This window comes from Coregonus lavaretus (assembly GCF_964263955.1).
Source record: "Coregonus lavaretus genome assembly, chromosome: 32".
NCBI lineage: Eukaryota > Metazoa > Chordata > Actinopteri > Salmoniformes > Salmonidae > Coregonus > Coregonus lavaretus.
In genome coordinates, this window is record NC_140019.1 from 13,337,887 (window position 1) to 13,409,975 (window position 72,089).

At 44.3% G+C, this 72,089-nt stretch overlaps 2 protein-coding genes across 3 annotated transcripts; one reads left to right on the top strand and one right to left on the bottom strand.

Annotated features, from left to right (window-relative positions):
- Window positions 1-4,336: 4,336 nt before the first annotated feature.
- Window positions 4,337-28,665, top strand: LOC311107589 (transmembrane 9 superfamily member 2-like). Of its 2 annotated transcripts, XM_084150099.1 has the most exons (18): window positions 4,337-4,655; window positions 11,574-11,641; window positions 11,737-11,830; window positions 14,232-14,359; window positions 14,635-14,764; window positions 15,035-15,162; window positions 17,292-17,403; window positions 19,148-19,227; window positions 19,694-19,799; window positions 20,060-20,107; window positions 20,523-20,655; window positions 20,850-20,969; window positions 21,224-21,281; window positions 21,408-21,567; window positions 22,451-22,602; window positions 22,768-22,879; window positions 23,183-23,354; window positions 27,618-28,665. In XM_084150099.1, the coding sequence occupies exons 1-18, from the start codon at window positions 4,521-4,523 to the stop codon at window positions 27,683-27,685; spliced, it is 2,004 nt and encodes a 667-aa protein (XP_084006225.1). In that variant the 5' UTR covers window positions 4,337-4,520; the 3' UTR covers window positions 27,686-28,665. The 2 variants fall into 2 exon arrangements, with proteins under 2 accessions (XP_084006225.1, XP_084006226.1); XM_084150100.1 differs by lacking the exon at window positions 20,060-20,107.
- Window positions 28,666-31,609: 2,944 nt separating this feature from the next.
- LOC311107713 (putative G-protein coupled receptor 101) lies at window positions 31,610-32,959 on the bottom strand (the record flags this gene model as incomplete). The annotated part of the gene is made up of 1 exon (XM_084150231.1): window positions 31,610-32,959. The coding sequence occupies one exon, from the start codon at window positions 32,957-32,959 to the stop codon at window positions 31,610-31,612; it is 1,350 nt and encodes a 449-aa protein (XP_084006357.1).
- Between the last annotated feature and the right edge of the window lie 39,130 nt (window positions 32,960-72,089).

Consider the following 72,089-nt stretch of genomic DNA (forward strand, 5'->3'; position numbering starts at 1 on the left):
TGGGTTTTCCTTCTTGCAGTAGCACTGCCCCTAGTCCATACTTTGACGCGTCCACCTGGAGTCTGAGCTCTTTGTTGGGGTCGTAGTAGGCAAGGATTGGTCCTGGTTCTCTCGTGATCAAGTCTTTCACTTTCTGGAAAGCGATGTCGTGTTGGTTGTCCCAGAGGAACTCACTGGACTGCTTTAGCAGCTGACGCAGGGGTGCATTAGCATTGGAGAGGCTGGGTGCGAACTTGGCTAAGTAGTTGACCATGCCAAGCACTGTTTCCAGCTCTGCGCGGTTCTTTGGTGGCTCCATTTCCTTTATGGCTGAGATCTTCTGCGGATCTGGCTTGATTCCATTCGCTGTGAGAAGATGCCCGAAGTAGCTGACCTCTGTAGCGCCGACTGTGCTCTTCTCGGGGTTGAGCCGGACTCCTCTCTCGCGGGACCTTTGCAGCATCGCGCTGAGGTTTCTGTCGTGTTCCTCTTTGGTTCGACCATAGACAAGGATGTCGTCCACAATTGCCACGACTCCGTCGAGGCCTTCGTACACCTCGTCGATCTTTCGCTGAAACTCGTCTTGGGCTGAGATAATCCCAAAAGGCAGGCGACGGAACCTGTAGCGTCCAAACGGTGTGTTGAACGTTGTGAGCTTAGATGACTCTTCTGTGAGCTTGATAGCCCAGTAGCCTGATCTGGCGTCCATGACACTGAAGTAGCGTGCGCCCGCTAGCTTGTGTGTGATGCCATCTAGCGTCGGTAAGGGGTAATGGGGGCGTTTGATAGCCTTGTTCAAGTCTCTTGGGTCGAGACATACTCTGAGCTTGCCTGTCCGTGGTTTCTCCACCACCACTAACGCGTTGACCCAATCCGTCGGTTCTGTAACCTTGGTGACGATGTCAGATTGCTCCATGCTCTCCAACTCTTTCTTCAGACGGGCGCGGAGAGCAAGTGGAATCTTTCTCGGTGGGTAGATCACAGGGGTTGCGTCTGGGTTAAGGTGAATGGTACATTCTCCTGGGAATAGTCCTATTCCTGTAAAAACATCAGCAAACTCCTCCATGACATTCTCTATCTCTACTGGTGCTGTCACTGATAAAACTAGCTTGATAAGGTCCATGTCTAAACATGCTTTAAGACCTAGCACTGCAGGTGCTCGAGTGTCAACAACGTAAAAGTCCAACATCATGTCCCTTTCCTTGTATTTGCATTTGAGAGTGCATGTGCCTTTTACTGGGAGCTGTTCACCACCATAACCAGTCAGTCTGCACGTGGTGGGCTGTAGCTTACACTCAGATGTCAAGCTTCTGTACTTACTCAGAGGAATAATGTTTACTTGTGCACCAGTGTCTAGTTTGAATTTTAGCTCTGTGCCTTGTCTTCCTATCTCAATGTCAGCAAAGGCTTGCTCTGTCTCTGATATCTGACTTTTCTGTGTCACTGAATCAATAAACAGTTCATCAGCATTTGACTCTTTGATTGACATTTCATCTTCACTCACTGTATGTACTGTTTTTCCACGGTAAACTCTGCACACTTTTGCAAAGTGATTCCATTTTCCACATTTAGTACACTGTTTGCCTTTAGCTGGGCAATTCCCCTGTTCGCCATGCACTTTGTATCCACAATATCCACATGTTTTGGGGCGTTTGGAGTCTGTGTCGCTCTGTTTTGGAGTTCTGTCTGTCTCCGCTCTGAAACATGCTCTCTGGGCACTGGAGGTGTGCTTTGATGTCTGCCTGACTGCGTGCACTGCTTGTTCACGTGATGCGCTCATGCTGCCGCCTGAAATGGTTTTCATCTGAACCTGTGCTAGCTCGTGAGATCTGTCTATGTCGATAGCTTTGTCCAGCGTTAACTCTGATCCAACATTCAAAAGTTTCTCTCTCACTCGCGGTGATTGTATTCCAAATACAATACGGTCCCTGACCATCTCATCCTTGTTTGCATAATCACAGTCTTTCACAAGCAGACGCAGCTCAGTGACAAACTGTTCAAACGATTCACTAGCGCCTTGTACTTTCTCATGGAATTTGTACCTAGCGAAAATTGTATTGGTCTTTGGCAAAACATATGCTTCAAAACGATCGTAGTATGTTTTCAGTACCTTTGATTCAGCCTCGGTAAGTGTCCATGTGTTGTAAATGTCTCTCCCTTTTTCACCGATCCAGAGGAGCAGGTAGCTGCACTTTCCCTCTTCTCCTCTTTCCTTCAGAGGACCCGTGAACATCAGCTCCACATGCTGTTTGAACTTACGCCATGCATCGGGTAGATTTGTAGACCCCCAATCCATTCGAGGTGAAGGAACTCCAGCAAAATCCATCTTTTAGTCCTTTTACTCTGACACCATGTCTTGTTTTGTACGCTTTGTACAAAATTATAAAATGCAGGACGACAGGATATTTATAAACGTAGCTCTTTATTAACTAGCTATAACTTGCATGTCCATGTGTCTCTGGCCATGATCATCTTAGAATGACCTCACCACCTGGGTGGTCTTAACCAATCATTGCACAGTATGATGCATCCAATTACAATTCAGTATGGTGACACATATGAATATTACATTAACCATAACCTTAACCATCTATAATCTATAAATCTCTGCTAGGCAAATCCCCGCCTTATCTTATCTCATTGGTCACCATAGCAACACCCACCCGTAGTATGCGTTCCAGCAGGTATATCTCACTGGTCATCCCCAAAGCCAACACCTCCTTTGGCCGCCATACCTTCCAGTTCTCTGCTGCTAATGACTGGAACTAACTGCAAAAATCTCTGAAGCTGGAGACTTATCTCCCTCACTAACTTTAAGCATCAGTTGTCAGAGCAGCTTACCAATCACTGCACCTGTACACAGCCCATCTGTAATTAGCCCACCCAACTACCTCATCCCCATATTGTTATTTATTTTGCTCATTTGCACCCCAGAATCTCTATTTGCACATCATCTTCTGCACATCTATCACTCCAGTGTTAATACTAAATTGTAATTATTTTGCACTATGGCCTATTTATTGCCTTACCTCCATAACTTACTACATTTGCAAACACTGTATATAGATTTTCTATTGTGTTATTGACTGTTTTGTTTATCCCATGTGTAACTCTGTGTTGTTGTTGTTTTTATCGCACTGCTTTGCTTTATCTTGGCCAGGTCGCAGTTGTAAATGAGAACTTGTTCTCAACTGGCTTACCTGGTTAAATAAAGGTGGAGAAAAAAACTAAACAAAAAACATAACTCTTACTTTAACCATTTTAAATGTCAACTTCAATGGGATAGGGATGTCCCAAGGACCCCAGATAGCAAGGATCCAGAAACAACCTTGGCCTCCTGCTGTTTTTTATGTGCATGTCATGTCATGTTTTCTTAAATCTGATGGGCTATTCAGCATACTTTCTAAATAAGACATACAAATATAGAACATTGACAGCATAGAAGAAGAATTTAGGTAGCTTGCTAAATTTCAAATAAAATGAGTTACAAGTTACCGAGAAGACCACAGAGGTATAAAGGAACTGAGAAGAATATGCACCTAGGCCTGAGTGTCAACAGCAGGATCCAGACATGCTACATGTGAAGAAAGTGGACTTTGTTGCTGTTATAGCAATTACATTTTAGTCATTTAGCAGACACTCTTATCCAGAGTGACTTACAGTTAGTGAATACATTACTTTATTCATACTGGCCCCCCGTGGGAATCGAACCCACAACCCTGGCGTTGCAAACGCCATGCTCTACCAACTGAGCTACATCCCCGCCGGCCATTCCCTCCCCTACCCTGGGCCAATTGTGCGCCGCCCCATGGGTCTCCCAGTCGCGGCCGGATACGACAGAGCCTGGATTTGAACCAGGATCTCTAGTGGCACAGCTAGCACTGTGATGCAGTGCCTTAGACCACTGCGCCACTCGGGAGACTCTGGTGGTAAACGGCACTGGTAAATGGCACTGCGCACAATTTAAAAGATGTCAAGAAAGATTGACATAATTGTTTCTGCATCTGAGCTATTTCTGGAATTAGAAGAATTAACATCTGAGGTGCTACATGGGTTAATGACTTGTGCGGTCCCACCCTCTCAGGCCCCTGGGCCCCAGAGCCTGAGCAGGTGATTTGAGGTTTCCAATGAGTGAAGGAGCGGGAATATATATTATAATTGTTTTGTAAATTCTTTTGTAGTTTGTGAGGATTAATGTACATTTTCTCTTCCCTGTAGTGGAATTAACTTTTTATGTGATTTTTTCTTTGCCGCCATCCAGTTGGTGGCGATAATACACCATTTGCGTGTAGTTCGCCAATAAAACCAAAGAAGACGAAGCGTCTGGAAGACCGACCAATCAAACGAATCGCCCTCTCTCTTCTTTACGACAACCACACAAACGACGTGTTGCTGTTGGATGCTAACTAGCTAGCTATCTAAGCTAAACTGGCCGCCGTCGCAGTGGCTGACAAGTTAGCTAGCTAGCGTTCTTTTTCCTTGCAGAAATAAAAACGGAACTACACATCGGGTGAATTGAAGTTTGCAACCAAACCCGGACAATGAAGACGCGGATAGACATGGAATTTGTACTTGTGTTCACGGTAGTTGCCTTCAGTACTTGTTTAGGATTCTATCTTCCGGGTTTAGCACCAGTGAGTTTTTGTGAAGACGGTAAAGGAGGTGATGATTGTCAGGTAAATTAACACGGATGGTGGTGTTCTTTGAAAGATACATGTTTTTCAGATTGAAGTTTATAAATGTTATATTTGTATTTTGTTCTATTTCCTTCCTACTGGCTAGCTATCTAGGTGGTTAGGTGCTAATGTTAGCTAGCTAACTAGTTAGCTACATGCTAACTAGTCAAGTGACACCAGGAAAAAGTTATTATTGTAACTAGCTAGTTAGTTGAGAATTCTCAACTCCACGATACAATGGAGTTGAGTGGCGATAAATTGGAAATAAAAGAAAGCATTTGCACAGGACAAACATAGATATGTACAACAAGGTATGCATTAAAGAATGGACATTTTTACCGACCATGATACCGACTCGATATAGACGAAGGTACACCGCCAAAAGTCATCGCCACACAGATGTGATGTACATATCGTGGAGTTCAGAATTCTTAACTATTATTATTGCTGCACTAACGATACTAAAGCTGTTCACTAGCTAAACTATCAAAACGTCATCGTAACAAGTGGGGGTGCGTGCTCAGACCCCTTCTGTACAGCATGTTCATCAATGACTGCGTGGCCACGCACTTCTCCAACTCGATCATCTAGTTTGCTGATGACACAACACTGGTAGGCCTGATTACCAAAAACGAAACTAAGAGACAGCCTAAAGAAAGGAGGTGAGAGCCCTGGCAGAGTGGTGCCAGGACAATAACCTCGCCCTCAACATAAACAAAACGGAGCAGATAGTGGACTACAGTAGACAGCAAAGACAGCACGCCCCTCCATATCGACGGGGCCGCAGTGGAGAGGTTCAAAAGCTTCAAGGCGTGCACATCACTTACAACCTGAAATGTTCCCTTCACGCAGACGGTGTGGTGAAGAATGGCGCAACAGCGCCTCTTCAACCTCAGAAGTCTGAAGAAATTTGCCTTGGCCCCTAAAACCCTCATGAACTTCTACAGATGCACCATTGAGAGCATCCTGTCGGGCTGTATTACTGCCTGGCATGGCAATTGCACAGCCCGCAACCGCAGGGCTCTCCAGAGGGTGGTGCGGTCAGCCCACTTCCTGCCCTTCAGGACAACTACAGCACCCGGTGTCACAGGAACGCCAAGAAGATCATCAAGGACCTCAGCCACTCGAGCCACGGCCTGTTTACCCCGCTAACATCTAGAAGGCGGAGACGGTACATATGCATCAAAGCTGGGACAGAGAGACTGAGAAACTGCTTCTATCTCCAGGCCATCAGACGGTTAAACAGTCACCACTAGCCGGCCTCAGCCCAGTACCCTGCCCTGAACCTCAGTCACTGTTCTAGCCGGCTACCACTCGGTACTCCACCCTGCTGCCCTATGTACATAGTCATTGAACACTGGTCACTTTAATAATTTCTACATACTGGTTTAACCACTTTATATGTATATACTGTATTCTAGTCATGTCTCATCCTATATAACTACTGCTGTACACACATTTTCTATTCATATACTGTCCATACTGTTTTTACACACCATTTATTTTTTATTTATTTTATTTTACCTTTATTTAACTAGGCAAGTCAGTTAAGAACAAATTATTATTACAATGACGGCCTACTTTATATATATTTATATATATATATGTGTGTGTGTGTAATATACACTACCGTTCAAAAGTTTGCGGTCACTTAGAAATGTCCTTGTTTTCGAAAGAAAAGCAATTTTTTTTGTCCATTAAAATAACATCAAATTGATCAGAAATACAGTGTAGACATTGTTAATGTTGTAAATGGCTATTGTAGCTGGAAACGGCTGATTTGTAATGGAATATCTACATGGGCGTACAGAGGCCCATTATCAGCAACCATCAGTCCTGTGTTACAATGGCACGTTGTGTTTGCTAATCCAAGTTTATCATTTTAAAAGGATAATTGATCATTAGAAAACCCTTTTGCAATTATGTTAGCACAGCTGAAAACTGTTGTGCTGATTTAAAGAAGCAATAAAACTGGCCTTCTTGAGACTAGTTGAGTATCTGGAGCATCAGCAATTGTGGGTTCGATTACAGGCTCAAAATGGCCAGAAACAAATAACTTTCTTCTGAAACTCGTCAGTCTATTCTTGTTCTGAGAAATGAAGGCTATTCCATGCGAGAAATTGCCAAGAAACTGAAGATCTCGTACAACGCTGTGTACTACTCCCTTCACAGAAAAGTGCAAACTGGCTCTAACCAGAATGAGGACTGGGAGGCCCCGGTGCACAACTGAGCAAGAGGACAAATACATTAGTGTCTAGTTTGAGAAACAGGCGCCTCACAGGTCCTCAACTGGCAGCTTCATTAAATAATACCCGCAAAACACCAGTCTCAACGTCAACAGTGAAGAGGCGACTCCGGGATGCTGTCCTTCTAGGCAGAGTTGCAAAGCAAAAGCCATATCTCAGACTGCCCATCTTAATATTTTATTTTTATTGGACAGTCTGCGTCCCGGAGTCGCCTCTTCACTGTTGACGTTGAGACTGGTGTTTTGCGGGTACTATTTAATGAAGCTGCCAGTTAATCAGCCGTTTCCAGCCACAGTAGCTATTTGCTACATTAACAATGTCTACACTGTATTTCTGATCAATTATTGTTATGTTATTATGTTATTTTAATGGACAACATTTTTTGTTTTTATTTCGAAAACAAGGACATTTCTAAGTGACCCCAAACTTTCGAACAGTAGTGTGTGTATATATATATATATATATATATATATATATATATATATATATATACACATACACACACACACACACAGTGGGGAAAAAAGTATTTAGTCAGCCACCAATTGTGCAAGTTCTCCCACTTAAAAAGATGAGAGAGGCCTGTAATTTTCATCATAGGTACACGTCAACTATGACAGACAAAATGAGAAAAATAAATCCAGAAAATCACATTGTAGGATTTTTAATGAATTTATTTGCAAATTATGGTGGAAAATAAGTATTTGGTCAATAACAAAAGTTGCTCAATACTTTGTTATATACCCTTTGTTGGCAATGACACAGGTCAAACGTTTTCTGTAAGTCTTCACAAGATTTTCACACACTGTTGCTGGTATTTTGGCCCATTCCTCCATGCAGATGTCCTCTAGAGCAGTGATGTTTTGGGGCTGTCGCTGGGCAACACAGACTTTCAACTCCCTGCAAAGATTTTCTATGGGGTTGAGACTGGCTAGGCCACTCCAGGACCTTGAAATGCTTCTTACGAAGCCACTCCTTCATTGCCCGGGCGGTGTGTTTGGGATCATTGTCATGCTGAAAGACCCAGCCACATTTCATCTTCAATGCCCTTGCTGATGGAAGGAGGTTTTCACTCAAAATCTCACGATACATGGCCCCATTCATTCTTTCCTTTACACGGATCAGTCGTCCTGGTCCCTTTGCAGAAAAACAGCCCCAAAGCATGATATTTCTACCCCCATGCTTCACAGTAGGTATGGTGTTCTTTGGATGCAACTCAGCATTCTTTGTCCTCCAAACACGACGAGTTGAGTTTTTACCAAAAAGTTCTATTTTGGTTTCAACTGACCATATGACAAATGCACTCTAGCAAACTTCAGACGGGCCTGGACATGTACTGGCTTAAGCAGGGGGACACGTCTGGCACTGCAGGATTTGAGTCCCTGGCGGCGTAGTGTGTTACTGATGGTAGGCTTTGTTACTTTGGTCCCAGCTCTCTGCAGGTCATTCACTAGGTCCCCCCGTGTGGTTCTGGGATTTTTGCTTACCGTTCTTGTGATCATTTTGACCCCACGGGGTGAGATCTTTAGTGGAGCCCCAGATCGAGGGAGATTATCAGTGGTCTTGTATGTCTTCCATTTCCTAATAATTGCTCCCACAGATGATTTCTTCAAACCAAGCTGCTTACCTATTGCAGATTCAGTCTTCCCAGCCTGGTGCAGGTCTACAATTTTGTTTCTGGTGTCCTTTGACAGCTCTTTGGTCTTGGCCATAGTGGAGTTTGGAGTGTGACTGTTTGAGGTTGTGGACAGGTGTCTTTTATACTGATAACAAGTTCAAACAGGTGCCATTAATACAGGTAACGAGTGGAGGACAGAGGAGCCTCTTAAAGAAGTTGTTACAGGTCTGTGAGAGCCAGAAATCTTGCTTGTTTGTAGGTGACCAAATACTTATTTTCCACCATAATTTGCAAATAAATTCATTTAAAATCCTACAATGTGATTTTCTGGATTTTTTTCTCTCTATTTGTCTGTCATAGTTGACGTGTACCTATGATGAAAATTACAGGCCTCATCTTTTTAAGTGGGAGAACTTGCACAATTGGTGGCTGACTAAATACTTTTTCCCCCCACTGTATATATATATATATATATATATATATATATATATATATATATATATATATATATATATATATATATATTCTGGTCTCAGACATTGCTCATTCTGATATTTCTTATTTTTGTTATTTTTATGGATTATGTGTGTCTTGTTTATTTTTTATTTTTTTTATTGCTAGGTATTACTGCACTGTTGGAGCTAGAAATACAAGCATTTCACTGCACCTACAATAACATCTGTGTATGCGACCAATATACTGATTTCAGTATTTGAAGTGGGCTTTATACAATATTTGTCTATTTCCCAATTATTGCTAGCTAGCTAACTAGTCAGATTTTTTGTTTGCCAAGATTATTAACTTGCTAGCTAGCAGCTTATACTTCATGGCTGCCTGCTCAGTGGCTGGCTGGCTGGCTGGCTAGCTAGCTACACAAACCATGAGACGATGCATTAATATACACTGCTTAAAAAAAATAAAGGGAACACTTAAACAACACAATGTAACTCCAAGTCAATCACACTTCTGTGAAATCAAACTGTCCACTTAGGAAGCAACACTGATTGACAATAAATGTCACATGCTGTTGTGCAAATGGAATAGACAACAGATGGAAATTATAGGCAATTAGCAAGACACCCCCAATAAAGGAGTGGTTCTGCAGGTGGTGACCACAGGCCACTTCTCAGTTCCTATGCTTCCTGGCTGATGTTTTGGTCACTTTTGAATGCTGGCGGTGCTTTCACTCTAGTGGTAGCATGAGACGGAGTCTACAACCCACACAAGTGGCTCAGGTAGTGCAGCTCATCCAGGATGGCACATCAATGCGAGGTGTGGCAAGAAGGTTTGCTGTGTCTGTCAGCGTAGTGTCCAGAGCATGGAGGCTCTACCAGGAGACAGGCCAGTACATCAGGAGATGTGGAGGAGGCCGTAGGAGGGTAATAACCCAGCAGCAGGACCGCTACCTCCGCCTTTGTGCAAAGAGGAGCAGGAGGAGCACTGCCAGAGCCCTGCAAAAGGATGTGTTATTTTAGTGTTCCCTTTATTTTTTTGAGCAGTGTATTTTCATAAAGTTGACGAACAAGTCTGTTCAGATTGGTGATCCATGGGCGGCAGGTAGCTTAGTGGGTAAGAGCGTTGTGCCAGTAACCGAAAGGTCGCTGGTTCTAATCCCCGAGCCGACTAGGTGAAAAATCTGTCGATGTGCCCTTGAGCAAGGCACTTAAACCTAATTGCTCCTGTAAGTCGCTCTGGATAAGAGCGTCTGCTAAATGGAAAAATAAATAAAAAAAAAAAAAAAGACCTCCAGCAGGCCACAAATGTGCATGTGTCTGCTCAAACGGTCAGAAACAGACTCCATGAGGGTGGTATGAGGGCCCGACGTCCACAGGTGGGGGTTGTGCTTACAGCCCAACACCGTGCAGGACGTTTGGCATTTGCCAGAGAACACAAAGATTGGCAAATTCGCCACTGGCGCCCTGTGCTCTTCACAGATGAAAGCAGGTTCACACTGAGCACGTGACAGACATGACAGAGTCTGGAGACGCCGTGGAGAACGTTCTGCTGCCTGCAACATCCTCCAGCATGACCGGTTTGGCGGTGGGTCAGTCATGGTGTGGGGTGGCATTTCTTTGGGGGGCCGCACAGCCCTCCATGTGCTTGCCAGAGGTAGCCTGACTGCCATTAGGTACCGAGATGAGATCCTCAGACCCCTTGTGAGACCATATGCTGGTGCGGTTGGCCCTGGGTTCCTCCTAATGCAAGACAATGCTAGACCTCATGTGGCTGGAGTGTGTCAGCAGTTCCTGTAAGAGGAAGGCATTGATGCTATGGACCGCCCGTTCCCCAGACCTGAAACCAATTGAGCACATCTGGGACATCATGTCTCGCTCCATCCACCAACGCCACATTGCACCACAGACTGTCCAGGAGTTGGCGGATGCTTTAGTCCAGGTCTGGGAGGAGATCCCTCAGGAGACTATCCGCCACCTCATCAGGAGCATGCCCAGGCGTTGTAGGGAGGTCATACAGGCACATGGAGGCCACACACACTACTGAGCCTCATTTTGACTTGTTTTAAGGACGTTACATCAAAGTTGGATCAGCCTGTAGTGTGGTTTTCCACTTTTAATTTTTAGGGTGACTCCAAATCCAGACCTCCATGGGTTGATTAAATTTGATTTCCATTGATAATTTTTGTGATTTTGTTGTCAGCACATTCAACTATGTAAAGAAAAAAGTATTTAATAAGATTATTTCATTTATTCAGATCTAGGATGTGTTATTTTAGTGTTCCCTTTATTTTTTTGAGCAGTGTATTTTCATAAAGTTGACGAACAAGTCTGTTCAGATTGGTGATCCATGCCTGCTTTTAAGTAAGTTAGGTAATAGCTAACTAGCAGAGTTTGTAGCTAGAATATTGAATGGGTAATGCTTGGAATACATATTGTAATTTCTTTAAGTAGAAATGTTAGGCCCCTGTGTGTGTGTGTGTGTGTGTAATAATACAGATTGAAATGGCTAGAAACAATACCAATACTGATAACCCAATAATGATCCATGTCTTGTCATGTCGCATGCCTATATACAGACCATCTCTCTCCTTCCTTACAGACTCTCATCCAGCTATTTGTGAATCGCTTGGACTCAGTGGAATCAGTTCTGCCCTTTGAATATGATGTGTAAGTAGTAGCTCTGACTGGCACATACCTCTCTACCTTATCTATCTTTTGTTGGATCATTGCGCATTCATTGATTGTCAACAATTTTTTCACAGCTTTGATTTCTGCAAAGACGATAACGAGAGGAGACCGTCTGAGAACCTGGGCCAGGTGCTATTTGGCGAGAGAATTGAGACGTCACCATACAAGGTAGGGGACCTCAGTCATCATATCTTCCTGGCAGTTTTTTTTTTTGGGGGGGGGGGGGGTCTAGATCAGCTTTAAATATTGCAGATAGATTTTGGGTTCTATTAGTTATTTGGATCTTTTCACCCTCACTCCCGCCACCCCAACCCTACTACCCCTCAATTTATTGGAGTCAACTAACAGCAATACTGCTACTTGTAGCTATTTTCGATCACATGTACGGTACATGTAGTTAACTAATTAGGCTACACATACAGTGTATTCGGAAAGTATTCAGACCCCTTGACCTTTACCACATTTTGTTACGTTACGGCCTTATTCTAAACATGATTAAAATTGTTTTCCCCCTCATCAATCTACACACAATACCCCATAATGACAAAGCAAAAACAGGTTTGTAGAATTTTTTTCAAATATATTCAAAAATAGGAAACTGAAATATCACATTTACATAAGTATTCAGATCCTTTACTCTGTACTTTGTTGAAGCACCTTTGGCAGCGATTACAGCCGCGAGACTTCTTGGGTATGACGCTACAAGCTTGGCACACCTGTATTTGGGGAGTTTCTCCCATTCTTCTCTGCAGATCCTCTCAAGCTCTGTCAGGTTGGATGGGGAGCGTCACTGCACAGCTATTTTCAGGTCTCTCCAGAGATGTTCAAGTGTGGGCTCTGGCTGGGCCACTCAAGGACATTCAGAGACTTGTCCCGAAGCCACTCCTGCATTGTCTTGGCTGTGTGCTTAGGGTTGTTGTCCTGTTGGAAGGTGAACCTTTGCACCAGTCTGAGGTCCTGAGCACTCTGGAGCAGGTTTTCATCAAGGATCTCTCTGTACTTTGCTCAATTCATCTTTCCCTCCATCCTGACTAGTCTCCCAGTCCCTGCCGCTGAAACACATCCCCACAGCATGATGCTGCCACCACCATTCTCACCGTAGGGATGGTGCCAGGTTTCCTCCAGACGTGACGCTTAGCATTCAGGCCAAAGAGTTCAATCTTGGTTTCATCAGACCAGAGAATCTTGGTTCTCATGGTCTGAGAGTCCTTTAGGTGCCTTTTTGGCAAACTCCAAGAGGGCTGTCGTGTGCCTTTTACTGGGGAGTGGCTTCCATCTGGCCACTCTACCATAAAGGCCTGATTGGTGGAGTGCTGCAGAGATGGGAGAACCTTCCAGAAGTACAACCTTCTCCACAGAGGAGCTCTGTCAGAGTGACCATCGGATTCTTGGTTACCTCCCTGACCAAGGCCCTTCTCCCCTGATTGCTCAGTTTGGCTGGGCGGCCAGCTCTAAGAAGAGTCTTGGTGGTTCCAAACTTCTTCCATTTAAGAATGATGGAGGCCATTGTGTTCTTGGGGACCTCCAATGCTGCAGACATTTTTTGGTACCCTTCCCGAGATCTGTGCCTCGACACAATCCTGTCTCTGAGCTCTAGGGACAATTGCTTCGACCTCATGGCTTGTTTTTCGCTCTGACATGCACTGCCAGCTGTGGGACCTTATATAGACAGGTGTGTGCCTTTCCAAATCATGTCCAGTCAATTTAATTTACCACAGGTGGACTCTAATGAAGTTGTAGAAACATCCCAAGGATGATCATTGGAAACAGGATGCATCTGAGCTCAATTTCGAATCTCATAGCAAAGGGTCTGAATACTTATGTAAGTAAGGTATTTCTGTATTTTTATTTTTAATACATTTGCACAAATTTCTAAACCTGTTTTCGCTTTTTCATTATGGGGTATTGTGTGTAGATTGAGGCATTTTTTAAAATTCAATCAATTTTAGAATAAGGCTGTAACGTAACAATGTGGAAAAAGTCAAGAGGTCTGAATACTTTCCGAATGCACAGTACATTCCTAATTTCCTCTTTCTGCAAGTGCTGGATTTTCACCCACAGGCGGCCAATCCATCATTCATTCTGATCTTCTCTCCATCCCGCCGATGTCCACAGATTAACCCATCTTTCCCAGCATTATACCATTTTGCTGTTTCCTTTTGCAATACATCCCTACATTTTACTGTGATTTCATACGAGGGCCTTGAACCTCCCTATGTGTAACATTTCTACCGATATTGCCCTAAAAATAAATACTTTACCCAAGAGTATATTTATATTTCCAATCATTGATTGTGGTTTTTCAGATCCCCTAACAATGCAGTTTGCAGGTCCATCTGCAAACAGCCATTCTTCCTGGCAGGTTTCATTCATAGTCTGATTTACCACTGGGCTTTAATTACCCTAAAGGTTTTCTGGGCCCAGCTTTCAGGTATTGTTGCTAAATCACTCCTGGCAAGACCAGCTATTCAAGCTGTCTTGGCTGCCCTGTTCTTCCTGTTATACCCAGTAGGTCTTACTCTTCATGACCGTATCAATATATATTGTTTTCTTCTCCATTTCCCCTCAGTTCTCATTCAAAAAAGATGAGAAATGCAAGGAATTGTGCACCAAAACCTATGTGAAGGGCAAACCCGAGGATACGAAAATGCTGGACTTCATCAAGAATGGAATGCAGTTGAACTACCAGCACCATTGGTGAGCTAATCATTCTCCTTCTCATTAATAGGTTGAGATAATTGTACGTAATTGTACAGAAACCGTTCCGCTTACCCCCAAGCGTAGTAGGGCCTCTTAGCATGACACTAATCCTATACAACGGGTTAACACTATGTATTTTTGCACAGCTTTTGGTTAGACCGAGATGGATGAACAGGAGACAGATTTGTGTCAACTAAATCACTTCCAGGGTTTTTTTCCAGTGGATTTAGAGTATTTTAATTGGGTTTAACAAAATGTGAGTGTGTTTTCAGGATTGTTGACAACATGCCAGTCACCTGGTGCTATGATGTGGAAGACGGTCAGAAATACTGCAATCCTGGATTCCCCATTGGCTGCCTCGTCACTGAAGATGGCCGGGCTAAAGATGCCTGTGTCATCAATGTGAGCTATACTGTTATCTCACATACATGATGGTTGCCCGATATCAATCTGATAACGCCAGAGTTTGAAGCTATGATAATTCTAGTTCAGGCTGTGCCTTGCTATAGTAATATAATAACGCCATCATATGTTTGGACCGTGACTGAGGCATGCTGTTTTAAGCTGTATTTTGAATAGTTCTAATGATAACCTCTTTTGTACGTGTTGTGTTTAGTATAAGTACGCACTATGGAATCTGGGGTAATTGACTGGCATCGTTATCTCTTTCAGTTGGAGTTCAAAAAGAGGAATACGTTTTACATCTTCAACCACGTGGCCATCAAAATCACCTACCACAATGGGGAGGGGGAGGGGTGGAGGGGAGCTCGTCTGGTGGCTGCCACACTGGAGCCCAAGAGGTAAGAACTTCAGAAAGACCCAGACAATGTAAATCAGGTGGGGAATAAGCAGATTCATTCCATTTTCAATAGCAGCTCTTGAACTTATTGTCTTCGACGCTTCCGTAGGTTTCCATGAATATGCGCTGTTCTATACTCATTGAACAACTGTTTGCCACACATGTTTGTTTCGTTTGATTGTTGATCAGTGTCATTTCCGCATTTCACCAGAGGAGGCCGAAACGCTATTAAAAAAAAAATGTCACTGCTGTATCTGGCATGCATAAATTCACCACACATCATTAGGTAAATGAGTTGGCAGTTTGATTGTTATGGCAGGATTTCCAAATGTCCAAACCTAATTATCCAATCCATTAAACCAGATTTATGAATATGTTTGATTTAATTAACAGTTTTAGCAATCATCTGTACACAAGCAGAGTTTCATATGAAGTACTAAAAGCACTCTCCTTTTATAATACTTTTTTAAAGGGTTTTGTGTTGTAGCTGGGTATAAATACAACAGTGCCGGACCCAAATCAGTGGAATGCCCCCACCCCATCGCCCAATTAGCGATTTATACCAGTCCGAATGGTGGTCCCGACAGCACGCAAAAAAAGGGTCAGGGCAGTGGGGCAGGACTCTTAAATATATGGTATCCAAGATTTGGCAATGCATACTGTAGGCCTGTAGTATGGACTGGAATTACGCGCCTCTTTCAAACCATGAAGCTGGGAGAGAACACACGATGATGATGGTTCATTGATTTGTGTAGGACATGGATTTGAATAGGCTAAGTATATTAAGCTTTCTAAAATGGATGAATGGGGCTGTCAACTGAGCCACATTATTAATATTCAAATATAACTTTAATGAGTTTTAATTACATAACGATGGGCTAAATACCAGTCAAGTTTGACAAATATAATGTAGGATATTTAACATGAATGTGTTATGTCTTGATTCTGTTGACATTCTCGTTCAGGTCAAATGGTCACAAGAGCGGAGAGAAAAGCCAGTGCCTGTTGCGTACCGCACATCACCACTTCCTCATATATGCCATTGAAACCAGCATTTCTCTTCTGTTCACTTGGTTTTCAAATAAACTTTCTTTCAGCAGCCAAGGCATACTCCTAGTCGTATTAGCAACCCATGCTAGTAGTTGCATCTTGATCTTCCCTCTTTCAATTTTTGTATGGATATTTATTTCCATCTCTGTCATATGAAACCGTTATCATGTGCAGTGCGCATTAGAATGGGGTTTTCCGCTAGGCCTACTTGCATTTTGGAACATTTGTGCCTATTCAAATCAAATCAAATTGTATTTGCCACATGCGCTGAATACAACAGGTGTAGACATTACAGTGAAATGCTTACTTACAGCCCTTAACCAACAATGCATTAATTTTTTTATAAAAAAGTAAAATAAAACAAAAACAAAAAAGTGTTGAGGGAAAAAAAAGAGCAGAAGTAAAATAAAATAACAGTAGGGAGGCTATATACAGGGGGGTACCGGTGCAGAGTCAATGTGTGGACTGGATGTACAAGGAGATGCCTATTGCTGTGTGTGCATTGCTGCGCTTAGCCTATAATGGGAAGAAATAATAATTTATCAACATTTGAACAAGCTCAACATTTTGATCTGTTCCATCAATCTTGTTGTTTTAAACTTTTGGGATTTACAGTGGTTGTATGAACTTTGGATCTATCGTCCCAGGGTCTGTTTTGAAACTGTCTGACATTTAACAAAACATTTAATTAAATAATTGGAGCCTGGCTAGGCATACTTGTCATAAATGCAACTGCCAAGCATATAAAGGCTATGCAGGCAATGCTGCAGCAAATGTACCTGTCCCTGAGCTGATAAGATCATTCATGCATTATGAACTGCGCTCCATCCATGCTGAGATGCGCTATTTTTCCCCACGTGGGATTAACGCTATTCTTTGGGAACAATGGCGCGCTCTGGTGATTTGCTAGTGTCAAAGTAGGGCAAATTAACGAATATCAGATTCTCCGGGAGAATTCCAACCAACGGCCTCCAACACACACCCGACATGCTCTGAATTTAATTCACATATAAGCGATGGTACTTAACTCTTCCGACTCGCCCAGATATAAATTGACTTTTATGTTTGTTTGATTGACAGTATCAAAAATGCTGATGCTGACAAACCGACATGTGAAGGCTTTCCTATGGAGGTTCCTGTAAAGTTTGACAGTGACGTGAAGATCACATACACCTACTCTGTCACCTTCGAGGTACGTTAGAACAATTAAGCACAAAAATGATTTTGTTTTGCACATATACAGTGAGGGGAAAAAAGTATTTGATCCCCTGCTGATTTTGTACGTTTGCCCACTGACAAAGACGTGATCAGTCTATAATTTTAATGGTAGGTTTATTTGAACAGTGAGAGACAGAATAACAACAAAAAAATCCAGAAAAACGCATGTCAAAAATGTTATGAATTGATTTGCATTTTAATGAGGGAAATACATATTTGACCCCTCTGCAAAACATGACTTAGTACTTGGTGGCAAAACCCTTGTTGGCAATCACAGAGGTCAGAAGTTTCTTGTAGTTGGCCACCAGGTTTGCACACATCTCAGGAGGGATTTTGTCCCACTCCTCTTTGCAGATCTTCTCCAAGTCATTATGGTTTCGAGGCTGACATTTGGCAACTCGAACCTTCAGCTTCCTCCACAGATTTTCTATGGGATTAAGGTCTGGAGACTGGCTAGGCCACTCCAGGACCTTAATGTGCTTCTTCTTGAGCCACTCCTTTGTTGCCTTGGCCGTGTGTTTTGGGTCATTGTCATGCTGGAATACCCATCCACGACCCATTTTCAATGCCCTGGCTGAGGGAAGGAGGTTCTCACCCAAGATTTGATGGTACATGGACCCATCCATCGTCCCTTTGATGCGGTGAAGTTGTCCTGTCCCCTTAGCAGAAGAACACCCCCAAAGCATAATGTTTCCACCTCCCATGTTTGACGGTGGGGATGGTGTTCTTGGGGTCATAGGCAGCATTCCTCCTCCTCCAAACACGGCGAGTTGAGTTGATGCCAAAGAGCTCGATTTTGGTCTCATCTGACCACAACACTTTCACCCAGTTCTCCTCTGAATCATTCAGATGTTCATTGGCAAACTTCAGACGGGCCTGTATATGTGCTTTATTGAGCAGAGGGACCTTGCGGGCGCTGCAGGTTTTCAGTCCTTCACGGCGTAGTGTGTTACCAATTGTTTTCTTGATGACTATGGTCCCAGCTGCCTTGAGATCATTGACAAGATCCTCCCGTGTAGTTCTGGGCTGATTCCTCACCGTTCTCATGATCATTGCAACTCCACGAGGTGAGATCTTGCATGGAGCCCCAGGCCGAGGGAGATTGACAGTTCTTTTGTGTTTCTTCCATTTTGCGAATAATCGCACCAACTGTTGTCACCTTCTCACCAAGCTGCTTGGCGATGGTCTTGTAGCCCATTCCAGCCTTGTGTAGGTCTACAATCTTGTCCCCGACATCCTTGGAGAGCTCTTTGGGCTTGGCCATGGTGGAGAGTTTGGAATCTGATTGATTGATTGCTTCTGTGGACAGATGTCTTTTATACAGGTAACAAACTGAGATTAGGAGCACTCCCTTTAAGAGTGTGCTCCTAATCTCAGCTCGTTACCTGTATAAAAGACACCTGAGAGCCAGAAATCTTTCTGATTGAGAGGGGGTCAAATACTTATTTCCCTCATTAAAATGCAAAATCAATTCATAACATTTTTGACATGCATTTTTCTGGATTTGTTTGTTGTTATTCTGTCTCTCACTGTTCAAATAAACCTACCATTAAAATTATAGACTGATAATTTCTTTGTCAGTGGGCAAACATACAAAATCAGCAGGGGATCAAATACCTTTTTCCCTCACTGTAACTACACCATTTGAATTTGTGTGGTCATCAGCATAGTTCATAGAAGTATTCTCTTTTTACAAATAATCATTTCTTAATTCACAGGAAAACAATGACATCAAGTGGGCCTCCAGATGGGACTACATTTTGGTCTCAATGCCTCACACCAACATCCAGTGGTTCAGGTACGTTTGGTCTCTCAACAGACAGCCCTCATAAGGGATTTACAGCACAGAAGTAGAGAATGTTTAACAGGCCTTCTCTGAGAAGGCCCTTATCCTAATAGGCAGACAAATGTTCTGTAAACACCAGCCTGAGTAGCTTGTAGGAAGTCAAAACAAAATGTAGTGACTTTGTTTGCTGCTACAAAATTAGAGTTTCACAGAATACAATTATCAGTAAGTCCTCTGTCTTTGTACCTCCAGTCTGGCGTCAATCACTATCAACAGATATGAGTTTAAGTCCATAACATACAGCATCAAGTTTAGTGACCATCAACCCACACCTTAAATGTCACAAACAGAACACTGGAACTCATGTGTCTAACAGAAGCTCTACATGTAATAGGAACTTTAGTCATGTAGATTAGAATATGGTGCTCCTCTGCTGCTGTTAGTCATGTTAATGGTGTACGACTTGTGTTCTTTCCAGCATCATGAACTCTCTAGTCATCGTACTCTTCCTGTCTGGCATGGTGGCTATGATAATGCTGAGGACCCTGCACAAGGACATTGCCAGGTATAACCAGGTGGACCAGGTAAAGAAACGCACACCACACTTCTCTTAGCATTTCACTTTAGAATAATTTGAAACCAAGTTAACATACAGAAACACAGAACCAGATTATTCAATTGTATTCTATTGTATTCTATTGTATTCTATTGTACGCAAATGAATCCATCAAGTGTGAATGGGTGAGATGGACATAGCAGAGGATTTGTCTGCCAAAAGTTAATGTGTGTTCTGTTTCCTACCGACCCACAAGCATGAAACCTTTGTAACATTTCACATTCACAGGGAGACTTGATAAAGGTTCCACCACCACAAGGAAAATCCATATCCTATGTAAGCTTATCGAAAGCCATTTGAACACAAACTGGGTATTGGTGTTGTGATTTCTGGGAGCCATCTCTTGAGGCGTCATAAAACGTAAACCTTTAAAATATGGTGTAGTGCAAGCCATCATTTACAGATGCCCAGTCATTTGAGAAAATAAAAAAAAGATTCCAAAAATGTTTGTCTGCTTTTGGGCTAAGCTGAGAGTTCATGTCTACACCATATTTTACAGCCATTGGCTAACGGTGTAACATCATGTGTCTTGATGTGTTTTTTTCAACACTAGCATGTGTTAGACAAGCTGGAAGATAGGCTAATGACTCACTCTTGGTGATTGGCTGATCCGTAACAAAGCAATTTGAATATGCATAACTTTTACCATTATCTTGGTTCTGATTGGTTGTGGTTCACTCTAACCCAATAGGAGGATGCCCAGGAGGAGTCTGGGTGGAAACAGGTGCACGGGGATGTGTTCCGGCCTCCCAGGAAGGGCATGCTGCTTTCTGTGTTCCTCGGCCAGGGAACCCAGATCTTCATCATGACCTTCATCACCCTCTGTAAGTAACTCTTCCTGAGATACTTTAGTAAGCAATGGAAACTCACAATGCAATACATCTTCTTCAGAATAGTTTTTTTTATAGAGTAATAGTTATTACCGTCTCTTATTGACCTTTACTAGAGCAATAGTGGTAGTATTACTGTAGTATTAGTATTCTGTGTAGTGATGGTGACGTCTGTTTGTCTCCTCTAGTCCTGGCCTGCCTGGGGTTCCTGTCTCCAGCTAACCGAGGGGCTCTGATGACCTGTTCTGTGGTGCTGTGGGTTCTGCTGGGGACCCCTGCAGGATACGTGTCATCACGCCTCTACAAGGGTAAGCCCTATGTACACACACATCAACGTACCACACGTGAATTTACTAAATGAGATTGAGTTTTAGAAAGGTACGATATAAATGTTAAAAGCCAGATCAATGACAATTCAGGCCTACAGTGAGCTGGACAGTATGAGATTCCCTCCAACCATTCAGTTAGATATGTATTTCTGTTCTTCCTGAAGAGTCTCTCTATTCTGTATGCCCTGCTTATAGCTTATGATTTTAACCCTTGTTTTCCTGTGTGTCCTCAGCTTTCGGTGGTGAGAAATGGAAGACCAATGTCCTGTTGACAGCACTGTTGTGTCCAGGGTAGGTCAGCTGTTCACGTACTGTAGCATCCAAAGCTGCATTTATTTGACACATTCTCCTTCTTAGCAGGGAGATGTGTACAGAGGCTTCACATCTCTCCTTTCTCTCTCTCGCTCTCCCCCCCAGGATTGTATTTGCAGACTTCTTCCTGATGAACTTGATCCTGTGGGTGGAGGGCTCGTCGGCTGCCATCCCCTTCGGCACGCTGGTGGCCATCTTAGCTCTGTGGTTTGGCATCTCTGTGCCCCTCACCTTCGTCGGCGCCTACTTCGGCTTCAAGAAACCTGTGAGTCTAAAATCAGATCCCCCTCTGTCCATGTAATCTTATTCATTATTTATTTATTTTTTTGTCATTTAGCAGACGCTCTTATCCAGAGCGACTTACAGGAGCAATTAGGGTTAAGTGCCTTGCTCAAGGGCACATCGACAGATTTTCACCTAGTCGGCTCGGGGATTAGAACCAGCGACCTTTCGGTTACTGGCACAACGCTCTTAACCACTAAGCTACTGTTGTGGAAAATAACCACTATACTTTCTTACAAATAAGGTCTTACAGAGTTTTTGTTGCATCAACATATATGACTTTACTAGAGTTTCAACAAAGCCGATGCCAGTCTGCAGAATGACACACCCTCTTACTCTCTCCCTCCATCTTATATAGTCCCCTCTACAGTTTCCCGCTCTTTTATTGCTCCGCCCACTCCCTTTGTCTATGGTGGCGGCTACATTCGACTTTCATTATGCACATAGTACTCCAACCAATCACTCACTCCCCTGTCTTGCACACACACTCATGTTTAGTTTAACCATTACAAGTCCCTAAATCCTTGAAACATACACAAACCCCACACACACAGTGAAATTACCCAATTCAATTCCTTGCCCAGTAACAAAGAAATCTAACTCTATGCTCTTGATTAACCCAGTTCTACCTCATAGTCCATTAAACTCTACAGTTCATTAATAATAATTCACCACACTACCTGCCGCCCCAGTATTATGATCTAAATGACAAAACGGATCCTAGATCAGCACTCCTACTTTAAGATGGATTATGACTACGGGCCCTGATATTTTGTCCACGTTAATACCAAGCCCTTTTTTAATATGGCCTACAACTTTCCATGTCTTGGTGAGTTACCACCCCTCTCTCTTGCTCCATTTTACAGACCATTGAGCAGCCTGTGAGAACCAACCAGATCCCCAGACAGATCCCAGAACAGTCCTTCTTCACCAAGCCTGTCCCCGGCATCGTCATGGGGGGCATCCTGCCCTTCGGCTGCATCTTCATCCAGCTCTTCTTCATCCTCAACAGCATCTGGTAGGGGGGAAAAAAACACTAATACAATTGTGTGTCTGTCATCTGTCTGACCGTCTGTCTGTGTCTTGTCTTTCTCGTTGAAGCAACTCACCTGCTTAGCTGGGAGTCTTGTTTGACTGGTTGATTGATGTAATAAAGTTAGATTTTTTTGGTCTTCTGTTCCAGGTCTCACCAGATGTACTACATGTTTGGTTTCCTCTTCCTGGTCTTCATCATCCTCCTCATCACCTGCTCTGAGGCCACCATCCTGCTGTGCTACTTCCACTTGTGTGCAGAGGTGAGAGGAAACTACTATTCATGGGGCTTTCTCTCAGAATAATGGTCTATTGAAACATATAGGTGTTAAATTACTGAAATGTGGATTGTGGTGTACTACGAAATAACATTACGAAAATTTTCATGGGTAGAGTTTCCTGGGACTTCCCAGTGGGCGAAACGGGTTGAAATAACATCACAATTACTTAATTTCAACCAATTTCGACTGCTGGGTTACTACTTACATAATGAGAATGTATTAAACTATTTACAGTCAGAATCTGTCAGAATGTCTGTAGCCTAACCTAAGCCCTGTTTCCTGTAGGACTATCACTGGTGGTGGCGCTCGTTCCTGACCAGCGGCTTCACGGCGGTCTACCTGTTTGTATACGCCGTCCACTACTTCTTCTCAAAGCTGCAGATCGTAGGGGCCGCCAGCACGATCCTCTACTTCGGCTACACCGCCATCATGGTGCTCATATTCTTCCTCTTCACAGGTGAGTGAACTGGGAACACTGCGTAAGCAAGGTTTTGATTGTGATACAAACACAGGTCTGTGTCACCTCAATGCAAAGACCCGTCCTATTGTTTGTTCATGGACTATGGTTAAGAGGCATTAACCCGCCCATCCTTCAACACTAAGTACTTCGGTGTCAGCGTGCTGCTGCTTGCAGTTTTATGAATGGCGGTGACCGATCCTCTGTAGTAGCTATCTGTGTCCCAGAGGTATTGTGTAGTACATACTACCAGAGGGAAGTAAAAACCAAAAGGCTACAGAATCAGTGTTCACAGAATTCAATAGTAATCGGCGTGTCCTCTGTCCTGGTACCTCCAGTCTGGCATCATTCACTATCAACAGATGAGAATAGTCCATTCAACAGTCAGCTCCAAGTCTAGTGACCATCAACCCGCACCATGAGGGTCACAAGCAGAACACTGAAAAACGTGTATAACAGAGAGGGTCAAATGTATAAATATGCAAAACATTGTGTTGATCACGCTAAACTGAATATGAACTTTATTGATCTGACATTTCTGCATGGGGAATGGGAATTGGTTAGTTTTTGAAGAATCAGAAGGAACAGCTCGGCCCATTCCTGTACACATTTACTAGGATGCAGGAACTCTATCCTGTTCCAGTGACAGCATAGACCTAGGAATGCACTAGTATTGTGCATCTTTTGTTGGCTCAACCCCCCGTACAGGCATCACACTTCTGGTTTTACTGGCTGTACAGCTCAGTGGAGGAAGGGGAGGAACATCCTCAGTGAATTATTAAATAGTGAAACATTAAAGTTATCCTTTTTAGAAAAACTATATAAAATATATTCACATTTCACCAAATAATTGATTAAAACACACTGTTTTGCAATGGTCTACAGTATCCTCAACAGCACTCTGTAGGGTAGCACCATGTTGTAGCCGGAGGACAGCTAGTTTCCGTCCTCCTCTGGATACATTGACTTCAATACAACACCTAGGAGGCTCATGGTTCTCATCCCCTTCCATAGACATACAGTAATTATGACAACTTCCGGAGGACGTCCTCCAACCTATCAGAGCTCTTGCAGCATGAACTGACATGTTGTCCACCCAATCCAAGGATCAGAGAATGAAACTAGTACTGAAAGCATAAGCTACAGCTAGCTAGCTCTGCAGTGCATAAAATGTGGTGATTAGTTGACAGTTTTTTACAAATTCATTTCTTAAATGGAGGCGGTAGCTATATTTGTTTTTTTTCCACTTACTTAGCTAATGAATGCAGCTAGATAGTTTAGCCTACTCAAAAAGGGATGAAATGTTAGCTAGCTGGCTATGGCTATCAAACACTGGAACTCTTCCAAGTCAAGGTAAGCTTTTGGTTTTATTAATTTATTGCCTCCGGGTCCTGTCGGGGTAACTGCTCTAGTAGCTATGTTGACTATGACATTAGCTAATATGGTGACAACGATGTAGGCTGTGTGTAGAGGTTAGCCGTTATGATATGAAGGTTTGGCTTGGAAAGTTTTTTTTAGCTTAGTCACAGACAGCTGATGTGTTGTGCACTGAAGTCCACAAACGAAGGGAAAAGGTGAGAGGAGGAGAGCGCTTAGATGCGAGAAGGAATTATACAACGATCAAAGGGATCATGCTGTTTGTATGTGGCTGCTATGAAAGTGAACTGTGTTTGCGTGTGATCGGGTGTATTCATTCCGCCGATTCTGTTGAAAAACATTTCTTAATCAGAAGCAAACGGAATGAAACGGGGATAAACATACCTGAATTTGTGCAATAGAAACTTGTTTGCAACTGTTGGACAAATGATTTCACCCTAGATCAGCTAGATACTGGCAAGAGTGTGAAAATTGTATTATGTCACTGTCTGTAACCTTGATTACTAAAAAAAATTATCTCTGCCTGTGCACCTACGATGTAAACTTGCATTCATAGGCTAGGTTGTAGCAACCTCATGATGGGTACAGGGAAAATTTGAGTATCATGTAGTAGCCTAAATCTAGCGACGTTACATTGAGCTGGGTGAATGGAATATGAATGACGGTCATCCAATATTCTGTAATAGAAATGAGGCCATGCTCATGAAAAACAATTATTGTCCTCCCTCATCTTAAACGGCACCGACCGCCACTGGTACAGCTACTCTGTGCTAAATGTAAACTTTTTAGACATACTTTTGCTGCAGACGTCTCTGATTTACGGCAACGTCTTAAAGATGTCTTTGTTGATGCTGGAGTGGGTCCTTGAAACAGACTAAAGGCAATTGTTTTGCTTGATCATAATGGTAAAGGAATAGTGTGCAGTTAGCTTGTAGTCTAAATGTGGTCATTTATACTGCAGAGAAACAAACCAGTGTTATGAATCGGTTATATTTAGTGACTTTGCCTCTTCCTGGTTCCTGTGCCAAGTCTGGCACTGAGCAGCTCATTCATATGTTGAGAGAAGGGAGGTGACGTGAGAAGGCTGCCCTCTGTCAGGTCTAGAAAGGCCAAACTGACTGTGTTCTACACAGTAAACTCCTCCCACTCAACTGTATGGGAAAAAAACTGGTCAGAGGAGCTGTGGCGTAACAGCACTCAGCCATGCTCTCTGTCCACCTATCCATGTTCCTGCTCATGCATTATATATGTACACTGATAGTGCTCATCAGACCTGACTCAATACAAGTTAGCCAAGCTCCAGATCAACAGGACCTCCCCTGGTCTCCTCAGTGAGACATTTGACTGGACTTTAGCTATTATCAGCACTGTTAAAACGGAGCACACATCTGTTTAGGTCATCAGCAAACGAATAACAGACGTATTAGGCATTGCTGCTTGTAGTAGTTGATCTATGGGTAACCATCCTAAAGGTATTCATTTTAGAGATGGTGTCTTTCGTCTCCTAGAAAATCAACGTGAAGTAGCGCCCAATTTACCGGTTGCCATGGATTCTATTAGATGCACCAGCATCCCTGACTACGGCTGTTATGGCAACTTCCCCGCGCTGGCACTCAAAATATATAGCTGTGTAACATGAGGAGAGCAATGTGGGCGTTTACTTCGTATCCACAAACACAACAATGCAGTTAGAAATGGACAAAGGGTTGACATGGTAACGGCACTATTTGGCCCCTTCTGGCCTTGGCTTACACACCCACACACATAACATGTGACATAGGACACAATGTAAGGAAAGTCGATACAAAACTACTACTGAAGCCATTAGTTTTTCCATAGTTTGCCTGTGGTTTTATGATGATGTCCTCATAGGAACTTGGTGTCATAAGGCAGAATAAGTAGCCTGTATTGCTGGAGCAGTGTCAGGCCCTATCTTAAGACTGGGATAATCAGTATTGGAAAGGGCTGGCAGAAGATCATCGCTACAGAAAATAAATCCAAGAAAAAGATCTTCATTCTCCCGGCCTCTCAGGGTCTTCATCTGAATAATCCTAATCTGCCCTATTTCTAATTGCCTTTTTGAGAAAATATGTTTCTCATTCCTTTCCTTTCACTTCCTCTCAACTTTGATCAAAACTGAATTTGGGAGTTTCTTGTACGGCTCCCATTGAGCCGTCAGATACAGGCTTTGAGTTTGACGAATTCCTCTTCTCCTGGGATTTTGCCCAATTAACATTTTATCTACTGGGTTCTCTTCAGAGAGGAGCTCAAACAAACTGCGCTATCTCTTGATTTCTTTCTGCCAAACGGAATGGTGGTTGGTGCTTACTGCCTTGGCAGACTTGTGGCTTCATCTGCTTGTTTCCAGCCACCTCTTTCAATAGGAATTTATCAGCCTTTTAAAGGAGGAGAATTTGGTGGTGCTGAGTGGGATAGCGAGCCGGGCGGCTATAAGATGTGACGCCATGGTTATTTTGGGAGTGTATGCTCCTGAAGTGCCACGCCCCTGCGCTCTTTCATTAGTTTTGTGTTTTTATTCATTATTTTCTGGTCCCCTCCTCCCTGTGCTGCACGGGGCCCGCGTCTCACTGCTAAAATCATCCCTGTGTAGATGAAACCGCATCACGTTCAAAAGCCACGCGCGCTAAGTTCTCTTTGCCTTACCCAGGTGTTTCAATAGGCTGATGTGGGTGCTTGCACGATTACAAATTCACACCGTTTTTACAAGTTCAGTGTCCTAAGGTAACCCTTTCTTGCGAGGGCAGTGTGCGAACATGTAGTACGTATGAGTGTCTGTACGAGACGTGTACAATGCGTCTGACTAATAATGTGCAATGTATGTATTATGTTGTGTGTATTTATCCCTGTCCTGTCCTTTCTTCGCAGGTACCATTGGCTTCTTTGCCTGCTTCTGGTTTGTAAATAAAATCTACAGTGTGGTCAAGGTGGACTAAAGGAAGGAGGGCCGGACTCCCTGCTCTCCCAGTGCAGTGCTTTTACAGTGACCGCTATGAGGAAAGGAATCCCTTTGAATGGACTCTGACTTGAAACCATCACATATCTCAGAAAAGACCTGGAGAGGACCTTCCTTTGTTTTCGCTCTGAAACTTGATATGTTGCTGTCATTTGTTTTTGCTTTTTACCGTCTGTCTAAGATTAATTGACGTTTGATTTGACTTGCACCGTGATCCTCAAGGTTAGTTCCAAATATCTAATTTAACGGGGGACTACTTAGGGGTGGGTGGTGAAGGATGAGCCGAAATGCTTTTATTTTCAGTTTCTAATGTAAATCAAATATGTACTTTATTTAGCTTTAATGTTCTCAGAAACCCATAAGTCTATTTGCGCGTTTGTTTTTCACCAACTCTGCTGTAATGAGAATATATAAATATTTGTCACCTATATGGAACTGTCCTTTAAAAAACGCAATCTTTTTTCTTTGTATGTTTTGGTTTGTTGGTTTTATATCTGTTTGGAGAGGTGATTACGGTGGCTATAGAATCCTAACCATTAATGGCATGTATTATAATTTACTGCATAAATAACCATGACCCTGCAATGATGGTATCTGTTTGTTCTCTTATTATTTGTATGGCTGTATTTTGGTTATATGAAAATAATAATAAATAGCAACCGTGGTTATGAAGCACATCTAGTAGATATGGTAGATTAATTTGCTATAACAGTGGAAATGTAAGCCCAAGCTTTTGACTCATCAACATTATTTTTTTTGTTTGGTTTGTAATATCGCACACGGCACAGGAGAAAGCAACTTGGTAGATGACACATGCATTACAGTATTTCTTATTAGGTAACTTACTGTAACTATATGTATAAAACTACTGCTGCTTTTTCTTTTTTAGCAGTGTGGAGTCATCACCTAAGGTGATAATGTTTTTACAAATAATAAATACATTTGATTAATTGGAAAGAGCTACTGCATTTTCAATTTCTGTATACTCTCAGATGGAACTTGGTGACATTGAATATTTTCCACCTTTTAAAGGGGCAATCCAGGATTGGTACATCCATTTTTGCACTTTTAAAAGAATGATATATATATATATATATATATATATATAATATATATATATATAGCCATTGATTCTTGAAGAATACAACCTATAAATGCCCAGCTGTTTACCAAAACAAGTGGCTGGGTGAGGCTTTGTTTTTCAAATCCCGGATTGCCCCTTTAAAGGAAAAGCGTCACTCTTTCTGACATTGCTTTGAAGGAGTTCTGTTCAGCGTTGTTGAAACTCACATTTTATTAATTTTTATAAATGAACTGTACACATATCCTCGCACCATGTTGAAAATGATAACTAAAAAAGCACAATAGAAATCCTCATCTCTAGTTTTTAAATAAGGACTGCATATAAAACATGTTATTTACTTTAGTTTCACTATATGACATTCAACAGGAAACATCACACAGTACTTTTTACAATAGTGTCGATTGTCAACTATCTCTCCAAGTCAACTACCTTTAAACAAAATGGCTGAAAATTGAGATTCTCAGCACTCAAGTCTATTTCACTCATACTTAACACTTCAGGCTCTCAACATGCATATAGATTACACTTGCTGAAGGTCTTCCACTCAGAGCAGAGAAGAACCACTGCTGAAAATATCTACTGTAACTACTATATCAGCACCATGTTCCAGTTTGGTAACCAACAGTTCTGTGATGAGCCTGCTTTAGATTGAACAATTACACTTGAGGTACTATGAAAACCAACTGACATGGTTCCTCAAGACCATGGTCAGAGACTGCTCTCTACATATACTGTACATTCATCATGGCTTTGAGCAATACATTTCCGAATAGATATCTACACATTTGTATGAGTTATGTACATTTTTCTGTATATAACATTTTTGACCAATATTTTTTGAGGTCTCAACATGATTAAAATCGATAGTAATGGCTTTACAGTACATTGCAACCTGTTTCATATCGACTGATACTTGATGCTCTATGCTCTGATAAAGTGCAAAGATAAAGTAACACCAATACTGATATGGTATACTAACACTCTACGCTTTACAGAAGCTGCAAAGTGAGCGAATATGGAGTCAGAGGAGCCCTAACATGACGCATGGCTGCATTCAGGCAAGAGGGGGATTTTGTTAGAGCTCTCAGCCAGCCTCCTTTGAACCTCTGAGATGAGAGGGGCAAACATAAACAGTGTCCCTCTCAGAAGGCTGCCTAGAGCAGTCCATTTGGTAGTGGAGGGAAACACTCAATGAGACACTGCACAGCTCAGTAACAAGAGGTGCTTTGAAAGGGAACCAGACGGTACAGGGGCAGAGAGAGCGGTGTTCACCCGCTCAAGAGGCTTCAAGGACATGCATGGGCACTCCACAGTCCCCATAACACCCTGAGTTTATTGGCAACACTGGCAGGCTGCTTAATCTTACTGTGTAATGGGGCACAGAGATCAATGGGGATAGTAGATGAGATTCTGTTTATGAAAAGCAGAAGGACAGCTGTGCATATGATAGGTAGCTACTGTAGTTGTGATCATTCTGGTACTAAACTAGTGAACCAGATTCATGAATTACATGAATCACTGGTCATTTTGGTCCCCCTCAGCCATCTCTTCCTTGACATCATGTGTTATATTATTCAGTACAGTATACAACATTATTGCACTACAGGCAGGGTGATTAGTAATGGTTTGCACATTCTAATAATGCTCCTCACAGGAGACAAACATAAGCTGTCACCATGAAGAGTTTGTGTTCTGTAGCAACGTTTAGGACAGTCAAATACATTTGTGGCAGGTTCTTTGAAGTTGATATGATAATACTGATCTATTTCGTGGATGTTTGACAGAAATGTATCTGTCAAAATAACGCATCAACCATAACCGAACAATAGGAGAACTAACAATGGCTTTTCAAGGAAAACACTGCAGACCAGGTCGCAATTACTTTCCTGGAACCATTTCTATGACAAATAAGCTATCCTTGGAAAATCTACACATACAAAAATATAACCACCCCGCATCACAACAAACAGGCAGGTTTCCATTGACCCAGGTTTATTCGACAAAAGCGATGTCGTGAAAAAACCCCATTGTGACGTGTAATGTAAACGGCAGATATAGGAGACATTTTCTAAAGATCTACAAAATGTTTATCAATTTCAACAGGGGTGGAGTTTTCTTTTGTCAAAGTTTTTCGGGAAAATTATGATTGCCGAATAATTTTTAAGGTAAGCGTGGCACGTGATGTCAACACGTACTATGAAGCTCCACTCCACATTTCATTCTAAATGCCTACTGCCTGCTAAATCTATTTTTTAACTATAAAAATAGTTTATAGTTTTGCAGGATCCTTGTCCTGACTTTCAATAATGGCTGAATTGCTTCGCGTTTATTTTCTGGTTGACTGGATGCAAGTTTCACCACCCAATTATTTCAAGCTGTAGACAATTTATTAATGCGCAATTTGCCTAAACGGGTGATGGAAACACTTTTAAAATTAAAATAAATAAATATATATATATATATAAACACTTAAACCACTTAATTTTTATTCGACACTAGGTTTTTACGAAAATGTGTTTTATTAGGTGTGACGTCATTACGTCCAGCTGTTTTTATCCACACAAGATTGTTAAATGGAAACACTCCATAGCAGGCAACTGTCAAATCTATTATCTATGCAAACCTTCTAAACGTTAAACGTTGACAAAAAAAAGTTAATGGAAACATAACTATTGTCAGAATGGAAAACCCTGTAGACCAGAAGGCAAATCTGCTCAAGTTTAACCTTGCTGAATAACCATGTCTTCACTGGAGGGGAAAACTGCCAAATGAAAAACAGGTCAACCCATCTCCCAGGCTGTTCCTCTGTAGACTGTTCTACTAGGTGGTGGTGTGGATGGTGAGCTCTCTCTCAGAGCTCAGGCTGGTGGAGGTGGTCTCTTTGCGGCTGTCCCTGGACCTCCTATCCATGGTGGGGGAGGAGGAGGTAGCCTCCGTGGTGGTGCCCTCCTCCCAGGTGCGGAGGGGACAGACGCGGGCAGCCAGGCTGGGCAAATGGGGCTGCGTGGATCGTCCGTCGGTCACGGTGAAGCAGCTGTCCTGTGTGGAGGTGTGGCAGGGAAGGCCCTGCCTGCAGAGCGGACCACACAGTAGGGTCAGGAACTCCTTCCTCACGCTGCGGTGCATGTAGCCGTAGATGTAGGGGTGGAGGCAGCACTGCAAGAAGAAGAGGACCAGGGCTAGGGAGGCCAGCCATGGAGGCACAGCAGCACTGGAGCGAATGGAGACGGTGTTGAGAACACTGTAAGGTCCCATACTCAGGATGTACGAGGCCATGATGACGAACACCACCCGAGCTGCCTTGCAGTGGTAGTGGAAACGTCTGTGCCTGCCCCGGATGGGGTACCCCCCGGCCGAGAAGGAGTCCAAGGGTGGGGGTGGCTGTTGGGGCTGGCGCTGGGGGCTGCCGGGGCAGGGGACCTGGGGGTCCGGAGGCTGGTTAGGCTGGGACTTAGAGTGGGTCTGGATGGGGTGCACCAGGGCATTCTGCCTCCTCGCTGCCCTGAACACCATCCAGTAACAGCCCAGCATGATGAGCACAGGCAGCCAGAAGGAGAACGTGGCAACCAGGGCTGAGTAGGACAGGCTAGAGGACCACACCACAGCACACATGTTATGCCTGCGGTCAAAGTCTATGGCCCCCCAGCCGTAGAGGGGTGGCGTGCTCTGGAGCAGGCTGAGCACCCAGGTGCAGGCGATGAGGTTGGTGCCCAGATGAGGGGTCATACGGGTGGGGTAGGACAGCGGGTGGATGATGGCCAGATAACGGTCCACCGACACCACGATGATGGTGTTGACCCCGGCGAAGGCAAACAGGTGCATGAGCACCACCAGGGCCTGGCAGAGGCGGGCGTCCAGGGGCCACACGCCGGGCACGGTGGCAGCGATGGCGAAGGGCATGACCAGCACAGTCTGGAGCAGGTCAGCCAGGAGGAGGTTGAGCACGAAGCGGTTGGCCACGTGGAGGAGCTGAGGCTTCCTCTGGAACACCAACAACACCACCACGTTACCAAACAGAGACACACACACAATGGCTGAGATCAACACCATCTTCACCACGCTGTTGGCCACCGACGGCCAGTCTGTGGGGCCAGGAGGACCAGAGGAACCAGGGTCCCAGGGCACGGCGCTGGAGTTACTGCCCACACCGGGCGCCTCGGAAGTGGGCATGCTTAGGCTGGCGCGGTGGGGGAGACAGCATGTGTGGCTGTAGCTCCAACAGGCTCCACAGTTTCCACCCGACGTCTCACAGGTCCTTTTTATCTGTCAGTCGATTTTCATCTTGAAGGAGAGGATGACAGAGAAGAGAAAAGCAGAAGCTCAAACGGGGGTTTGCCTGCTTTCAAACATCATCACATGTCACACTCTAATTCTATACTGGACTATACTGTTGAGACGGATTCATTTCACTCTGAATTCATTCATTTAGCTGCAAAACCATTACACACATAGGCTATACAGGTTCTATAGTATACCACTATGGCAATGGTTATTTGTAACAGCTGCATTAGACATGTAAAGAGAGTATCACAATGAATCTGTCTGTGCATTTCATTATCTGTCAACAGAAACCTGTGCCAATTTGAGACCCAATCACCAGACACATTAGGCTACTGTTTCCACAGATCAAAATCCACCATTTCATGAGACACAGTATTATAACATACCCCACTTTAATTGCAAATAAACACATATTTTACATAGGCGAATTGAAATAGAGAAAGAAAAGGATTCAAACAACCCCCTCCGAAATTCCATTGTTCATCCTTGCTCACTGATGTTCCCATACAATCAATTGTAGACATACAATTGATTTTGTATCGTCTGCTCTTCACTGTTGCAAAACAGCAAGAAATGTATCACTGAGAATAAACGTTTTACCTTGAAATGGACATCTTTACTTTGTTCGGTGGCGGGTTCTGTTTAGATGCTGAAGGCTGCGGTGTTTTGGTCGGTGATGATGCTCCGTTCTCCTCAGCACCAGAGCGCTGGTTCCCCCATTGATACCGTTCGATTGTCATTGCTTCACCGCGCTCCCATTTTAGTCAGTCACCGCTGTATAGTCAATGGCAGCTCAAGCCTTATAAGCTTCTTGTCATCACTCACTCAGCGGGGGCATCATATTTTCACAAGCACATAACCTCCACTGCACTTTACCGTCAATGTTCATGACAGATCAAACATAACGGACTAGAAATACTGCGCTTACCCATGGACAGTGGGTTAGCCCTATACACAGTCGATTCGAGCTTGTCATAAAACAACGACACCTGCGCTGTGAGACTGATAGCTGCTCATGGGTAATCAGCTACATTAGCCCCTTTTGTCTTTGTGCAAAATGTAAAGGATTTTTGGTCCCCTCCCCCCTTTTTGGTCCCCCCCTCACAGTCTGCATTCCAATTCATCCCAAAGGTGTTCGATGGGGTTGAGGTCAGGGCTCTGTGCAGGCCAGTCAAGTTCTGCCACACCGATCTCGACAAACCATTTCTGTATGGACCTCGCTTTGTGCACGGGGGCATTGTCATGCTGAAACAGGAAAGGGTCTTCCACAAACTGTTGCCACAAAATTGGAAGCACAGAATCGTCTAGAATGTCATTTATTGTAAAGGGCCTAGCCCGAATCATGAAAACCAGCCCCAGACCATTATTCCTCCTCCACCAAACTTTACAGTTGACACTATGCATTGGGGCAAGTAGCGATCTCCTGGCATCCGCCAACGTCGGACTGCCAGATGATGAAGCGTGATTCATTACTCCAGAGAACGTGTTTCCACTGCTCCAGAGTCCAATGGCGGAAAGCTTTACATCACTTCAGCCGACACTTGGCATTGCGCATGGTGATCTTAGGCTTGTGTGCGGCTGCTCGGCCATGGAAACCAATTTCATGAAGCTCCCGACGAACAGTTATTGTGCTGGCGTTGCTTCCAGAGGCAGTTTGGAACTGGTAGTGAGTGTTGCAACCGAGTACAGTCTATTTTTACACTCTACGCGCTTCAGCACTTGGCGGTCCCGTTCTGTGAGCTTGTGTGGCCTATCACTTCACGGCTCAGCCGTTGTTGCTCCTAGATGTTTCCACTTCACAATAACAGCACTTACAGTTGACTGGGGCAGCTCTAGCAGGGCAGAAATTTGACGAACTGACTTGTTGGAAAGGTGGCATCCTATGACAGTGCCACGTTAAGATTCACTGAGCTCTTCAGTAAGGCCATTCTACTGCCAATGTTTGTCTATAGAGATTGCATGGCTACGTGCTCGATTTGATACACCTGTCAGCAACGGGTGTGGCTGAAATAGCCGAATCCACTAATTTGAAGGAGTGTCCACATACTTTTGTATATATAGTGTATTATCAAATGGGCTTTTCCATTGTTGTGCATTATCAATTCAAATTGTATTTGTCACATGTGTCATATACAACAAACAGGTGTAGACGTTACTGTGAAATGCTTACTTAGGAGCCATTTCCCAACAATATAGAGTTAAAAAGTAAATTGAAAAATGTAACTCTAAATGTATATTGCATGTGACCAAACTAGACCAAAGTAATTTACTAGAATAGAAGCCTACACCTCTCTGAAATATCCACAGGTGCATCTTGCATAGATGGTAGGTGCACACTTGCATCCATGTTGAATCATTTGAGTCATTGACAAATGATTTCATAGTAAAATCCTAAACCTATATATAGCTACATAACAGTGTTGCATGTGTAGGCCTTCTATCACAGTTTGTTTTATTGGATCTTCAATAATCTTAACGGTGTTCGAATAATCCATTCAGACAGTTGATTAAGTGGGGATCTTAATGTTTGGGACGTAAACAACATAGCGTGTCAGGCTAGGAGGGGGCAGGGCACAGCAGGACACAACCTGCAGTGAGTGACCTAGGTCATTTGTTCTCAACTGGCTTACCTGGTTAAATAAAGGTGAAGAAAAAAAAAAAAAACATTTATAAGGCCAAGAGCTTTTCCTGATCCTGACCACATGATCTGTGATCTTAGTCTGACAAGTAAGAACTCTGGGTGCTCTATAAGCCAGGCTATAATAGGGTCTGGATTTGTTTCTTGGTCAGGTCAAGTGATCAGGAAATATGTAATACCATGTATGGAATAATTCAAAATTAATATAAATAGACCAATCGTCTTGCAGAAATAGGTTTGTTTTGACTTGAAACAATCCTAGATTGAATGTGTTAAATACATCATCCGGAAGTCTTTGCCGTTGAAAGCATTGAGAAACAAAAGCAGCTAGGATACTCTGCCCAATCCAATTAAACTGTAGCCTCCGCAGCCTCGTCCTAATCATAATCTGTATCGAAGCCTCTTGTTACCAGTCTGCAGAATCTAAGGCATCAAAAAGTCCTTTGAAGTGCTGAGTAAGCACTCCCTGTTAGATTTGACTGCATATTAAATGCTTGGTGGCTCTAGGAAGACGTTCCTCTTTTTCCTCCTTATTGCACCATGGCCCCTGCAGTGGCCTGTGGGATTACACTCTGGTCCTGTGACTCTGTCAGGGACACCCTCAGGGGCCACACACACACTGGGCAGGAAGGGCCCCATTGTCCCTGGAGCCCCCCAGCCAATACTACTCAGGTGTGGGGCCCCTAAGACTCCGTCTGTCTCTCTTTCTCTCTCATACACAGAATGTTAACTAGTGCTCATTATAACCTTTGGCAGAGATGAGACGGATCAAAAGAGAAAGTCACAGTGTTGAAAAATAACCACAGCGAGGAGAGAGAGAGAGAGAGGAGATGAAACATTTTTAGTCCCCAGACTGTTGATTGGAAGAACTAAAGTTCCCATTGATCAGCCATGGAAATGGATTCCTTGATGAGTTCGAAATAAGTTGTGATGTGAACCGGTCTGATGAGGTAGAGCTATATTTGGGAGAGGCATTGCACTCTGGGTTGGGCACTCATGATACTTCAGAACAGGCTCAGCTACTACTGCCTTTGGAGGTGTAAAGTACTTATAGGTGAATGAAAAAAAAGGAACTTCTATGTGTGGAGTGACTCAAGGTCTGTGTTTGCTCTCTGAAGGGCTCTTTCCCAACACCCAGGTAGCACACCAACGTCACAGAGCCCTGTTCTTTTGTCAGATGAAGATTGAGTCATCAAAGTTTCTGTGAAGTAGTGGCTTGTCAAACATTACAACGTGAGTGGGTAGTATGTGTGGAAATCTCTTATTACAGTTGGAAATAAGGAACGGATTTTGAATGCACCATTTTTTTAGTGAGATTATTGGTTTTCAACCCTCATAACAGAGTGGTTTAATACATTTACATTTACATTTAAGTCATTTAGCAAACACTCTTATCCAGAACGATTTACAATATCCAATACCGCCCTCTAGTGCACTAGCGCTCTAGTGCTGAAATTAAGATTTTTAATCAGATTTCTTTAGGGGGGTTGGAAGGGCCTGACTGATTCATAGTTATAGTAATTATTGTACCATACATCACTACATTCATCTTAATTCAATGGATTAATGCAAATAATTAGAAAAATCTAAAGATTTCATATAACCATGAATATTAACTGTGGCAATGTTAACCAACACCTTAGCCCACATCATTCTGTTTCTAAACCATTGATATCCAAATCCTCATGATTAGCATTCCCTTCACATTGCCCATCCACATGCTTAATACATTAAACTACATGACATGATTCAACAATTCCCTCAAATATACTGCTGCGCTGCATAATCATAAATGTATTAGGCATATTAAGTATTATTTATCCTAGCTTAGAGAGCTCTTTGATGTAGATGCATAAAACATATATGTAAAGTTACATTTTACATTGACAATTTATTAGGGCAGCTAGAAATATAATTGCTGAAAGGCAATTCAGACTCACTGCTCTTGTAACTGAGCCAAACTAAAAATGAAAAAGTATGAAAAAGTTAAATGGATGAACTTACTGAGTTAAAACACTCTGGTAGCAGCTGAGTGAAATGTATTTAGAGACTACCAAGTCCCTTCCCATACATTTTAAGTAAGCTAAAGTGCAAATGTACTTTATTCTTCTTGGAAAATTCCATAACTTCTGTTCATTAGGGGTCAGGGAATGTTCACTCACACAAACACACTTTAATAGGAATTTCCAGGTGAACAAAAAGGAGAGCAGTCGTTGGTAAAGTCAATCGAACATCCATCCGGTTTATTACGAGTCTAGCTGGCCCTTTCTGAGCAGGCCCTTATATCCTAATCAGACAGCACCAACTGTTCTGTAAACACCAGCCTATTGGAGACAGGCCCTTTATATCCTAATCAGAAAGTACCAACGGTTCTGTAAACACCAGCCCGAGAGGCTCGTAGGAAATCAAAACAAAAAGGCCGTGACTTTGTCAGCGGCTACAGAATCACACAGTGTTCACAGGATGTCATCAATACCATACAACAGTGAATAATCAGTGTGTTCTCAGTCCTTGTATCTCCGGTCTCGCCTCAATCGCTATCAACAGATTTGAGAATAATCAATAACATTACACTTTAATCTAGTGACCAACAACCCGCACCTTGAGTGTCACAAACAGGACACTGGAAATTGTGTTTTACAGAAACTCCAAATATGCTAAATATTGTGTTGATCACTCTAAACTAAATATGAACTTTACAAATTACTCCATTACACACACACACTCCATTACACACACACACACACACACACACACACACACACACACACACACACACACACACAAACAATCACGGACTACAATAGGAAAACCAGCCAAGTCGCGGACACCAACGTCTTGCTGCCAGACAAGCTAAACAAGTTCTTTGCACGCTTTGAGGATAACACAGTGCCACCGACGCGGCCAGCTACCAAGGACTGTGGGCTATCCTTCTCTGTGGCCAACATGAGTAAGACATTTACAGTTTTTTACGATTGCTTACACACTAAAATAATAAACTTTTCCCACAATTAGCAAAACCTTACACTCAAGGAGCAAAACACAAGGCTAGATTTGCACAACTATAAGCACATTGTCAGCTTCACACTATTTGCAAAACATTACACACAGCGATTTGCAAAAACACTAAACACACTTGTATACATCAGCCACAGAAGTATATCATGATGTCACTTCCTTGCAATTCCAAAGCACTGACTGTCAAATTACCACACCTATGAGCCAATTTGTTAAACACAGCCATCAGGTGCACAAACACATGATTGCTAAATTGTAGACACACCAATCAGGTTTAAGCACTATAAAAATGCAGCAGGTAGGTTCACCTGCCTTCAACCAAAATGGAAGGAGTCAGAAGAAGAGTGAGGGTGAGAGGAGGAGTACACAGAGGAGGCGGAGAAGGAGGTAGAGGAAGAGGCAGAGGCAGAGGCCGAGCCAGAGGTCGAGGAAGACCTGAAGCAGGAGGAGAACGTGCACAAAGAAGAAGAGGACCAAACTTATCAAATGACATTCGTGCAAAACTAGTGGACCATGTTGTGAACCACGGATTGACGCTGAGGGAGGCTGGACTGAGAGTTCAGCCAAATCTTAGCAGATATAGAGTGGCATCTGTCATAAGGACTTTTCGACAGGAAAACAGGTAAAAGAAGATCTGTCTACAGTTACAGTAATCAGCCGCTTATTGTATGCACCATATCAGCACTTGTGTGACATTGTACAGTAAGTTACATGTATTATTCTCTACATAGGATTGAGGGTCGGGAACGACAAGGAGGAAGGGGGCCCATATTCACGCAAGAACAAGAGAGAGATAATAAACATGGTTTTGGCCAATAATGCTATCAGGCTCAGAGACCTACAAGCCAACATTATCAGTAACCATGCCATTTTCAATAATGTCCATCAGGTCTCTCAGTCAACACTGGCACGCATCCTGAAAAGACATCAGGTTCAAATGAAACAACTTTATCGAGTGCCTTTTTGAGCGGAATTCAGAGAGGGTCAAACTGCTGCGGCATGAGTATGTGGAGGTTTGTATTGTTCACTTTAGCACTGTGATGTTGCATACTGCACACATTACTTTTTTACATTGACTGTATACTAGACCTATCCTGAACTACACAATCTTGTCTTTCACTGTATTTCAGAGTTTTGGAGACGGATGCTGAGGAAATCCTGCATTAATTCATATATATTGATGAGGCAGGGTTCAACCTCACAAAAGCAAGGAGAGGCAGAAATATCATTGGCCACAGGGCTATAATCAATGTCCCAGGGCAACGTGGGGGTAACATCACCCTTTGCGCTGCCATTTCACAGCATGGGGTTCTCCTCCGTCATGCCAAAATGGGCCCTTACAACCCACCTCACATTCTCGCATTTTTGGACCGATTGCACCACATCGTCACAGCAGGTAATGAAATGCACCAGATGCAATACACTCATCTGGGACAATGTGTCATTCCACTACTCTGCTTTGGTCCAGAACTGGTTTCAACACCATCCACAGTTGACAGTACTATACCTTCCACCATACTCTCCGCTTCTAAACCCTATCGAAGAGTTTTTCTCTGTGTGGCGGTGGAAGGTTTACGATCTCCAGCCCCAGGCTCAGGTACCCCTCATTCAGGCCATGGAGGACGCCTGTGACCAAGTCGACGCCACAGCTGTGCAAGGATGGATTCGACATTCAAGGCGGTTCTTCCCGCGTTGTCTTGCTAATGAGGATATTGCTTGTGATGTTGATGAAATTCTCTGGCCAGATCCAGCTAGGCGACGAGATAATGTATAGTATGTTTACTGTAGTATTTTCTGTACAATAGTCCGTTTTTTTCAGATTATTTTTTATGTTTGTTGTTGTTGTTATTTACTGGAATTGTAGCCTGTACTGGATACAGTATTTTACGTTTGTCTGTTTGCTGAGCTAACAGTGTTATGCACACTACTATAGTAGCATGAAAACTGGGACATGTTTTGTTGTGATTCTCCATGTTGACATGTTGACTGATTTGGGTATATGGAGAGAAATAAATGATATTTTCCTCAGTCTGCAGCATTGGTCTTGTGTTGTGTTTGTAGAGTTGCACTTTCTCTGTGTACTTCATTTACAGTACTCTAATCACTGAGAATTAGACTTGCTAAAAGTGTTTTAGGTTAGCAACAGCAGTGTGTAACTGGTTCAAAAAGATTGAAGTCATATGAAATGTGTGTGTTTCGTATGGTAACAAAATATTGTTTTTATGAAGTCGTGTATAGTTTTGACAAAAGTGTTCCATTTTGCAAATGATCTGAAGTGTTGTGCTACTTTGGTGTAGGGTTGTGCTAATTGTGTGTAGTGTTTTGACAAACCGGGCCCTGTTTTCAAAATTGTGCTTAAACAATTGAAAAAAACTGTAAACGTGTTAACCCTCGCAAGGCTGCCGGCCCAGACGGCATTCCTAGCCGCATCCTCAGAGCATGCTCAGACCAGCTGGCTGGTGTGTTTACGGACATATTCAATCTCTCCCTATCCCAGTCTGCTGTCCCCACATAGTTTAAGATGGCCACCATTGTTCCTGTACCCAAGAATGCAAAGGTAACTGAACTAAATGACTATTGCCCCGTAGCACTCACTTCTGTCGTCATGAAGTGCTTTGAGAGACTAGTCAAGGATCATTTCACCTCCACCTTACCTGTCACCCTAGACCCACTTCAATTTGCATACCGCCCCAATAGGGCCACAGAAGATGCAATCGCCATCACACTGCACACTGCCCTATCCCATCTGGACAAGAGGAATATCTATGTAAGAATGCTGTTCATTGACTATAGCTCAGTATTCAACACCATAGTACCCTCCAAGCTCATCATCAAGCTTGAGGCCCTGGGTCTCAACCCCGCCCTGTGCAATTGGGTCCTGGACTTCCTGACGGGCCGCCCCCAGGTGGTGAAGGTAGGAAACAACATCTCCACAACATCTCCACTTCGCTGATCCTCAACACGGGCCCCACAAGGGTGTGTGCTCAGCCCCCTCCTGTACTCCCTGTTCATCCATGACTGTGTGGCCAAGCACGCCTCCAACTCAATCATCAAGTTTGCAGACGACACAACAGTAGTAGGCTTGATTACCAACAACAATGAGGCAGCCTACAGGGAGGAGGTGAGGGCTCTCGGAGTGTGGTTTCAGGAAAATAACCTCTCACTCAACGTCAAATAAACAAAGGAGATGATCGTGGACTTCAGGAAACAGCTGAGGGAGTACCCCCCCAATCCACATCGACGGGACAGCAGTGGAGAAGGTGGAAAGTTTTAAGTTCCTCGGCGTACATATCATTGACAAACTGAAATGGTCCACCCTGAAGAACAGCGTCTCTTCAACCTCAGGAGGCTGAAGAAATTTGGCCTGTCACCTAAAACCCTCACAAACTTTTACAGCTGCACAATTGAGAGCATCCTGTCGGGCTGTATCACCGCCTGGTACTGCAACTGCACCACCCACAACTGCAGGGCTCTCCAGAGGGTGGTGCGGTCTGCACAACACATCACCGGGGCAAACTACCTGCCCTCCAGGACACCTACAGCACCCGATGTCACAGGAAGGCCAAAAAGATCATCAAGGACAACTACCACCTGAGCCACTGCCTGTTCACCCCGCTATCATCCAGAAGGCGAGGTCAGTACAGGTGCATCAAAGCTGGGACGAAGAGACTGAAAAACAGCTTATATCTCAAGGCCATCAGACTGCTAAGCAGCCATCACTAGCACAGAGAGGCTGCTGCCTACATACAGACTTGAAAATCACTGGCCACTTTAATAAATGGAACACTAGTCACTTTAATAATGCCACTTCAATCATGTTTACATATCTTGCATTACCCATCTCATATGTATATACTGTATTCTATACTATCTTAATAATGTTTACATTTCTTGCATTACCCATCTCATATGTATATACTGTATTCTATACTAACTATTGCATCTTAGCCTATGCCACTCTGATAATGACATTCTCATCCATATATTTATATATTCTTATTCCATTCCTTTACCTAGATTTGTGTGTATTAGGTTTGTGTTGTGGAACTGTTAGATATTACTTGCTAGATATTGCTGCACTGTCGGAACTAGAAGCACAAGCATTTCGCTACACTCGCAATAACATCTGCTAACCACGTGTACGTGACCAATACATTTGATTTGATTTGATTTGACACACACACACACACACACACATCCAACATGTCCCGTATTACTGTGGTTGTGAGGGGCAGTGGCTAAAGAGAGCTGTATCTATAAACAAACAGATAAACAGGAGATTCACAGAACGAGCGTCACACCACTGCCCCTGAAAAGGACCCATTCACTTCTTCTGCTCACCACAATTGAGTTTGTCTCCAGAGCCCAAACAGTTTAGAAGTAATTACTTGTGTTTTCCCCAGAAGGTGATTACTTCGCCACACTTGGCAGCCATTGTCACCGGCCATGCTTCACATTCACGCAAGTGGGCCCGGCCCACAAAGGAGAGAAGTGCCCGATTGATGACAGCCCTCAGTGGCCAAGGGAGAATTTAAAAGTCCTTGTATGGGGCTCTTTCAGGAGATTAACTTGCTATAAGGGCTACCTGTCATGGACACATTCGCTGTATTCATGGAGCAAGCACAAATAGTTTTTTAGCGGGGCCACAGCTGCATGAAAGTGAATGGGATAATGGTCACAAAAGACAACAAACCTCAAGTGTAGAAAAATAAAGTGTCCTCTCAGATGGGAGGCCTCCATTCACGAACAGACGATTCCTCCCATTGACCATTGAGGATCTGCCCGCTCCGCCACCAAAGGCCCCAAGCTAATTAATTTTAGACAAGCAGTGTTGTGGGGAAGGGCTCTTTAATTAAATCGTTCTATCTGACAGAGTTCCCCTGGAAATGGACGTCACAGACAAACACACTAGTATAACGAGGAGGCTCCTGGCTAGGCCCCTGGCCCCCTGCCTTGAGTAAGAAACACACAAGAAACACACACAGAGACTTTGCAAGAACACGGATATATACTGCTGTCTGTGTGAGTCTTTCATAATACCAACACACACAAAAAGCCCACTGATGACACACGTTACACTTTATGCTTCCTGACTTCAGGAAGTCTCTTAGAGCAGCAACAACTTGATGATAGAGGAAAAAAGTCCGGTTCTCTGCAGCTATAAACCCATGGTAGAGCTTTAAACTGCCTGAGCTAACAAGATGGATCGGGGACTGTGGCCACATGGGTCAGATTCAGGCTCCTGCATTTTCAGATTCTTTGTATGCATGAGCAAGAGAAAGAAAGAGAGGGAGAGAGAAGGAAAGAGAGAGGAGAGAGGAAGGAAAAAAGGAGAAGCGTGAAACAGAGAAATATAGAGGAAAGAGAGAGAAACTATCCATGTGTGCCTGCATGCATTGCGTAAATGTGAAATTGCTCATGCAATTATTTCAGGGTTATAGATGAGAAAGGGGGGATTGATCTTCTTATATAAAACAGACATGGACTACCACATACAGAGAGGCCGAGGGAGGGCCAGACTTCTTTGCTCGTGCTCACGCAGTGGAAAGGCACTGACAGGTGTGCCTTTGTATGTTCATGTGTGTTCATGCGGCGTGTATGTGAGAGAGAGAGAGCGGTGTGTGTGTGTGTGTAAGCGTGGGCATGGACGGATGTGTGTCCCCAGTTAAGCTTCTCTAAGTTGTGTGTTTAATGCCTCTCCCTGGCTACCTCCTCATACCCCTCACCATGTTTTGGAAATGAGGGGCCATCTTCTCACACTCTGTTGGCCTGCAGTTCAGCTCATAGGGACATAGGGATGCAGTGGGCAGAGTAGACAGACAGACACTGGTCCAATGCTAGTAGATGGAAAGAAAGGCCTTGGTGCATGAATAGCCATAACTTTTCCAAATGGTCCACTGGCAGTTCATCTAAGACCCATGGAAGTCTTGAAATGCAGAACCTCAAAACCAAGCGGATATTTTGGAGACCTGGTAAGAATACTTTTAAAAACAATCAGTATAAACTCGGGATTTAAATATAACATTACTGTACTTACAAATATATTTATTTTGATTTGTTTTATTTAATTAATCGACTTAAGCTATATTGCTTAAGTGTATAAGTCATATATATTAGTAATGTTATGATAGTGCCAGGCTCACCACATAGCACCACTGGGGTGTACAGAGACATCATGTGTCCGGTCGTCCCAGTCTGACAGTAATAATGCATCACTGTCGGGGTGAGTGGCGCTTCCAGGTCAAAGGTCACCGGCTCCTCATGTTAACTGCCTTAGTGTAGCAAGCCTCTTTACACCAGGGATTAGTCCAGCGGGTGCATCTGTGTCTCTCTTGCTGTTGCATTGTAGTGCATACGGCTTGTAGTTTTTCACATCTTAGATTTGGTGAAATGTCTATGCAGTAGGAAAAAGGGAGGACCATGTATTTTATCCGACTACACTGCTATGTGTACGAACTGGTAGAAACGGGTGTACTGTAGTATTTGGCCACTAGATGTCAGAGTTTGCCTTGTTAATGGGGCTCTGCTCCCCGGCGCTGCTCGGGGTAAGCTTGCAGAGTAGTGCACGTAGTGTAACAGCTTCCCCAGGAAGCTAGGGTGACATTTGCCTCACTTAATGACACAAGCTAATTAATCATTAGCGATCCCAGAGGTATTCCTGTTAGAGAGGCTTTGTCGTGCCTGGCCCTGGCAGGGGGTCCCCAGCCCCAACATGTTGTATGCATATGTTTAACCGCCGCAGCCCACGCTAAAACGTCTTAATATTCTCCCGTTTAGATGTTTAGACTGGATTGCAGTTTGCTGTTTTTCCCTATTACTTCCTCTTGAAACAAGTACAGGGGTAAAAGCACTTTTAAGATATGTGTAACGGTGTTCCTTAATCTTGTGCATGTAACCTTATGGAGGGCCGTGGAGTTGCTGTCATTGTGTAGGGCTAGGGCCCAGCTCTCTGTGTATCTAGAGAAGGGCCAGAGAGAGAGCGAAGAGAGACATTATTAATGGTTGATTGGGCGGACAAGGGGAAGGAGGTTTTGGATTTGCTGCATCAATGGTTTTAACCCCATCGCTTTGTCTTTATCAAGCAAGATAAACACATTCGCAGACAGATCAATTCAGGCCAAGAGTAGCAGAATCCAATCTACCTTGCATTCATTGCTGTTGTGTTGTGCTTTGTTGTTGTGCTTGATGCAGTAGCACCTGAGTATATATCCTCTCAAAGTTTTGAAATGCAAGATAGACTTATGGTCAAAACTCATGGATGAAAGTGTGGATAACTTTTGTTTATTTTTGATCTCAAAACAAACAGGAGGTTTATCCTATCGTTGCTTGTCTTCCTGTTCTGTAAAGCTGAGCGATGAGGGGGATAGGATGTACTGTTTTTGACTGTGTATGTATATGTATATGTATATGAACTGTAGTAGCAGGGTCAATGGGTTATGGCTAATTGTCTCTCATGGGGTAAACTCCTCTCTCACTCATATTTGAATTGCACCAAAATGTGAGAACGGCTTTTTATGAAATACTGAAGAAGTGGAAGCTACCCCCCCCCCCCCACCACTGTGTCCCTGGCTGGGTCTGGGAGAGAACCAGCCTGGCTATTATGTACCGGGGGCTCCAAGTGACCCACCCTGATGCTCCCTCCACCCCCTGCACCCCGGGCTGCCTACCAGAGAGGGGCATGGGGTCGCATGGGAGCATCGGGGGCACTTGGAGATGAGGGTTTGAGCAGGGTTGGCTGGTAGGGGGGCTGAGTTCGTTTTGGGGATGAGGGGTGAGTGAGATGCGTTACCCTTGGGATAGGATGCCCCCTGACCCCTGAGACCTGCTAGACCTGCTAGCCAACCCTAGTGCTTTGTACTGTGACCTCAGTGGATCAGGGCTGGGTGTGTTTGGTGATATATATATATATACAGCTCTAAAGCTGGGCAGAAATATTCATCAGAAATATTCATCTGGACATGTGCTGTAGCAGTGGGGCTACGAGCTACGAACCCACCCACTGAGTTTGACACTGCTCTGACCTACCAGTTTCTACTGGACTCTGTGTTCCTCTCTACACAATCGCCAACTTGGATAATGGAAGCTCAAAATGTACACTGTACATATCGTACTTGATACTTCTAGTGTAATTTCGTCCTCATTCTTAGCCGCCTTTATTAACGGGTGGCCGATGCTATTATGAAACATGATGTGGGCGTTCTCTTCTGTCACCTTCCACCGCAGCAGTGACGGCCCACTGTGCCTCTGTGTAGCAGCTCGGCTCTACTCCTCCATTTTGTTTCTGCGCAGGTCAGTGCGGCAGGTTGTGGCTCCTCCATTGAAAGTGACGTTAGTAGGGTGATACAGAGGGATGAATTATTCTGTTTCATAGGGCCACTGTACAGCTCATTGATATGCAGAGGGCCTGGCACAGCTTTACTGCCCTGGGCCCTGCCAGGTGCCATTTAATATCACTTGGATATACACAAGATCCTTAATTTCTAATCTAATCAGGGGGATGATTTCATTCCGCAATACAGAGCCATTGTAATTTCACCAGCCTATAGAGGAGGAAGATACTGCCGAGTTCTTTCCCATGGCTGAGTAGGAGTTGAAAACCTGAGATGGGATCTGAGGTACTAAGGGCATCATCCCCTAAGGGTAGGCCCTGGCCCTTTCTACATAATCCCCACCTACTAGGCTACAAGCTGCCAAACTCTTCCCGAGAAGCACCATCACAATAGAACGCCACGCATTTTAACATAATTATTTCGCCATAGCATTAGAGATAAGGGTCAAAAAGACAGTATCCTGTTGAGATTTGGCTCTTGACCCATCGAGTGTGTGGAATGGACACCTTCTGAGTGTGAGTTACCATGGCTCCTGTGGAGAGACAATAGGTGAATAGATTAGGACCGTAGCGTTCTAAGTCAGGTTGGGTGAAGAAGACGAAGTCGCCGCCATTTTTGTTTGTACACAAAGTGCTCATCATCTCTGTCTTTTCGGAGACAGATAGGGGCGTGTCTGTCCTGTGGGAACCCCATCTGCAGGCCCATGGTGGTGACAGTGGCACCTCCCCTTCCTCCACACTCATCAGTTTTCACCCCCAATTACAAACAAATTGAAAGACTACCACAAAGGCACAGCGGGCGCAAACCTACCTGCCCCCCTACGCCAATTGTTTGCGCCCAGGCACATATTTAAAGATGCACGCTTCCAAACCCTTATATCTCCGCAGGAGGCCACAGGAAACGGATGAAGATGCAGGCAGGTTGATCAGGACATAGTGCGGCCTACATGTCGCAACGTTGCACCGCCAACTGCTGCCATTATCTACAATGAATCGACATCATTTTCTGTAGAAAGCACAATTTGGACTTGAAAGAGGCTGCCATGGAAGCCGATCGCTCAGATAGGAGAGGGAGGGGAATCACTTGTCGCCTGGCGGAGCTTCCACCCCTCCTGTCGTGACGGAGACAGCCATTCCCACCGAGCATCTATCAAGCTGCATGAAATTGCCTTTTTGCGTCAGCAAGTGGTGGATTTGTAACAAGGCCTTAAGGATAGCTTATTTACTCACTTGTTTATGGTGAATCAAAGTGAGCCAAATTTTTATCATTTTTTTCTTCTCTCTCGGCGTCGAAGCCTCTTAGCCGCGGCCCTTTCATGGTGTCAGGGGCGGGGCCAAGGCGTTGCATGTGATTCCCTATCTCCAGGAACCCCGCAATTACATCTGGCACAACTCTGCATGAAGTAGCGCTTTATAGTCCTTTGTGTATCTCAGCTTTGAAGCGTCGGGTCCCTCGATAAGTTGCCTTTTTGTCCCCCCCCTCCATCGTCCTACACCCCGCACCCATCCCCCTAACCAACCCCCGCTAGAGACAGAAGACAGAATGCGATGTGTCGTCTCCCTCCCCAACACAAAGCCCCAGTGCATTGGACACACCTTGGATGGCACAAAGGATGAAAAGAGCGGCGAGGTTTGGACACGCAGGACCACGCTGCCAGGCCCGATAAAGACGCTTCAAAAGTCGAGCTGTGAGCAGCGGCCCTCCTCTGCCGCTCCTTCTCTTTCTTCCCAGGGTCCCGGAGTGACAGAAAAAGAAAGAAAAGAGAAAAATATTATATTTGAGTTTTCCGCTTATTGTATTTGTGACAGTGCGTTCGAGGTCTGTGCATATAAATAGCAATGTGTTGCTGAGGAGAACTAGGCAGACAGAGAGTAGGGTAAATGTGTACATAAGCGTATAGATGAGTGTGTGTACGCTTGTTTTTGAGGAAGAGTAAAGGATTATCCAAAAACATCCCCAGCTTTGAGGCTGGCGACCTATTAATGAAGTCTGGAACCCCATCAACAATCCCCCTCTCTCATCTCTCTTCTCACAGTGACAGACTACCCACAGCTCGACAGTATCCCTCCAAAACGCCCTCCATTTTGTATTCCACCTCACCATTACTGAAAAAACAGGCTTCTGGCAAACAGCTGTGGCAAATCTTTGGCCAATTTGGTCATATTTTCACATGCAAATGTGTTTTGTGGCAAACTGTTGCTGCAAATTTGCAGCGACTTGTGAACTTCTGGCAAACAATTCTGGGAAACTTGTGGCGAACATTCTACTTTTTGCTGTAAATTTGCTGCAAACTCATTATGAATATGCAAATTATATGATGTTTTTGGTTACTTTGGGTATTAACAACATTGAAATGTCGTATCTACATAAACCAAATCACATATAACTTTACATGAACTTGCTTCTCACAAAGAAAACTAAACTAAACATACTAAATGTACTAAATATACTAAACAACATGTATTCAATGTCTTAACAGATACAAATAATAAATAAATCAAATACAACAATCATCAGCATGCTGAATTTTTCCCAAATAAATTGTTTATTTAATCTTTTTATGTAACATTTACATGAGAGAAATGCCTGCCCTCCAGGACATCTACAGCACCCGGTGTCACAGGAAGGCCAAGAAGATCATCAAACCTCAGCCACGGCCTGTTGACACCGCTACCATCTAGAAGGTGGAGACAGTACAGGTGCAAACAGCTTTGCTGGGACCGAGAGACTGAGAAACAGCTTTTACCTCCAGGCCATCAGACTGTTCAACCGTCACCACTAGCCGGCCTAGTATCCTGCCCTGAGCCTTAGTCACTGTTCTAGCCGACTACCACAAGGTACTCTACCCTGCACCTTAGAGACTGCTGCCCTATGTACATAGAGTCATTGAACACTGGTCACTTTAATGTTTACATACTGTTTCACCCACTTCATATGTATATACTGTATTCTAGTCATGGCTCATCCTATATAACTTTTATTTTTATTTTTCTGGATTATGTGTCATTTTTATTTATTTTATTGCTAGGTATTGTTGCACTGTTGGAGCTAGAAACCCAAGCATTTCGCTGCACCTGCCATAACATTTGCAAATCTGTGTACACGACCAATAAACTTTGATTTGATTTGATTTAGGATTAGGTTTAAAGGGGTAACTACAGAATTTACATGAGCCAAGTGATAACTGAGCAAGCTTGAAGACGATACACTCATTTATCACTCAAAAAATGGAGTGCACCACAAACATCTTTCCAGGGTGTTGATGCATCCTCCTCCCAATGCAGCCTCTTCCAACACCACGGGTAGGGGTAGGGTATCCATCTGCAAAAGTGACGTTTTTGCTTTGATGTCAATCACGTCAGCTAATACTGTTGCCACAGATAGAACAATGAGCCAGATATTTCACCAGATGTATAAATGTGAAGCATCCCGTTGGCGTTTCCACTCAATACCAAATATGGTGATGAGAGGAAGCCCTGTGGCCAGTAGTGGGAGAAGATTGAGCGAGATGGATTTTGGCTGACATTCTGCTAATTTCCTCAATGATTAAATATTTGATCTCAATTCAGTTTTCTGTTTCCAAAATTACAATCTGTCACGAACAGAGTGGACTAAGTTTAGTAGACTTCGGTAGGTAGCTAGATAGCTTGGTTTCCATTTTCCAACAGATTTTTCTTCTCCCCCTCACTGGTCGTCAACGGTTACTGGTCTTGGAACTCGTGTTCACCAAAAACAACTTATGTTTGCCACTACTAGTGGCAATAAATATTGCTGCCACAGATTAAAATATAATTTTGAGGGAATTGTTTGACAGAAAAAAACCTCTGGCGAACTGTTTGCCACTAGTGGCAATAAATATTATTGTTGCCAAAGGTTTGCCGCAGATACACCACTTGTGGCAAACACTTGCAAACTTCTGCCACCATTTTGTGGCACACTATAGATGGGTTAGCTGACAACGTCACGAAAGTCCTGTAACTGTAACGATGTATTTGAGACAACAAGAGCTCATTCTGCCAATTTATGAATATGTTTTCAATAAACATTGAAGACAAAATATAGCTTACATGTTGTCAACAATCTAAGCCAACCCCGTCTGCTTTGCCCCATAGTTGCGCACGCATTGGTTTTGTTGCTAAACAACCAACCCGTCTACTTAGTTTGCAGCAAATTTGCCACAAACTTGCAGGAAGTTTGCCACAATAAATTATTTTTTGTAAGGGCAATTAATCTCCTTTGGCTGAAATGGCCAGTCAGTGGTTTACAAGCGATAGGGGGATAATTTTTGTGTGACAGTCACTGACATTTTGTGGCCTTGTTTTTGTTGGTAGGGATATTGTTCAATTACATTTTGTATCACTCAATTCATAAATAGGAACAATACATGGATCAGAAACACAATTACTACATCACTCCCTCTTCCCCTCTCTCTCCTTCTTTCAGTATCTCCCTCTTTCTCCAACCCCCACCGGGGGTCGTCCAAAATTGAGTCGAAAAAGAGCTGAGTTTTTCCCCGGTAGTAGCCCCCCCTCCATCCCCCGCGCCTCTTCTCTCTCCCCACCGAAACAGATGGCGTTTTATGCTGAGCACAATAAGGCCTATTCAGCATAAGCCGGGCGAGCCCTCCCCACCTGCGCTCGGCACCCAATCACAACCTAATGAACACATTGGGAGCAGTCTGCTCCAAATTACGCCCAGTAGGCGACGGGCCCACAGGTAACCCCCCTGCCCCATCACCTAGTCCTCCCTCTCCCCCGTCACCGGTCTCCCTGAACACCCACCCCGAACCTCGGCCCCATGCAGCAGCCAGCCCCTACACCCTGACGCTTAATCAAATCAAGATTTTTTTATCTCCCTGTCAGCATTCCAACACAACACTGTGAGCTCGAAAGTGTGGAGTGCAGCGACAAGCGTATATGTTACATGTGGGGAGATGCAGATTGACAGGCTCTCGTGTTTATGAAGAACTGTTCATACAGAACTGAGGGGACTCTAGCTTTCATACCAGGATTAGGGAGTTTCGGGTGTTAGGGTGTTTCGTTGTGGTGGTAGAGAGTTATATGTATAGTTTATGTTACTATCCTGAATAAATTATGTTTTATTTGAGTTGCTCTCACCTGTGCACACACGCTTATACACACACTCCCCGAGTGGGCATCTGAGGCCTCTACTAAGGACTAGGATGTGAGATTGAGAGATAACAACATCAGGCCTATTCATTTCCCCTATTTGCCTGTTTTCTTTGCTTCTAAGGACATCACTAATGTGTTGCAGTAGGCTCTTTAGCACTTTCAACTGCATGTACAGTTACTGTACTTGTGTTTGTGTGTTCAGTATCTGTGAGCGCAGGGAGGGAGAGGGTAGTTATATATCCTCGGTACTCGACAACAGAAGTGTGCTGTGGCCCAAAAAACCCTGACATACCGAAACACCTTCCAACAGCCCCAAACATCCCCTGTGACAAAAGGGTGAGTTCAAGGCACCCACGCTTCCCTTCCTCACCCTGTCCCATCAATCGCTCTCAGGGACCTCGGGCCAACAACCACCCCCATCAGCCCCCGTGTCTGTCCATCACAGGGCCTGACAGGTCCCCATGTCCCCCTGGCCAAATCTACACCTCAATCGGCCCAGGGCTGGTGAACCAAGCCTGGTCAAAGCCTGGTCCCTCTGCCGCATGTCAAATAGCAGCCAGGAGCCACAGAGGAAGTGCAAATATCCTCATGGCCTTGCTTCAGATGGATGCGCCCATGACAATAGGACCCCGTGCCTGTGGTTTTTGTCAGCGGGCAACAGAGGCCACCTCAATGACTCTGCATAATTATGCATGTAGCCAGAAGACCATTGACATGTTAAAAAGCAACCGCCAGTTGCTATGATAATTGATTTGGGCCCATTCCGAAATAGAGGACCTTCTTGTCTTAACATGTCTTAAGGGCCACTTTGAAGGGCATACGGCAGGATTTATAATAGGATTCAGGAGGGTATCTTTTCTCTGCCTATTCACCCTTTAACATAGGGTCGTATATATCTCTGCAGTAAGAGAGCTTTGATGGAGTTGCTATTGAGGAGGTGTGCTGTGGGTTTTTGGGGTCACCTCTTGTAGATTGACAGGCAGCTTGTAGGTAGCTTTACGCCAGTGGAGGTAAATGGGCTTGAGGTAGATGAGATTGTAGTAGATTATTCGGAAACATTTCCATCACCTTTTATTATCGTCTGATCTCTATGAAACCAGACCCTTTGTTGAAGACAGTCAGAGAGTTTGACGTTTGAACTCATCACTCCCAGCAACACCATAGACAGGCAGCCTGCCTCCACCGCTGGGCTGTGAGTAATATCACACCTGCCATCAGGGACCACTGTGACCTGTTTAACAGAACATCAGCATCAATGGCATTCCTCCTGATCCTGCAGGCCTTTTGATTGGGATGTTTGGTTACGTCACGGGACGTCCCTGCTCCCCCTGCTCCCCCTCTGCTTCCATAGTGTCTCATTGAGACTAGTCACGTCTTGTGTCCAGCTGCACTGTGTTTGGTCAGTAATGTAAAACCAGGAAGCCTTTGAAACCTAATGAAAGCCTCTTCGGGAGGAGGTTGGAGGTTCATCATTATTAGGAGACTCAAAGAGTTTCCCCCTGACTTCCTGGGGCAGGTCACGGACATCCTGGTCTTTTCTCTACAGCTGGAGGTGGAGCTGAGTGTGTTTAAGAGAGTGTGTGTGTCAGTGAGAGTGTGTATGTCGGTTAGATTGTGTGTCACAGAGTATCAGCGAGTGTGTCTCAGTTTTAGTGTTAAAGTGGGTGTCATCAGAGTGTATGTCGGTTAAGAGTACGTCTGAGTTTAAAGTGTGTGTCGGACTCGGTTGCAGTATGTGCCATTAGGGCGACAGGCAGCCTAGCGGTTAAGAGTGTTGGGCCAGTAACTGAACGGTCGCTGGTTCGAATCCCCAAGCTGACTAGGTGAAAAATCTGTCGATGTGCACTTGAGCAAGACACTTAACCTTAATTGCTACTGTAAGTCGCTCTGGATAAGAGTGTCTGCTAAATGACTCAAATGTAAATGATTAGAGTGTGCGTTAGCTAAAAGTTAAGAGTGTGTGTCAGTGGTGTCTATCATCAGTATACTCTTCTGTGGCTACTGCGCTTCCTTCTCCTACACGGCTCACTCAAACCAGCCCGAACACAAGGAGTGTGCTCTGTCACATTAATGTTTATATTTCCTTTAGAACGGTGCCAAGTAGCAGACAGAAGAGAGGAATGATTACAAAGACCACTCTAGCACGGCGTTTATGTGGTGGTTGCACGTATAATTACGATGCTGTTGTATTTGTCATAAAAATCAGGGGGGGGGGGACAGGAAATGTAGCAGGAGCCAATGTAGTCGTTTTCACTTTGAACAGTGGAAAATTAAATATTGTCGAAACCTCACAATGTTGTTTTGACATCATTCCAACGTTTATGGATTTTCCTGTGTGCGGTGAGATGGTTGTGTAAAAGCTCTAAGTGCTTCACCTTGTGTTTGTTGGGGGAACAAAGGTTGCAATGTATGCACAATGCAGATTACCTTCAGGGAGGTCTAGCCTCCAGTGCTAATTCATGAGAACCATATTGTATGACTACCTACCGTAAAATAAACTTAGCTACTAATGGGTCCTTATTCTGATGGGAATTACCTGTTTAAGAGTCCATATTTAATCCATTAATCAAACTGTATTTCTAAAACTGTCTATGGAAGAGGTTTTGTTTTACTATAACCTGTTCACCAAATATTCTGTCCTTTATCAATAGACTATTTAGACAATGACTGACTGCCTTCATCTTTTTTATTTTTTTTATTATTATCAGCAGTACCTCCTAGGAGGGAGCAGCAGAGTGGCCTATATGTCTGTCTGTCTGTCTGTCTGTCTGTCTGTCTGTCTATCTATCTATCTATCTATCTATCTATCTATCTATCTATCTATCTGTCTGTCTGTCTGTCTGTCTGTCTGTCTGTCTGTCTGTCTGTCTGTCTGTCTGTCTGTCTGTCTGTCTGTCTGTCTGTCTGTCTGTCTGTCTGTCTGTCTGTCTGTCTGTCTGTCTGTCTGTCTGTCTGTCTGTCTGTCTGTCTATCTATCTATCTATCTATCTATCTATCTATCTATCTATCTATCTATCTATCTATCTATCTATCTATCTATCTATCTATCTATCTATTCATCTATCCATCTATCCATCCATCCCACGGTATACTTTTTACAAAGCCACACTGACCCAGATATCACAAAGAGAGAGAGAGAGCGAGCGAGAGAGAAAGAGAGAGATAGCGAGAGAACGTATGGAACAGATGTGTATTCATGCACGTAAGTATTAAGGACAAAAACATTAAACTCTCAGTAGCCTTTCCAAGCCTGTGTGTGAGTGTCCTACAACATTAGTATTACTCTGTTAACAGCCTCTATGTAGAGAATTAACTCACAGACCTTCATTGGTTTCTGATCGACCACCAAGTGTTTTAGGATGTGCCCCACTTCACCATTTTAGGTCAATCAGCATTGTTTTAGGGGCGAACTGGATTTAACATCTGAGAGACCGCTAAGGTTAACAAATGTTACAAGATATTGTTGCTCAGATAAGTCAGCTATGTCAGTGACATCCCTGGTCCTTGCAGAGCCCTCCTTGTATCTATGGAGATGAGAGAGGGGTAACCTGGCTGTGATGGCCACCCCTCCTGTCACCTCCGTCCCACCGGGTGGCAGCCTGATGCCTATGTTTCTATGCTAATGGTGATGCCTGGTCGTCTCAGCGCTCTCCTTTATCTTATCGCTCTCTCTCTTCTCTTTCCTCCGCCCCTCTGTCCTCTGCCTCAGTCACAGGAGGCTGCTGAGGGGAGGACAACTCATAATAATGGTTGGAATGGAGTGAATGGAATGGTATCAAACACATGGAAACCATGTGTTTGATGAGTTCGATACCATTCCATTATTCCGTTCCAGCCATTACTAAGAGCCCGTCCTCCCCAATTAAGGTGCCACCAACCGCCTGTGGCCTCAGTGCATACCTGGCCGCTCTAACCGTTTCACCTCCCTCTCTGTCTCTCACCTTCACGTGCTACCATCACACTAGCTCTGTGGATGTCTTGCATATTTTCTCTGTATTTCTCGGTATTCATGGCACACATTTATTTCCTATTTTCTGTGAATCTCTAAATCTGTGGTTAAAACTGTACCATGGTTTGAATGTCATGGTCTGTTGGCCAGCAGCCATAGACAGTGCTAAACATGGCCCGATCATTCAAACCCAAATTCAGAGATATCTATTTAGCCTGTATTCTATAGAGAAAGAGATGGCCTTGTTGCTACGGATCACAACTGGTTAACTATCCCCAGAGTGTGATTGTGTGAGTGTGAATTAACCCCAACCCAGCAGAGGAATTAAAGGGATAAAATGTTGTTGTGACCCCAACATTATTTCAGTCCAGAATGGGATCGTCCAGACAGTATAAATCCGTGCTGACTTAACCCCCGACCCCCCGCTCTCCCCCTTAGCCTCTTTGTCTCCATTGAGCCCTACCTCCCCAGGGTGATTATTTCTTATCATGTATTTATTTGTTTAATCCACCCCTCCCCCTACAGAACTTGGCGGGCCCACTCCCCATACACTGGCTGTCTGGTGGTAGGAGCCCCCCTCTCTCCCCCTCCTCGTCCTTATACAGTCCCCATCCTGTCCCCAGCCCTAGCCCTAGCCCCAGCTCTAACCACAGCCCTAACCCCAGACCTAACCCCAGCCCTAACCCCAACCATAGCCCCAGCCCTAGCCCCAACCCCAACCCCAACCATAGCCCCAGCCCTAGCCCCAACCCCAACCATAGCCCCAGGCCTAGCCCTAACCCCAGCCCTAGCGACTATAGGTGGATGTTCACTCCGCAGCCTTCTCCCCCTCTCCTCTCCTCCCCCAGTACCCCTCCCTCTCGCATGCGGCCACCACTAGTGAGCCTGTATGCACACTATAAATAATGGATGCATTAGCATGCATTAATATATTTTTAGAAGGGGGGGGGGGGGGGGGTGCCTTAATTCATTATTAATCCCCTCAAAGGAAAATGGGGCTGTTGCTGCCTGGACTAGGTTGGGCTAGGCCCCTACTAAACCCTGCTTTAGGGTCTCTGTCTATGGCTCGTCTGTACACTATCATACACCCCCACCCCTCCCGAAATCACTGTCCGACCCCACCCAGATCAAGCCCCCCCCACCCCCCCCCCCACCCCCCACCCCCCTTCATCTAGCCTCCTCAATCTTTCCCAACACATCTGGAAGGGGGGATAATCTGCTATAATTTTGGAGGGGGGCGAGGGGCTGATCCTGGGGGGGGGGCACAGTGGGGTGACCGCTCTCTGACAGTATCATGGCTGGAGCTCTGACGGTCAACGGTTGTATTTGTATTTAAATGAAACAGGTATGGTCCATTACGTCCCTTAAATAACGTCCACTGGTGGAGGCAACCAAATCATGTCTCTGTTTTTTCTGGCTGTGTTTTTTTTGAAGGTTGAACAGCCATAGAGCTATTGACTTTGAAGTTGCCATTAGCACCATTTGGCAGGGGGCGGGGTAGGATCGGGGGGAGAGCAGGAGGAGGGGGGGGGGGGGGTGACAAATACAATTCTGATCGCAGACCGTAAAGTAATTTATGGTGGGGGGTTGTCGGGGGGTTATGTGGTTTCGTGTTATTTTTAGAACTGGAACAGTGGGCATTGAGGAAAGCTGTTGCAATTTCATCAAGCACATTGTAATTCCAGGGTTGTGTATTTAGTTGGTTTAGTACTGTAAAGAGCATGTGTTACAGGAAGATAAAGATGCTCTACGCTGACAATTTACAAATGTGTTTGTACAGGATGTTTACATGTGTGTGGGTTGGGGGGGGGGGTGCATGGTTCGGTGCTACTGGCTCTAGTCTAGACTTGTGTGTGTGTCAGAGAGAGTGTGTGTGTGTACGTGCTGGGGATGAACTGCCAGTGCTACACCCCGTCCCTCGCTCCCACCACTAGGTCGCACTACCTGCCTCCCACCACTAGGTCGCACTGCCTGCCTCACAGCATTCGCTCATGCCTGACTCCAGCCTCCTGGCTCACTCCAGCCAATCACCGCCCTCAAAAGCACTGCCACGGTGCAGCATCCACCAATCACAAATCACTATAGAATGCACACAGACACACATACTGTGCCTAGTGAACGTCTACACACCTCTTTTCTGCCTTGAAATGACATTTACAGATCTACACAACCTACTCCACATTTTCAATGTGAAAGAAAATTATAGAACATTTTCCTCATTAATAAAAAATCCCCGAAAATGTCTTGATTGCATATGTCTTCACACCCCAGAGTTAAAACTAGGTGGAAGCTGTGAATAATTTTGAACACGATTCTACAAACTTTACACCACTCTTAGGGCAACATACATTTATATCCACTGAGTTTGTCAAAATTGCTCAAGCTATATACATTTGGTTGGGAGTCATTGATGGACAGCAATATTCAAACCTTGCCTCTGATTTCAAGCAAATGTAATTCAGGACTGAGACTGGACCACTCAGGAACACTTAACACCTCTTGGAAAGCCATTCTGGTGTGTCTTTGGCTTTAAAATGTGTTTAATTGTCCTGCTCAAAAATAAAACTCTATCCCAGGGTTAGGTTTTCATAAGACTTAGGCAGGGTTTCCTCTAGCTTTTTTACCTGGGCTTTGCTCCTTTTATATTTATTTTGATACTGACAAACCATTCCCTGTTGGTGACAAGCATATACATAACATAATGCTGCCACCACAATATTTGTGAAAATACAGAGAGTTTCACTTTGTATTGTGTTGTATTAGATTTGACTCAAACCTGTCATTTTTAATTTAAGCCAAAAAGTGTATTTATTTGCCGTGTTGTCTTGTAGTATTACTTAACGTCCTTGTTGCAAACAGAATGGATGATTTGGAGTCGATTATTTTAACACAGGCTTCCTTCTTTTTTTGACTTTATCATACAGGCCAGTAATGTGGCGTGAATGTAATGTTGTTGATCCTCTGTATTTTCAAGTGTTGTGGTGGCAACCTCATGTAATGGGTATTCTTGTCACCGGCAGGGACTGGGGAGTTTGTCATGATCAAAAGAAATATGAAATGAGAAAAGCCCAGGTAATAAGTTAGAGGGAAACCCGCCGTAGTCTTCCTAACCCTGGGATAGAGTTTTATTTTTCAGCAGGACTATTACATACATTTTAATGAGAATGGCTTTCCAATAGGTGTTGAGTGTTCCTGAATGGTCCAGTCTCAGTCCTGACTTTAATCTGCTTGAATTTTGCTGTCCATCAATGACTCCCAACCAAATGTACTGATCGTAAGCAATTTTGATAAAAACAATTGATATGTTGCCCTAAGAGTTGTTTGTGCAAGGTTGGTAGATTCACAGCTTTAATGGCTGCCAAAGGTGCTCCCACCAAGTGTTAACTCTGGGGTTTGGAGATATACGCAATCAATACATCTTCATGTTTTTATTAGTTAGGAAATGTTTCTATATTTTTTCTTTAACTTTGAAAATGTGGAGTAGATTGTATAAATCGGTAGGATTTTTTTTTATTGAATTTGAAGGCAGCTGAATGTGACGACTGTGCAAAAGGGTTTGTAGACTTTCACTAGAGACTGTACACAACACACACACACACTGGATATTTGCTCACTTTAGTCACATAGATATTAATGTACATAATCCTGTTTGCTTGAACCACCATCTAACATAAATATAACTGACCCAGATAATAATGCCAAACTTGATCCATGGCTTCATTCCTGCTTGTGTTCCTAACAATCATATTTTTCTCCTTGCAAAAATATTTGGCATGGGTTCCCAGCAGCAGAGATAAAAGTGAAATATTTGCCAGCTTTTCGCTAGATAAAATATTAATATTTTCCTCTGTCTGTCAAGGTATTAATACAGAAAAAGAAACATAAAAATATGTACATTTATGGTAAAATAATGATAACAGAGTAAACCAAAAGTAAAAGTAATAGAAGCCAGTTTGAAACTAAATTCGACATTACCTGGATAGAGTGTGTTCTTATCATAAAAAAGCACATTTATTTTTTGCTTATTACTGTATTATACCAGGCTATATCTTCTATACTCACCAAGGTTGTAGTGAGCCACAGTTGTAAGCTGTGCTGTTGTCTGTTGGCTGAGGTACAATGGGCCGGCGGGCAGGCGGAGGGGGCTGTGTTGCTGACACACACACACACAGAGAGAGAGAGAGAGAGGGCCTAGGTTCTGGAATGTTCCCGGCTGAATGTTTGGGTCTTGGGTCTCCATGCTGCAGCGCGGGGCCGGTCGGGCTGGTGGCAGGCGGCTGCAGGCACCACACTGTGCAGTTGAACTCCAGTCAACCCCGCCGAATACCTCCGCCTGGGCAGGAAATGGAATTATTGTGCAGTATTGGCATGCCGATGGCCAATCTATCACAGGGCCGGCATGGGGACGGTGCATAAGGGGAGCCGCACTGTAGATCAGAGATGGGCCGCTGGGCCAGGGTTCAAAGGTAAACAGGAGAGACTTGAGCTAAAGAAAGAGGATCTGGCTCCTCGCAGGGGGCCGCGCCCAAACCAACCTCCATCACCCAGCCCTGGCTCACCCCTCGCCCCCCACGCCCCTGCCACCCAACAGGGGCTCCCCTCTACCCCCCTAAAAGTGTCCAATCTCCTGTTTCTACAAGCCAGCCCTGTCTCCAACATGTTAGCTCTGAAAAATTGCTCTTTTTAAAGACATACTTCTGTTGAGAGGGTCAAAGTTCCAAAACAGTGTTGCTCTAGTCTATTGCAGCCTGAATTCAAGTGTGCCTCTTAACAATTATCAGACTGTGTAACACTTTGCAACTCTACAAGGGTGAAAATAGGTCAGGGATTTGATAGGGAATTTAATTTGGCACTATGGACAAGACTTGGTCTGTATGATGTAACAAGTGTCTCTTTTTCTCCATCAACTGCTGTTTTCCGTTTCTCAGTAAACTATTCCTTTAAAGCCACCCAGCTGCTAACTAGCCTATCTCTTCAGGATAAAAAACTATACGTTAAAACAGTATCTGATGATGCTGCAGCTCATATTGCATAATAGCTCACGCCTCAATGTAAACGCGCACATCGTACCAGGAAATGAAAAGTCGACTGCGGATCTGCAAGCGATAGGATGGGAGTGGATCAGATGATTATATAAAAGTATAATGCGCCCGTGTCACCAACGGATGATCGAGATGGTATGTCCGGTATCACTTTAAATGTTCACAACTCTCAGGACGGCGTATTTCTCCCTGCCGCTTATTTCCTGCTTGACCTTGTGAACTCGTCCGTGTGACCCGGAAAAATCACTTCCAATTCTCATCTTTTATTTTTATATGCCTGGGCTTGTTACGTATTACCCAGACAGGATGTGACATCACCGGGTCCAAACGGCAGGACGGGCTGTCTAGGATGTCCAGAACCCGGGCTGCTGTAGGATGCTGCCTCGCAGCGGGGTCCAGACAAGTGATGCTCGCTGGAGGATGCAGGAGAGAACCACGCAGGCGAGACAGAGGCACAGGAGACTGAGTGAGTCGCGTGCTGACTGAGCGCTTTTAAAAACCGGTCTACTTTCATCCACGCACAAGTTCAGATGCGACGCCACACTTTCCCCCTCTGTCTCACGCCGGTGATGCAGTAAACGAGAGGTGTTATGGAGACAAATAACGTCCATGGATGCCGCACTCTTTTGAGCCACGGACAGTGCTGTAATGTAAAGGGCGACAATATATGTACTGTAATTAGATCGAAAGGGAACATTGTCAATGTTCCGACCTCAGCTTGAATGGCAGGAGCAATCGGCAGAAAACAGAGGGGGGTTTACGAGACTCAGAACAGCTGAACAGCTTACCCTACTGGCATGTTGGAGCGATATTATGTGTTTTAAAAACGGAAATGTTTTCATATAAGAGATTGTATTGAAACCCTAAGGTTGCCTGATGAATTTACGAACTAGTGATAGGAAAATAAACACCCCGTGTTGGGATGAGTTGGTGCATCTCCTCCTTCGCGGGACAGCAGGATGCTCTGAGCCCGACTCTTTCGTGCGTCTACGCTCAAAGTACTGCAGTCAGTCACGTGGTGTTTGTTATTGTCCGCAGTCTTTTAACTGAGGTAGGCTACTGTAGTGTGTGGGGGGCGCTGTTTATTTCATAACGCTCTAGTGGAATATTCAGATGTATTGCTGCACAAATTATTGATCTATATTATCAATAAATCTATCAGGCCACGAATTTGATTGGATAATGAAGTGATATGCAGATCATATGAATAAATGTTCTTCAAATAGGCCTAAATATTTCATAATTTAAAAGTAGTTTGATTATTTACACGAATGTACCACTGGGCACAGACGTCAATTCAACATCTTGAATTGATATTAAACGTGGAAACATCGTTGATTCAACCACTGTGTGCCCAGTGGGTAGGCTATCCTATAGGGATTCCCTCATGATTTGCATGCATGGTATGGTATCCATTATTTAATTGAATATCTGGTATTTTATGGAATATTTTAACTAGGCTACTGATGCTGTGCGAATGGAGTAAAATATCAATTTCCATAACTGTACAATAATGCACATTGCCTCCTGCATACCACTGAATATGAATGTAGCCTATGTGTGTGATGCGTTCGTGCAGCGACCTATGGGATTAAGAGTGTGTATGACTCAAGCTGCTGTTGCCTGCTCGTCTGGAGTGATAGCTCTATTGTTCATGGCTTGCGTGTAGACAGGGTGCTTAATCTCCAGGTCGACTGTGGCAACTCGTGGCTCAGTTTGCCTACGTAGCTAGGAGGCCAGGCTGCCTGCTATGGAGTAGAGTGGAGGGGGACAGCCGGGCCAGGCCGGGCTGAGGGAGGCTAAGGGTGGTAATAGCACTAGTAGCTAAGCGCCTGGCCCTAGCATGGCCTATGGGGCCAGCAGTAATTAGCCAGGCAGGGCCAGCGAGCAGGGCCATATATTCAGGCTGCTGAAAGGTCCCGGGAGGGGGGTCTATTGGTGGCCGACAGGTGCAAGAGGGAGGAAGGCGTCAGGAGACAGGGGAATCGAAACTAGAGATGGGGTGAAGAGGGTACCGTCTCTGGCCCCTGGAGTCAGATAGCTCCACATACCCCCCCGTCCCGTCCCGTCCCCCCGTCCCTTGGGGGTCCGAAGCGAAAGCAAGTTCAAGAGCCTCTTCCTGCCCCTGCCACTTTGTGTGTGCATGTGCGTGTGTGTGGTGTGTTTGTGTGACATTGATTGAAAAGGTCAGGAAGATGTGTTATTGGGGGGGGGGAATCAGGGTAGGGGGTGTTCATAGCATTCCAATACTCACCAAAACAAATGCTCCAATCCTAATGATTACAATCATTTGACATGATCTCACACATTGTTCCAGTTCCGTACATGATCAGGTTATTTTGATCTTTGCTATAATCCCCATTGAGTACATAACTTGAAGTTTGATGGTGAAGTTTAAAGGCTTATTAAGGCTACTCGTCTTGCTGGATTCTGCATTGAACAAAAGTACTGTATTGTTGCTGTGCAGTTTTTTTCTTCTCCCTGGCTGTTCTGCTTGAACTCCCTAATCCTGGTTACAGCCATTACAAATCCTGCTGCCTTGACGTGAGACTCCAGACAGGAGACTGGCTCTGCAACTTGGTTTCATTTAGCATTCCTTAGGGGTTTACGGGCAGGTGTTTAAAATTATGGGCAGGATTTTTATTGGGAACTTTAAAGGCATTTTCTTTTGCTTACCTCTCAATTAGACAAACACACACACTTACGCAACTTGCGCGTATACACACACACGTGCATGTTGTTTTTTTACTGTCTCTCAACAACTTAGCAAGCAAAGAGATAAAAATCCCTTGGCCCGCCGTCCCTCTCCTCTCTCGCTCTCTCTCTCCAGTCCCCCTATTAGGCCAGGTCAGTGTGTGATGTGGGTGGAAGGCAGGAAGGGATCTATGACCTGTAATTATGGGGGCTTAGCAGGAACAGTGGCTCTTTGGCGCTTGGCTCAAATCAAGGTGCAGCCTGAAGTCTGGGGAGGCTGGGCGGCCACTGCCCCTCTGCAGCCCTCTATTCTGCAGCCTGACCTGATTGCTGGCAGCCATGTCAAGTGGCAGCCTGGGAAATGTGAATCCCCCGATAAAGCGCAGAGCCCCTAAAAAGCCATGAAGCTCCTGTAATGAGGAAAGTGATGGGGTTTGGGTGTGCTGAGCACGCAGGCAGCAGGGACTCACCACGCATGTGTGTTTTTGTGTGTGTTTGGGTGTGTAGAAAGAAAGATAAAGTGGACGTTTAATGTGTGTGTGTGTGCGTGCGCCTACGCATGCGTGGGTGTGTGTGAGAGCGAGAGGAAGTCAGAGTGTGTGTGTGTACTTACTTAAACTCCCCTTCGCTCCCTGTGGAGCATAAGGCCGCTACAAGCCCACACCATGTGTGTTTGTGTACATGCAGAGGCGGAGGATGGAGAGAGTGGATGTCAGAGTGCATACGCTTGACTCTTCTAATCCTGGATTTGGAAGGATCCACACATTTCCAACAATGTAAATCCGGTAGTTAGGTCAGCACCGCCACTGAGGTAGAGCTCAAATCTTCTCGGTTCACCCTCCAAGCCATGGAGACGTAATCATACTACACTACATACGAGAGGCATTGTTATGCCTCTCATGCACTGCCATGCCCCTTTCCTTTCTAAACTACGTTAATACCCGTGTATACCCTAATTTCAAGACCCACATTACAGTAAATACACTAAATACAATAAATACATTCCTTCCTGAGAATAGTGATATAATTCCTGATATTGACGCCGGCGTTCCGCTTTAGAATGATTCCAGAGCTGCTGTAGCAGTTAAACGCATTCCTGGTTTTATGGAGGTCATTATTCCTGTTTCTTAATCACCACCTCGGCTTTTATAACCTCCCTGAGCCTCAGTGTGTGGCTGAAGGGAAGGAACCACATGTGGGCACAGACCAGGAAACACAGGCCCACAAGAATAGGCCCTCTCTCCCGGCCTCCCAGATCAAACAGTCTGGGCTCTGTAAGCTCAGTGGGCTGAACACAATAGGCAAAGGGCACAGTGAGAAGTGTTCTGCTGCATTTGATTGATGCCTATGAGAAGGGAAAGGGTACATTCTTTTATATGATCCTGCTGGGGGTGTCAAAGAGAGATTGCGAAAGTATTTATGTATAGATAGCTGAATTCCCCATGACACGCAATTGGCTGGTGCCCACATACTGCAGTCTTCATAAGTCACCTCACTGAACATTTACCCTGGTCGTATTAGTTACATCTTCAGGCTAAGAATATACACTACATGTCACATATAAGCAGTTAACATTTGATTGGGCGTTAATATATAAGTCTAGGATGGAGTGATGATGGTCTGTCTGTAGTTTGATGGATGAGTGGAATGAAAGAGAGCAGCAGCTCTACAGTGGCAGATTTGTGGGAAGCCAGCTCCATCCATCACTCTCTGGGGGAAAGGTGGAGAGATGATTGAGGGGGGTGATTAAACTGAGCGGATGTTTGTGGGAGCGGTGACGGTTGTGGTGATTCCTCCATAAATCCCAGCTAGTTAGACTCCAACAGTCTATTTTAAAGGGCATTAGCCTGGCTTGGTTGAATAGGATCTATAATTGCCTTACCTCCATAACTTGCTACATTTGCACACACTGTATATATATTTTCTGTTGTATTTTTTGACTTTATGTTTTTTTACCCCATATGTAACTCTGTGTTGTTGTTTTTATCGCACTGCTTTGCTTTATCTTGGCCAGGTCGCAGTTGTAAATGAGAACTTGTTCTCAACTGGCTTACCTGGTTAAATAAAGGTGAAATAAATAAAAAATATATATATATATAATGTGTGATCTGACGTGGTAGTAGGGGCTGATAGAGGCTCTTCTAGCGAACAGCTGTGCACTCTTAGCGACTAAATAAACCTTGCAGCCGGTTCGATGGGCGACATGCGCTGTCAGGGGCCGACGTGCTTGATGCCATAAATGGGAAACAGCCATACTTGACGTTGAGGAGTGGGATGGGGGGAGAGTGAGGTAGTGGGGGCCAGTGTTTGTAGGGGAGAGGGGTAGAGAGACACCCCTCCGCTTGTTTACCCTGCTCCTGATGGTCCTCTGCCTGCTGCCAGGGCAATTATCACCTTGGAGGAATGTGGGACCTGCCTGTTAAATTCCCATTGACCCCGCTGGGGGAGGAGGTAAGGGGGTCGGAACTCCCCCCGGGGGGGCTGCGTGTCGGGGGAGTGGGGTGGCTGGGTGGGAGAGGAGTAGGGATGGTGGTCCAGATCCAGGGGGGATTCCTAGATCTGTCAGTGCTTCTCTCCATCCTCCAGCTCCACATCAGCCCTCCAACCGACAAGGCAAACAGGATTTGCATCCATGGTGTATTTACAATGCAAATGGTTTCCCTCCCTCTTCATTTGATTTGGAGACATCCCAGGGCAGGCCTCACACCTTGTACATAGACAGACTATGGGCTCTATCTTTGGCTGGTGCTGAGGCACAAGTGTCAAATGCACGTTAGTTTGCAATTGCGTCATGTAAAAAATGGCGCACTGGCATTTTTCACCCCTTACACCAGGTTTGACAATTTACCTGTCTAACATCAGCTTGTTTGCGCTGAGATGGGGGGGGGTGGAAATATTTGAGGTGTGTCCTTAAAAACATGCGCCAATATGCTAATTTCAGTAAGCGCAACTAGAGATATTTAATACCGACCAAAATATGGTCTTATTGGTAACGTAATTGGTTATGGCATGGATTTTGATAGCGGAGGCGCACACAGTAGCCTTATGCAGATCACCAAGGTTTTATTAAAATATCCCGAGCAGCAAAACAGTCTACAGACATTCCACTTTTTTATTTATATTGGACATTATTTTTGTCCAGCTTCTGTAAAAATGTTGGACTCGTTATGTGCGATGTCCATTGCGTGAAAGGTGTCAGTGACTGTAGGGAGCCTGTTTAGGAACATCAAGTTATTTAAAAAGACTGCTTATTCTTTTTATTTTATAATTTTCTCAAAAAATGCATCTTCCTTTTTCGTCTGTTGGACCTAACTGTCAAATTGCAATTTGGTGCTGAATCCGCTTGTAGGCCGTGTAGCTCAGTTGGTAGAGCATGGCATTTGCAACTAAAATGTAAATGTACATTTGCCTTTCACGTGGCAAAGTCACTACTGGCCATATCAACGGCGATAGCTATATATATTTGGGGGCAGTATAACGGTGAGTGGATATTCCCCCTTTCTCTTTATATTGGATCTTTTTCCAGCTCCTGTAAAAAGTTTGGATGTGCGTAAAACCCTCCATAGTCTATGTTATTTTAGGCCTAACCACGGGGAGCAATTATGGTACCTGTAACTGTATTTAGACATAGCCTATTTAAAACAAGTTGTTGTTTTGTTTTATTAGAATTGTATTAGAATTATTCACTATCTTTTTAGGTCTTATCAATAGTGAATTTAATCTTGCTTATTGACAGTGTTTGGCATGTCCATGGCTCAGACATAATGTATTTTATAGTAGGCCTTTTTCAGTGTGAATGCTATGTTTAACAATATCTTTCCATATTGAAGCCATGAAATTACTCAGAACAACGTGGACTGCAAACATGTTCAACAAATTTAGCAAATATGTGATAGGCCTACATTTTGTTATTTTGTTTCTGTAGGCTATTTAACAAACTAGGCCAGTGGTTCCCAAACTAGGGGACACGACCCCATGTGGGGTCACCTGATATGAAAATGGGGTCGTGGGAGAATTTCCAAAATCCTGGTTAAAAAAACATACTGTGATAATATCGTCTTTGTCTCTCAAAATCATTGTAATGTGGTTAACCTTAAAAATCCAAATAAAATTATTCAAATCTAAAAGTAAAAATTCAACCAGAGAGCGCCCTTAGATTGTGGGAAAAGGCAGCACTTGACCGCTGCACTTGAATCATTCCCATTGTGAATGGCAAAGCGCTCTACGCTATGAAACCACGACTTTTGTTCGCTACATGTTGTGGGATACTATTCATGAGGACATACTGTTCTGTCTCACGATTCCCGAGCATGAAACGGCATAGGGGATGTTCAGTGTGCTGCGTGGCTATATTGACAAAAAACTGATTCCATGGAATCGAATTATGGGCTTTTGCACACATGGGGCTCAATCTATCACGGGATGGCGGGCAGGCCTCTGCACTCTCGTTATGAATGTGTCTCCCTCTGCCATATGGATGCATTGTATGATACACCCACTGAGCTATAATGGATACACCGAGAGCAACTGGAGGCAAAAGAGCTGATCGCAGAATTCGGAGATATGCAGCAGGTAACTTTGATTGTAAACTACATAGCGCCCGCCTGTTCGCCAAACTACACTACATGACCAAAAGTACGTGGACACCTGCTCGACGAACATCTCATTACAAAATCATGGGCATTAATATGGAGTTGGTCCCCCCTTTGCTGCTATAACAGCCTCCACTCTTCTGGGAAGGCTTTCCACTAGAACATTGCTGTGGGGACTAGTTGGAACATTGCTGTGGGGACTTGCTTCTATTCAGCCACAAGAGCATTAGTGAGCACTGATGTTGGGCTATTAGGCCTGCCTCGCAGTCAGTGTTCCAGTTCATCCCATAGGTGTTCGATGGGGTTGAGATCAGGACTCTGTGCAGGCCAGTCAAGTTCTTCCACACCGATCTCGACCAACCATTTCTGTATGGACCTCGCTTTGTGCACAGGGGGAATACCCATTCCAAGATGGCGTAGCAGTGCGGTCGTGTATTCTGTTGTGTCCTCGTGTAAATAGCCAGTTTTTTAGTTTTTGGTCTTTTTTCGTATATATTTCTCTATCTCACTTTTCCATCCTTTAACTAAATATACTTTTCTGCAACCCGCCTCACCCAATGTGGAACGGATTCTATTATTTCTTTATACCTTTTATCAAGAACCTCTGGCTGAAACTAGCCAGCTAGCCAGCTAGCCAGCTAAATAGCTACTTGCTATTAGCCACCGTTAGCAGTCTTCACCATTGTCCGTGGCCTGCACTACCTACCAGCCAGCTCTAGCCTGGACAATTATCGGCCAGTCTGCACAGCGTGCTATTGACCCAGAGCATATCGTATTTTCAGCCGGGAATCACTGGACCTTAACACCGGATCATCGCAACTAGCCAGCTGCAACCGAATGGCTGTTGTTGTTGTTGGCTAATCACCACTGTCCGAAGCACGCACCAGTTAGCCTTGAGCTAGCCTCGAGCCAGGCCCATCTCCCGGCTATCTACCTCTCTGTCAACCGGACGGGACCTCCTAGTTTTGACATGGAGCCCCGCCGATCCATCACGACTGGTCTGCCGACGTAATCGTCTGATGTGGTTTCAACAGGCTTCCCGTTGCGACGACCACGAAGATCCATCTGCTAGCCCCGGCCCGCTAACACACGCAATCAACAGTCGTGCCTTCTGCTCGCCTGTGTTGTAGCAGCCTTACGAACTGCTCCTGGACTCACCTATTGCTGTTCACTGGACCTTATGATCACTCAGCAACACAGCTGATGCCTGCTGGACTGTTCCTTTACACGGTACCCCATCCTGTTTATCTGTTTAGCCTCAGCCCAAACTTTCGTTGCCATTACCAGTTGTTGTCTTAGCTCTCTCGAATAACACCTGTGATTGCGTTATGCCTCTCTCCCATGTCAATATGCCTTGCCTATTGCTATTTGGGTAAGTTCTTATTGTACTATCCCGCTCAACCAGCCTCAGATAGCTCGTTTGTCCCACCCCCCATACACGCGGAGACCGGCTCAATCGGTGCCTCCAGTGATGCTATCTCTTTCATCGTTACCCAATGCTTAGGTTTACCTCCACTGTACTCATATCCTTCCATATCCTTGTCTGTACATAATGCCCTGAATCTATTCTACAACTCCCAGAAATCTGCCCCTTTTATTCTCTGTACCCAACGCGCTAGAAGACCAGTTCTTAAAGCCTTTAGCCGTATCCTTATTCTATTCCTCCTCTGTTCCTCTGGTGATGTAGAGGTTAACCCAGGCCCTGTAACCCCCATTATCACTCCTACTCCCCAGGCGCTATCATTTGTTGACTTCTGTAACCGTAAAAGCCTTGGTTTCTTGCATGTTAACATCAGAAGCCTCCTCCCTAAGTTTGAGTTATTCACTGCACACTCTGCCAACCCTGAGGTTCTAGCAGTGTCTGATTCCTGGCTTAGGAAGGCCACCAAAAATTTAGAAATGTCCATCCCGAACGACAACATTTTCCGTCTAGATAGAACTGCCAAAGGGGGCGGAGTTGCAATCTACTGTAGAGATGTCTGTGCCCAAACAGTTTGAGCTTCTACTTCTGAAAATCCACCTTTCCAGAAATAAGTCTCTCACTGTTGCCGCTTGCTACAAAAAAGAAATTCAGAACTAAGAACAGATATAGCGCCTGGTTCACCCCAGACTTGACTGCCCTTGACCAGCACAAAAACATCCTGTGGCGTACTACATTAGCATCAAACAGCCCCCGCGATATGCAACTTTTCAGGGAAGTCAGGAACCAATATACACAATCAGTTAGGAAAGCAAAGGCTAGCTTTTTCAAACAGAATTTTTCATCCTGTAGCACTAACTCCAAAAAGTTTTGGGACACTGTAAAGTCTATGGAGAATAAGAGCACCTCCTCCCAGCTACCCACTGCACTGAGGCTAGGAAACACTGTCACCACCGATAAATCTACGATAATCGAGAATTTCAATAAGCATTTTGTTACGGCTGGCAATGCTTTCCACCTGGCTACCCCTACACCGGCCACTCTAAATGACACTCTAGATCCAAACTGTTACAGACCTATATCCATCCTGCCCTGCCTTTCGAAATTATTTGAAAGCCAAGTTAACAAACAGATCACCGACCATTTCGAATCCCACCGTACATTCTACGCTATGCAATCTGGTTTCCGAGCTGGTCATGGGTGCACCTCAGCCACGCTCAAGTTCCTAAACTATATATTAACCGCGATCGATAAAAGACAGTACTGTGCAGCCATCTTCATCAACCTGGCCAAGGCTTTTGACTCTGTCAATCACCACATTCTTATTGGCAGACTAAATAGCCTTGGTTTCTCAAATGACTGCCTCGCCTGGTTCAACAACTACTTCTCAGATAGAGTTCAATGTGTCAAATCGGAGGGCCTGTTGTCTGGACCTCTGGCAGTCTCTATGGGGGTGCCACAGGGTTCAATTCTCGGGCCGACTATATTCTCTGTGTATATCAATGATGTCGCTCTTGCTGCTGGTGACTCTCAGATCCACCTCTACGCAGACGACACCATTTTGTATACATCTGGCCCTTCATTGGACACTGTGTCAACAAACCTCCAAACGAGCTTCAATGCCATACAACACTCCTTCCGTAGCCTCCAACTGCTCTTAAACGCTAGTAAAACTAAATGCATGCTCTTCAATCGTACGCTGCTTGCACCCACCCGCCCGACTAGAATCACTACTCTCGGCGGGTCTGACTTAGAATATGTGGACAACTACAAATACCTAGGTGTCTAGTTAGACCGTAAACTCTCCTTCCAGACTCACATTAAGCATCTCCAATCCAAAGTTAAATCTAGAATCGGCTTCCTATTTCGCAACAAAGCCTCCTTCACTCATGCTGCTAAACATGCCCTCGTAAAACTGACTATCCTACCGATCCTTGACTTCGGCGATGTCATTTACAAAATAGCTTACAACACTCTACTCAGCAAACTGGATGTAGTCTATCACAGTGCCATCCGTTTTGTCACCAAAGCCCCATATACTACCCACCATTGTGACCTGTACGCTCTCGTTGGCTGGCCCGCACTACATATTCGTCGCCAAACCCACTGGCTCCAGGTCATCTATAAATCACTGCTAGGCAAATCCCCGCCTTATCTTAGCTCATTGGTCACCATAGCAACACCCACCCGTAGTATGCGTTCCA

Bases quoted from the DNA above. Each gene is read 5' to 3' on its own strand.
- LOC311107589 (XM_084150099.1), top strand. From the start codon at position 4,521: ATGAAGACGCGGATAGACATGGAATTTGTACTTGTGTTCACGGTAGTT. The intron at 11,642-11,736 runs GTAAGTAGTAGC...ATTTTTTCACAG, and splicing joins CTGCCCTTTGAATATGATGT to CTTTGATTTCTGCAAAGACG. The intron at 19,800-20,059 runs GTAAAGAAACGC...TCACATTCACAG, and splicing joins GGTATAACCAGGTGGACCAG to GGAGACTTGATAAAGGTTCC.